A 69,443-nucleotide genomic window follows, 5' to 3' on the forward strand; every position below is an offset into this window, starting at 1 on the left:
AGGGAAAAAGAAGGGAGAGAGAAAGAACTGTCTAGTGATGATGTCGAAAAAGGGAGAGTGAAAGGAAAAAAATCTTAGAGAAAAAATATAGTATTTCAAAGTTTAATTCAAAAGAAAATTATTAGTTTTATAAATTTATAGGAGAAATGGCTAATGTTAACTAGTTCTGTTAGTTTTAATTGTTTATAGATAGGTGTTTATGTTTTCAATATTTAATGGGTATTGATTTGAGAATACAATAAACATTGGGTGGGACAAAGTGATTTGGCCTTTATATAATAAGAAAGTCATAACATAATATCAAAGAGCTGAGCTGTTACAAATACAGTTCAGAGGAACGCACTACAACTGGCAACCGCCAATTCCCCGTTTACGTTAACTATTTAATCCCTCGATTTTTTTGTTACATGGCCCATCCTTCATTTTCTCCTTGATCATTTGACTTCACATCCAAACCAAAGCTCCCCCAACCCCCTACCCTGCATAGGACTCTCTCCCCCTCCGGTGAGGAAGGTGAGAGTTCTATTGCGACTGCTTTCGGGGGGGCTTTTCTCCTTTTCCAAAATGGTCTCCACGTCTCACGAAATCCCTGAAAACCCCATCAACAACAACGATGACGATCTCCATGAAGCTGCCTTCTCCAGACGTCGATGCTGTTTCTGCCTTCCATGTTTCGGTTCCAAACGTTCCTCCACTGGTGATTCAATCTGGTGGGAGCGAATTAGCACCGGCGAAAATAAAACTCCGGTGGAAGACCCTGGGTATCTTCGCGCTTGGAAGCGGGTTCGCGAATGGTCCGAGCTCGTCGCCGGTCCGAGATGGAAGACTTTCATCCGTACCTTTCGGAAGAACTGGACCGGTCCGACTAGGCAATCGAAATACCAATACGATCCTTTGAGTTACGCTTTGAATTTCGACGACGGCTCGGGGCAGATGGATGGAAATTTTATCGCCTGTGATTTCTCGTCTAGGTACGCCGCGGTGCCTGCCTCCGTCAAGCCCTCCACCAAGGGCACGGTGGGCTGTCAAGATTCACGTGACTCTCCGTCAACGTAATTCCGGAAGAGAAGAGCCTGATATGAATTTTTATTTTCGGTTAAAGTGTACCGTTGGGCTAACGTGCACCCCGGCGGCGAAGTTAGTGGGGCGTATGTGTGAAAAATGAAAAAATGGTTGACTTTTCGGTAATTATTTGTTTTTATGGTTTTTCAAATTTTGGTCCTCAAAGTGGTGCGGAGGGGCGCACGATAAGCTAAAATTACAATTTTATCATAAAATATGATTTTATAATATAAAAAATAAATATCTTGTTTGTAGGAAACAGAATAGGGATTTAAGAGAAATTTAATTAAAATAAGAAATATTATAAATGGAAAATAATAAATAAATGAATTTCTCTCTTTGTGCACGTAAACTTCGTAGTAAATAAAACGGGCCCAACCAATTATACAATTTAGAAACTAAAAATTCAATAAAATATTACATCTAAATTAATAAATCTCTGAAGTCTGGTGGTCAAGAATGGCAACTAGAGGACGGACCAAAAAGGCTTCCATCTCAGCTTCCACGCTCACCATCTTGGAAGAGAAATACATGAGTGCAACGAGCATGCCTCATTGAATTTTTTGTTGGTGCTCTAGAAACACCCACCCTTTCAACAAGTTGGTCACAACCACCGTTGCATCAATGTTGACTTACAATGTATAAACAAAAACCAATGTCATCGAGGCGTAAAACATAACTCATGGTGCCAGAAAAACGTCATTTCTAAGTGTGAAGGTATCACCTCTTGTTAGGAATCACAAAGAGAACTTGTACTCTATGCATGCAAATAACTCATGTTTGGTACGTGTAAAACTTTGTATTCATAAAGGCAATCACATTGTTGAACATTTAGATAATTCGTATTTTAATATATAAAAAAATCGTATCTTAATATATAGATAAAAATATAGTAACTGATAAAATATGTGTGTAGATAATTTACACTCGTATAAAAGGAATAACTAAATGCTAATTTATATTTAATAAAAATAAGAACGAGATCAGTAAGTGAATTATATACGTATAATACAGTAAATATAAAAAATATGTTTATAAAAAAATTTAATATAATATACAAATTTATACGACATATCACTTATAGTACTTTTTTTAAAATACATGTAATTTCGTACAAAAATCTAAAATACTTGAAGGGTCATTAGCCGGGCCCCAGCGCCAACGTGTGGCACTTTTTTATTTAATAAAAAAATTTGTATTATTATTATTATTTATCATTTTCTTATAATGAGTCTGTCTGTGCCTGTCTGTCTTGGCCGGCCGCTGCCTTTGGTGGGTCACTGGGCCTGGTAACATGGCCTTTGTCTATACACAACTCTATTATTTTAATAAAAATATAATAAATAGATATTTGGTTAAATATTATTGTTCCTTTTAAATCCTAGTCATTTGATTAAACTAGATAATTGTCATATTAAGTTACATAATACAAACTCTTCCAAAGCTTATCATTTAGAATTCTTCATGAAAATAATCATCCTTGATTCTATATTACAGCTTTACTTTCTTTTAAATTCATCTAATCAATGCAATGTAGAAGACAGACAACTGCCAACTTCTCATGACAACTCAAATTATGACCTAGAATTTTTCATCAGAAAATGTGGATTAATTTAATTAAAAAAAAAAGATTAGTTTAAACATGGTCACATGGACGGGAAGAACAAACTAAAATGATCCACATGTCACTGATAATACAGCAAGGAGATTTTAAATTAAAGTTGTATTAAAAAAGCTTCAAATATTCTGTCCCATTGCTCTCATGGATCCCACCATCAATTGCTCAGCCGCCCAGGCCTAGAGATCAATTACACAAATACTTGTGTGCTGTGCAGCCACCAGCACCTTATCCAAAAATGGGTTTTACATATGGAAAGTGGAAAAGTTAAAGCAGAACAAAAACAACAAAGCCATGCTTTCAAAAGCAAAAGTAGTTGGCCTTCTGCTTTTGATCATCAACATAATAAAAGCATATCGGTTGTGTGGATCAACATCAGGATGTTTAGAGTTCTACAATGAATTATATGAACAAGGTGAAGTGAATTCATATGGGAATTTGGAAATTGGTCTGCAATGATATTATCACAGTTTGATAACTTAAACAAGTTGAGATTTCTCTGATAAAGTATAGTACAAGAGATTAGGTAACATCAATGGCTAAATCAGCAGAAGAACATAAATAAATCATATGAATATCTTTTTTTTATACAAAAATACCTCCTGGAATCATCTGTGCGACATAAATAACAATAACACCATAGCCTCATTTGTCAACTACTTGGTCACCTACATGAATTATATTTTGTCATTCTATAGTATAACCTGTCTTTACAGAAGAGCAGTTGATGCTTAGGTTTCAACATTCAGTAACCAGCCCTTTGAATATTAGGATCCCAAAAGATTTCGGAATGAAAAGCTAAACAAAGGCATGACAATGGTAGTTGGATCAATAAACGTATACAAGCAAACAAAAGTATACCTTCATTTTTCTTGTGTTCTTTCTACCCATGGCAAATCCATTTTAAGAGGCTAAGGCAGGCCCATTTGGGCATCAGTTGAACTTGCAAATTTTCCCTTCTTAGACCAAAGCCAGATCTTGGAAACAGAAAAACTCTCACCTTTAGTTATGTTACTGATCTTCTTGGCCTCTGTGTCTCCAGCAACTGAAGAATTCCCATTGTTATCAGGACCTCTGGCAAGCTTTATATGGCGTCCACACCGATCATTGCACAATGGAACCCTTAGGTCAGATTCACCAAGCACATACTGATATGAACCCATTGAGAAACATCTTCTTGCATCTAAATTGCTACTACTAGTCTCACCTCCAGCCTCGCCTTTTTCACCATTTAGTCTTCTAAATTTACCAAGTCTTACAGGCACAACAGTCTTTTCAACAACTTCTTCTTCAATGTCCACAGATTTTGGAGTAGAAGTTAATCGACGTTCTCCACAACCAAGAACCCCATCTTCCTCCCTCAAATCATCAAAATCAAAGATTGGGTTCTCAATAGAAAAACCTGAAGTGAAAAGGGTTCCTCTGCAAAGAGGACAGGTTGAATTTGAAAGAAGCCAAGTGTCTATACAATTAATGTGGAAAGCATGGCTACACATAGGAAGTAATCTCAGCTTATCCTTCTCAGAAAATTCACATAAACAAACAGCACAATCAAATGGCTCTTTTAGACCAACTATCTCTTTGTACAAGAAAACAGGAAGTGCATCAATAAAAGCCTGATCCAAACCAGAATCATGAAGGTGGAAAAGCTGTTGTAGCTGCCTCTGAAGAGCATCAGAACCAGAAATTTCAGGGTATCCATTATTAGATTGATTAGAAGCTGAAGAAAAGGGGTGCTTTATGAGGAATCTAACAAGTAAATGGAGAAGACCAGATATGAAAAATAGAACAGCTAAAATGACAATAATAAAAAGAACAGCAGGGCTTATTCTTGCACCAGATGAAGATGAAGGACTTGCTGATTCTTTATGAAAAGTACTAGTTGTAGTAGTTGTATATGGAGATGCAGACGAATACGAAGGAGAAAATGAAGGTGGGTATGTCAAAAAACCATCTTGTTGCTTCATTTGTTGATGAATCCAAGATATCTTCAAGTGAGTGTGCCCCGAAAACAACCTATTCTCTTTGCTTTCTAACATTCCACAGATCATAAAAGAAACTTAAAAACCACACTCTCCTTTTCTTAATCCATATATCAAAACCAAACCAAAGCTAACTTCTTTCCTTTAATGCAACACCACCCACAAAAAAGAAATCCAGGCCACTATTTTTTGTTGTTCTTCATCAGATTCAAGACAAAATATTAGCAAAATACTACAGCGAGTGGTTCTTCGGTGTTAGTAAGGATAATTTTTTAAAACTCTTTTGTGTGATTTGAAATGAAACAAATCCTTTCTTGCTCTCACTGATTGATGATCTATATACTATAATAATTACAAAACAAGAGAAGCTGACACATACATACAAACAACAAGATTGAAAATTACCTAGATTGATTCTTCTTCATACACTCCAAAGAAACTCACTTTCTTTTCTCTTTCAAAATCATCATGAAATGATATAAATGGTGGTCACCCTTCCCTCTTGCAACTAGAAAACACACACAGCGTTTAATTCTTTTGTTCACTTGTATATATATGTGTGAACATATATATATATATATATATTTATTTATTTATTATAAATGATAAGAGTTAATTATTTTATTTAGTTATTTGAAATTTTATTAATGTCTCTCTCTTTGAAACTTAAAAGCCTCCCTCTATGGTTGCGAAGAAGAAAAGCCAGGATAATGGCAGTAATAGTAGTTTCCAAAGTGCGAGGCAAAGGTCTAAAGGGTGCCAAAAAGAAGACCAACTAAGAAATTGTCCCACGTGCTGTGGAAGCGCGTGAATGTCAGTTGGTCAACGATAAGCGAGATGGCCATCTTCTCATTTTTGGGCATTTTGGTGGGCCTTGGTCTAGAGTTTGTGTGTGTACTAAGCAAGTTCGGGGAGATTCCTTTAGGGATTTCATATTGTCAAAGGTTCAATTTTCTCAGCAGAAAAATGACTTTGTGAAAAGAATTTAATATTTGAAAATTATAAATTTGTAGCGAGGATACTAATTTTTCTTTGTCAAAATTTTTAACATTTTATCTGGGCATATAAATATTAAGGTTCATTTTTTGTTTTGTTTTGATAATCAGAGTCTATCTATATTTATCAGATAGATAAATCTGAAATAAAATAATTAAACTTACAATTATTACATCAAATAAGTTAACATTCACCCTTTAGTCTAAGCTTTTTAATAAATATCTCAGGCTTTACTCATGCTTTATCTCAATAATTGTAGCATCCTTTCTTAATGACTATTGGTATCTTAGTCATATGATTTAATGATTTGTGTTTAGTAATTTCAAAACTGTGCTTAATGGCTGAGATGACTACCAAACCCCAATATATCTTATCATAAAAAAGAGATATTAATTATTTTCCTAATGTCATATCCATTTGTTTAGGTGGTTAACACACGTAATCGACATTAAAATTTTCACAAGTTCGTAAGGTTAGAGAAGATATTATTTGTCAAAGATAACTACAATTTTAGAGTTCAAGGTTTAGAGTTTAGAGACCTTAAACTCTAAATTCTAAATTATAATTTTCATAACAATAAAATTATATATATTAACTTTGAATATATAAATAAATACGTATTTAATATATATCATCAAATAATTAGATATATTTGAATTAATAATCAATTACATAGTAATGATATCATATATGTATTTATTTGTATATCTAAAAATGAACACGGACAATATTATTATTTTCGTAATAAATGAATGCAACTGAATTCAATCAATATTTGCCAACTAAACTCTAAAGTGAAGATAAAATTATAGATGGGGATTTGATAATTTAGGTGGGTTGGAGAAAAATGTGAGTGGTGTTAGTCTAATTTTCATTGATTGTGATTATTAATTTGCTGAAATTTTTGCTTTCAAAAGGTGATGAGGATAAGCATTAATAATGACAACCAAAACCTTCAATGTCAACTGCCTCCATTTTCAAAGAAAGCCATTCTCAGGCTTCTGGTTGTTTCCTAAAAGCAAATTCTACTTTCACAAAATTTGGAAAAAATTGGTAATAAATTATAAATGGGTATCCATTTATGAGAAATTAATTAATTAAATATTTTTTTAATTATGTTATACAACCTTAATCTACTTTTTATACATTATATAAATATAGGTAAATTCTCAATTTAATACATATTTTACTTTCATTCACAACCTTAAGGACAATAATATAAATAATATTTACGAACAATACGAAAATATTTACCATGAACAATAACCACTTAACCATATTTATTTACCTATCATATGAATAAAACTTATAAATAATATCTGTGAACAATATATGTAAATGATATTTATGAATAGTATCACATCTATCTTTCTATCTCACGTCTATTGACCTATTTGTGGGAAGCACCCGTGCGAATAATACCATAACAACATCATTGCCTACTTGCCTACTCTTAAATAGTACTTGTGATCAATACCCTTGTGCACAATGTATATGAATAATACCATGTATATCCCCCTGTCTTTTAATAGTATCTGAAAACACTATTGCACTTATTTGTCTACTATCCTACACTCTTACCTACTTAAAAATTCAAGAAATTCTATTTCAATCTAAAATTTTTTACATTATTTTATTCTAATGTAAATTTGATATGAATAAATAATTTCTATGAACAATAACTACAAAATTGATAACTTGCAAATTAATAAAGTATGATTCATCACTATATACAGAAATTTCATAATTTCAATTTTAAATTTTTATCAAAATATCAAACCGTATGATAAATGTTATTTACTTGAATTAACATGATTTTGATACATTTTTTTTTAAATTTTAAATAAGAATATAAATAAAAATAATTTGAAATGTTATTAGTTTACAATATGGTTTACCAAGCATATATGGCCATTTATAATGGCCAAAACACTATTTTTCAGACAAGGTTTGTTGAAATGACAAATTATCGTTTCGTGAAGTTTCAAAAAGTCAAATACTTATTTATCATCTACTTCTGGGAATGTCTTTTATTAGTTTTTAAAATAAATTATTAGTTTATCATTTTTTAATGTAATAACAAAACTACCCCTATAAATTAATATACATTTAAATTATATATTTATACTTTGTTTAATTAAATATACACAATTACCCTTTGTATAAAAAAAAAAAGAAATTTAATCAATATAATTAATATTAATTTGTCATTTGAATTTATCAATTCACTCAATTTACCAACATAATTAAGAAACACATGGCATGAATCTCATTATACATCTTTACATAATCATTTTTATCTTCCAATAAACATGCTTAAATAAAATCTTCTACATTAGAGCATCTTCTGTTTATTATTTTTACACTTAATTAAATTTATTTAAAAATCCTTCTTCGATCCAACAATATATTAAAAAAAATTGAAGAATTATTAATTTTTAAATATTTAATATTAAAAAATAATATATGCAACACAATCCAACCAAGAACTCCAAATATTGATTATTTTGGTTGAAGATTTTTTTTTTTGGGTATGTGATTGAAGTTTGACGATACCTTTTGTTATGTGTTAAGTTAAATAACAATTCTACTTTTTATGACCAGTTTTATATCTATTCACACTATTTAAACAAATATATACCGTCAATTTGTGACTATTAATTTTTGACCATTGATCTAATATAGAATAATGTGTTGCATTAAAAATGTTCGACTTTTATAATTTCGAATGACATTAATTCTTCGCTTTATGTTTTTCCACTTGTCATGTGCTAATGCACAAATGAATTATGTAAGCAAAATTATAAAATAATTTACATTTTTATTTCAAATTACATAAAAATCGTCCATTTAGTCACATGTCTAAATACAATTGGTAAATATTAAAACTGTTTTTTATTGTTCAACCGTTTTTTTCACAAATTGTTCATTTCTAATCTCACACGATGTATAAAACAATATTTTTTTAGTTATAAATAATTTTAAAACATGATTTTTGAATACTAAATACAATTATTACTATATATCTATTTCTAATGGATTTCATTAATAGAAACACTTTATGATTGGGTATTTGGCTTTTTCGAACTGAATGGATAAAAATTTGTCATTTCATATAACTTTGAGTGGGAAATGGTCTTTTGGCCTTTATAATTAATTTTTAGATTTATATGCATATAAATTGTCTTTTTTTTTTCTTTTCTTATATCATAAACATTTTTTATAAACTATATTGATTAGGGATGATTTTGCATCAAGTTGATATTAATCTGAGAATGACCATTCACAATCTGATTATTTTATATCCGTATTTTAATCATTTGACATGAAATATGTGGATTTTTTTTCCTTTAAATTGATGTGACAGTAAATATATATTATATCATTATAAAAAAAATCTCTTAATTTATCTAAATTGAGCTGAAATAGTTTTAAATGTGCAGATATTAAATAATTTCTCCTAAGCAAATTTGTTTCCAGCCCTTAATATGAAAATAATAAGAAGGCCAAAACACTTATTCCCACCCAAGGTATAGTGAAATCCCATACTCCTACCTCTAACTTTCAAAAGTTCAAATGTTTACTTATAAACAAATTTCTATTACGAATCTAGTTAGAATTAAAGGCAAAACCGTCATTTAATAAAAAATTTAAGTTTTATTACATTTTTCTCTTTCGGTTAGGAAACTTATAATTTTTCTCTAATTCAAAGTTTGAAAAGTGACTAATACCCCTCTCTCGCCTTATGTCTCTCTCCCTTGCCTCTTCGGTAGTATTCGATTGAGACAAAGACAATTTGGTTTTTGTCTCGATTGAAGACATTTAGAGAAGCAAGGGAGAGAGACTAGAGGGAGAGATAAGGTAGGAAGGAGAACATTAGATGGTCGGAGATAGCCAATCAATGCCGAAGAGGAGAGAAATAAACCCTAGGGGGGTATTTATCACTTTTCAAACTTTGAATTGTGAGAAAATTATGAGATTTTTAAATCTAGGAAGAAAAAAGTAATAAAACTTAAATTTTTTATTAAATGACTGTTTTATCTTAAATATTAACTGAGATTTTTAATAAAAATTTGCTTATAAATGAGTATTTAGGTTTTTAAAAGTTAGAGAGTGAGAGTTTAAAATTTCACTATACCTTGCATAGGAATAAACCTTTTTGGCCTAATAAGAATGATGTAAGTGTTAATCACTACAAGTGACAACCATATGATTAAACGCCAATGTCCCAGCTGGGTTCCAGATCTGCCTGCTTCACTTGGATGTTTCTAATGCAATGTTTGTGGGGTTGATCAATGGATTTGGAATTTCACCTGTCTGATGTGATTGAGTTTTTTTAATTAAATTTAGTGAATATCAATGAATCTTTACCTAAAATTTTTAAGCCAGTCTGGTCTTTGAGGGCTATCCATAAACCACCACCAATCTGCCGTCAAATTCAAATTCATTTTTTCATTACTGCTCTAGCACTTGTTGTGGCAATTGGTTGTCACCTATCTGGCCAGTGTGTTTTCCCCAGAATTCACAATTCACTTTGTCTAAATAGATTAATAAATGATACTCAATTTCAAATGTTATAAAAGATTTTGATCCCATCTTTCAATATCCATTAATTTTCTGTTGAGAAGAAACTATAGGATCTAAGTATGTATTCAGACACATAATCAAGACACCAGAGAACACTAAAATATGAAGCATGCACTGACTAGGGGAATATGCTTAATTGATTATTGATTATTGAAATATTGCACAAATAGGATGCAACTAAGGAGAAATAAGCTATACTTTGTCCTTGAACAAATGCATTAAAACTTTGATATAGGCTGAAATAAAATTCTTTCTGTACTGAGTGTCTTCTCATCATGTTTAAGATTTTGAATTTAAACTGTGTTATGCTTCAGAAACTATTGATCTTTCCTCTTCTTCTTTAATAGCATTGATCATGGCAGCCACTTGGCTAATGGTAGGCCTGGTCGCCGGTGAACGGTTGACACATTTTATGGCGACCTGCAGCAAGTGTACCATCCTCTCTTCACTTGCGCCTTCTGAAATTAAGCCTTTGTCAAAAACTTCTACTGTCCACTCTTCTCGGACGACTGAGTGAACCCATGTTGTCAAGTCCACTCCATCTTTCTGCATCGGGCGTCCTGTCAGAAGCTCCAGAAGGATGACACCAAGTCCATAAATGTCTGCTTTGTAGGCGAATGATGATGCAGCGATGGCACCTGCAGGGCATTTGAAGCCGTTGGCGAATGTGGAAGAGTCTTGAATGTCAAATGCCATGAGGCCATATTCACTTATGCAAGGCTCCATGCTCTTGTTGAACAAGATGTTGGAGGATTTTAAGTTGCCATGAGCAATTCCAGCTTCACCAAGTTCTTGATGCATGAATGATAATGCCTCAGAAATTTTGGCTGCAATATCTAGCCTCCTTGCCCAGTCAAATGCTTGCCCCATCTGAGCTCCTGGAAAATACTATTTCTTAGAAACAAAAACCGCAAGCGATTTGATAAATATGAAAACTTGAAGAGAAATAAAGAGTGCCCAATTACATACCATGGAGAAGCCGAAAAAGACTTCCATTTTCCTGGAATTCATAGACTAATAGTTTCTCTTGTTTAGAGCAGTAAAAGGCAAGAGCTGGCAATATATTTGGATGTTTAGCTTGGTCTAATCTCTGCATCCGGAGCTTAAAATCATTGCTTGAAATCGCCCAATCTTTAATCCTTTTCACAACAAGGTTCATACCATTTTCCAAAACAATCTTGTAGAGTGTACCATTCTTTCTTCTTCCAAGCAACTCTGCTGGAGCCCTCAGCAACTCCCCGAATTTCAGTCCATTTACTACAGGACTTGTAAGGACTACTAGTGAGGATGAAGGCAAACTACTTTCTGCTGAATTCATGGAAAGTTCTGATTTGCTCTCCCCTGTTATATAATCTCTAGATTCAAATGCTTTAGACTTGTTGATATTACCATCATCAGCAGATTCTACGTTGTTTACCGCTTCAACCTTTTGTTCAGACTTCCTTCTTTTACAGATCCTCCAGGTGATAAAGACTATAGCTAACAAGCCTAACACTGCATATCCTGAGAATATAAGAATCCGAGTTTTCGAAACATGTTTCGATTTCTTACCCTCTAAGTTTGAGGGCGGAGTCGGTGGACATTTGTTTGGCAAAGGATCTCCGCATAACTTAGGATTATGGAAGAAGCTGCTTAAGTCGAATTTACCACGTGTGTCTGGAATAGGACCACTCAGATCATTGTAAGATACATTGAACTGCCGCAGATTTGAGAAGTCAAATTGTGGGATTTTATCTGTGAACTGGTTGTATTGAGCAAGGAACATAGTGAGTCCAGAAATGCGGGACAAGTCTGGCAAGGCACCAGTGAAGTTATTGTATGAAACATCGAGTCTTTTCAGGTTGCTCAACAGAGAAAGTGAACCCGTAAGGTTTCCTGAAATACGGTTCTGGCTCAAACGCAAGCGACTGAGCTGAGTACAATTTGAAATATCAGCTGAGATTTCTCCCTGAATATTGTTACCATCAAGAATAATAACACTGAGAGATGCAGCTAAAGATTGGTCATTGCAAAGATGACTAGCATCAAATGATCCAGAAAGATTGAGCCTGGTAAGATTTAATCTACTCACAGAGTTCTTCCGACTATTGCAAGTTACACCTGTCCACCGGTCAGTGCAAGGATCAGTGGAGGTGTTCCATACAGAATTAAGTAGGGCATTGTTGTTAGATAGTTCTGAAAGGAAGTTGATCAATGAACTCTTAACTACTGCATCCAAGGAATGTGTTGTATGAAGAATGATAAAGAATGAAAGAAAGGTAACCCAGAGGGGGGTTTGATTCATTTTTGGGATCTACGCTTTGATGCAGAAAGGTCTGCAGTTTAGCTTTGTCAAAAACCATGTATAATTTTAAATATGAGATGGTTCTTCAATGTTGTGCATGGAGGAAATCTCTATGTTCTGGTTATTTTTGTAATTAGAAAGGATGCCAATTGGCTTGTTGGCTGATTCTACAATAAAACTGTGTATTCTTGTGGTTTTTATTGCCGCTTGAGTTAAAGAATAAGGCAATTTGCTGAAAACGATATTTACTTTGCGCGCCGGCAACTACAGTGGGCTGAAATTGTATTGTCACGTCATTATCAAGGAATGATCGGTCCCTAACTTTTTACACATTTCATATATATCAGGATCCGAAAGTATTTACACCAGTCATGAAGTTTGCTACTTCGAAGATTCTCCTGGAATTAACTATCTACATGGGATCTCTACAACTCAATGGATGTACATCATTGCTAATTTGTAACTACTTAAGCAATAGACAACCAGGATTTTATGGCATTTCTGGTGATTCTGAAAGCTCGTGAAAGTGATTTTACAGTTGGTTTGAGGGCAGATTTGGTTCGTGAAATTCAAAGCATGCGACAACATGGGATTAAACTATTCAAATGATATTGATGTTTGTCTGTTACATTTGCTGATAGATTCCTAATCTTGTATTCATAAATCATCTTATTTTGAGGAAAGGTCTCAATGAAGTGATGCATTATTAGTTTACAAAAGCTACTCTTTGTTTATATTCACAGGTCTAATTAGAGGTCATATCTATGCCTTCCAGAGAATAATTCTGCTTATAATTGTTTGTTCACATATCTAAGTTAAAACTACTGATTTAGTTTTTTACCTAACTCGATCTGAAATAGGAAACAATTTAACACAAAGAACCATTCTATTCATTAAAGTTATCACTATACTACATGATTTTTACAGGAAATTAAATGCATAATCATGTTAGAATTGTTTAAATTACAGTGGAAAGGTAAATGTCTTCTCATGGATCTGCTTCTCCAGCAATGTTGTCATCACTTGATGTGCTTCGCCCATCACTGATGTCATCGTTGCTGATATCTTCATCGCTATCTTCTAAAGTTGGACTTGCCACATTCTCCTTCTTTGCATAGCGTTCACAGTACTCTGTTATCATAAAGAATTGACAAAATATTCTCAGTCCAATTGGACATAATTTCAGAAAAATTTTCCTGATATACCAGCATATTAATGATTCACATAGGACATCACACCAGACCAGTAATATTTACCGAATTTTCCAATAAACTGAACTGAAGATTAAATTAAAATGGAGTAGCCAACTAATAAATAATGTTGAAGTAAAGAGGCTAACTGTTGTTTGCAGTCTTACTGGCAACCAAATAGCAATGCAGTAAGAAAATAAAGAGATCTTACCTTTCACCCTCTGTTCATAGTGTTTCTGATTCTTCATCATCAAAGATGCTGCATCGCCATTCAAGGGGTCAGAAGGATTAGGATAAAGTAAGAGCTGTGGAAGGAAAACCTCAAATATGTTCAAAAGATCTGCAGCACAGAAAACGCATGGTAAGATACTTGAAAATTGAACTCCAAGTGAAAGGCAAAAGCAAAATGCAAAATTGAAAGCTTAATATAATGTCACTAAATACTATTCAGTAATGAAGCATCCCCAATTCCTTTCATTGAGAATATAAGACCTGAACCTGCACTTACTGAGCAACTCTGCACATTCACAAACCAGGATATAACACTCAAGCATTCAGTTTTCCAATAACATAAGATCCTCATTGTTGGCATGCTCCAAATCAGGTCCCTTTCAAAGTGAGAAAGTGCCAATGTACTACACAAAGTCTATAATGCTTCATTGTATTGTTTGAGATCTGTTGCATCTGCTAGTTTCACCCACATTTGCTTAACAAGACAAACAAATATTGGATTAAGAAACTTACAATTATTTTGTATTTCACCAGAACCTAATAAAGGTGACTTTTCTCGGAAAAATTGGTTTCACTAGGAAAGAAGAAAACTTCTTTTGGAAATTCCAAACTGTATGACTGATGTTATCTGTCTTTGTTTATTGTGTGCATCTTTGTTGGTATGTGCAAATTACAAAAACTGCAGTTCATTCAAAAAAAGTCTTGAAATTACCAAACATTGGGCTCCATGTTTGGTTGATTACATCCAAGCAGACAGAACCAGACCTTCAAATCACATAGAAAAAACTTGTTAGCATATATGACTTCAAAATCGATCACACAGCTTTACTCTACGATGTAAGAGAACTTACAGTTCATCAACATTGGGATGGAATATTTTGTTAATAAATCCAATGGAAGGAGACTTGTAAGGATAAGCATCTGGCAGTTCCACTCGGATTTTCCAGACACCACCTTCGTAAAGACCTGCATCCATTGCGGTAAAATCAACAAAATCAATCAAACGAAAGCCTTTTTAACCACAAAATTGTCATTTTCTTTAAAAAGTGAATGAACAGGGCAGAAAATTTTACTTTCTTTGGGACCATGGAATAGCACTTTGAGTTCATTAATCCCATCGTTAATTGGTTCCACCGAATAGTCACTCATCATCCTGTGTCAAATACGTGAAGATTAGAGAGTGGGAACACCATTAGTAAGAACAATATCCACAACATAAACTTAAAACATGAAAAAACAAGAAGAAGTTCCAAAGAAAATCATAATAATTAAAAAAAAAAAAACAATTGAGTATATGCTTACAGCTTCATGACATCCATCTCTCTTCTTTTGCACGGGGAAGACATCCTTTGTTTAATCTGTATTCTTCAGTTTAGGCCTGCCATTGTCATGAAAAGAAAGACTAAACTGCACTGCACCAGTGCTTCAAATATTCAATATAAACACAGAAATAATGAACAGAAAGATAGAACAAATAGAAGGAAAACAAAAGAAACTAACCGAAACGACAAGTGAGATAATGCAGCTCGTAAAGATGAAATTGGTTTTGTGTAAAGAAATGAAAAGAGAAGGAAGCCAGACAGGGGGAATAAAACATGACAAAGATAACGGCGCCATTTGAGTAGGGGTGCTGTACACGTGGCACGTGTCATCCGTTTTCTAACTGTCAAACAGGACAAGGCGGGTTTGGCTCCTCTCCGCTAAAATCAACACTCATCATTCCCCATTTCCATGTTTGCTTTTTCTTTGTGTTATATAAATATATATAATTTTGTTTAATGTATTGAGTTTTTTCATCACTTAAACTCTTTGATTAATTTTTGGCCTTACCAGAGTTAAAAATTGATAGGTAGGAATGGAAATATATGTTTTTAACACTTGCTTCCTACCAAATACTTTTTAATAAAGGGTCAAATGATTATTTCTTATCTAACTTTAAGTGTAAACACAATTTTTTATTTGTTAATTATAAAAAATTTAAATATTTATCATTATATTAAATTTCACTGATACTATCATAGATAAAATTGTTATTTAATAAAAATATTTTAAAAACTAAAATTTATTATATTTCCACCCTAAGGTTTAAAAGTTAACAAAGTCAACCCTAACAAAACGTTGAAAAACTTATGTTATCTCTTGGATTTTTGTAGCAATTACCAGTGGCCGGAGACAACGATGGCGACATCTCCCTCCTTTCTAACTTCTCTCTCAACTGTGGTCCATTTCTAACCATTATTAGTTGTTTTTTTCCTCATTGACGAGACAATAAAGAGATCAAATTTGAGTCTCTTCGTTGTATGATGAAAAAACCTAGATCTTGATCTCTTTATCGTGTTGTCGATGAGGAGAGAAGACGATCAAAAATAGAGTGTGACTAAGAGAGAAGCTAGGAAGGAGGGAGAATGCCACCGTCATCGTCGTCTCCGATCATCGACAATTACTGTAAACCCTAGAGAAAAATTTTAATTTTTCAAACTTTAGATAGAGGAAGCTAAGATAAAATTGTTAGTTTTAAAACTTAATGAGGTAAAATATAATAAATTTATAATTTTTAAAATTTTTATTAAATAACAATTTTACCACTAATAATATGAGTAAAAATTAATAAAAAGATGAATATTTAAATTTTCAATAATTACTAAGTGGGAAATTGAGTTTACACCAACCCTTGGGTGAGAAACAGTCATTTGGCCTTTAATAAACTAATTAAATTGAAGTGATTTGAGCATGATATTTGATTAACAATAATAATTTAGTGCTAACAACACTTAAGTGAAACATTATATTGGGCTTTAATGATGTTTTTCTTTTTCAGTGTGTTTTTTAATTATTTATATTCTTTGCGTTTGTCTTGCTATTACATGACTTCTATGAAGGTAAAAGTCTAAAGTTTAACTTTGAACTATCGTTGTATATAAAGTAAAACTCAATTGTTATATGGTAAATATTTTTTTTTTTTGTAAATGATATGTAATATTCAACTGTTAGGTCTTGAACATATACAACTAGTTTCATTAGCTTTTCACTCAACATATTAAACAAATTCAAGTGGCAAAGGTTGGTAATAAACAGATGCAAGTATGAAGGCTTTGGTGTGGTAAAATCATATCTCAAGTTAATAATTTTTAGCACAACAAAAGAATTGAAAAGGCCAAAGGACTATTTCCCTCTTAAGTTTTATCTTAATTTCAAAAATATACATATAACAGATTAAAAACTCAAACACTCACCTATAAACTAATTATCGTTACAACTTTCAGTTATAAGTAAGAGTAAAATGTTATTTCACTACTAAACCCTAAATTTTTAAAAGTTGATATATTTTCTTCCTTAGGTTTTAAAAACTAATATTTCACCCCATTCTCAAAGTTTAAAAAATTTATATTTTACGCCTAGGGTTTGCTTAGCTTCTCCAGCCACCACCATTCCAACCATTGACTGACACTTTCTACCCATCTTCTAGATTCTATGACTAAGGACAATTATCTAACCACTAAGAAGGATGATGTTTCATCGTCTTTCGTTAGGTTATTCATATAACGAAGTGTCGTCTTTCATTGTCAAGTCTTCTAGACACAACGATGACATTGATCATCCTTCTTGGTGGTTGGGTGACTGCCTTTCATCGCTGGATCTAGAATATGGGTGGAAAGCTTCGGTCAATGACTGAAATGATGGTGGCCAGAGAAACTAAACAAATTTTAAGGGTGAAATTTAAATTTTTCAAACTTTGAGAATGAGGTGAAATATTAGTTTTTTAAAACTTGGAGGGATAATGATAGTAACTTTTAAAAATTTAGGGTTTAGTGGTGAAATGATAATTTTACCTTTGTTTATAACTAAAAATTATAACGATAGTTAACCTATAAATATGTGTTTAAGTTTTTTATTTGTCGCGGGTATAATTTTGAGATTGAACTAAGACTTGGATAGAAAATTATCCTTTACCCAATTGAAAAATAGGTCATATTATAACACAAAATTTTGGCCTACCATTTACTTTGGAAAGCCATTAACTATTATTATTTTATACTTACAAGGTACCAAACGTGTACAGATGTTGGGGGTCCTGACCAAGATTTACACATAGTGATAAATTTCCCTTATTCATCTATACAAATTTATATGACACTTTATAATTAAGTGATACATTACTTTTATTTTTACTTTAAAATTACTCTTTGTTTATATGTATAGGATTGTTACGATGGTATTGAACAAATTTTGATAACCATAATTAACAAAAATTGTCTGGGCATCCTAAGGTTTCCCCTTGTTTTTTCATTATTAGTAGTGCACCTAATATTTATTAGGCCAAAAGACAAATTCCCACCCAAGGTTTGGTGCAAACCTAAGTCCCATCTGTTAAGTTTTGAAAATTTAAATATCCACCCATCAACGGTTAAGGTTAACAGAATTAGTTAGTTACAAAGGTAAAATTATCATTTAACTATTATTATTAAAAGATATGAAGTTTTATATCATTCCCTCCTTAATTTAGAAAACTAATAATTTTTTCCAAACTTAAGTTTTGAAAAGTGTCATCTTCCCCCGTAAGGTTTACATTTTCCTTCCAACATTTTCAACCTCCAGAATCCATCTTCAACCTCTTCGTTAGCAGGATTAGAAGAAAATGACTTCAGCACAACAAAGTTAGAGAGGCAAAGATGCGATTGCGTGTCTCTTCAGTATGTGTCAAAGAAGGTGGCCAAAACTCCGAAGATATTGCTTCACTCAACGTTGGTTGAGAGAGCAATCCTGCTGAAGAAGTGACCGAAGATGGATTCTAATGGCTGAAAATATTGGAAGGAAAATGGAAATCCTAAAGGGAAAAATAACACTTTTCAAAATTTAATTTTGAGGAAAAATTATTAGTTTTCTAAATCAAGACAGAAAAATGATATAAAAATTCATATTTTTTAATATTATTAATTAAATAATAATTTTACTCTATAATTAATTAATTTTATTAACTTTAATAATTAATAAATAAGTATTTAAATTTTTGAAATTTAACTAGTGAGACTTTGGGTTCGTGCAAAACCTTGGATGGGAATGTGTCTTTTGGCCTATTTATTATTCACGTATTGAAGTTTCTAGAGTTGGAAGGCGGGTGATGGTTTATCTAGCTTGAGGGAATATTCGGGAAAAAGCCATCCAATAAGAGCAATGGCGGTCTGTTAGTCTACATAGAATTTAAGATTTCTTTTGTTAATAAATTTAATTTATAAAGAAAAACTTATATTTGCACATATATAAATATTGTTTTTTTGGGTTAAATTAAAGTTAATAAATGCCCTTGCCTGCCTGGTAAAATAATAAATTTATAATTTTTTTAATTACATGTTAGAGTCAGACACTTGAACGGGCCATTTCACGCAAGTTATTTGTTTTGACATATTATATAGGCTTAAAGACTTTATTCCCCCTAAAGTATACTGAAAGCCCAAAATTCTATCCTCGCAATTTTTTAAAATCTAAATTTTTATTTATAAGTAAATTTTGATTAAAAAAATCAATTAACATTAAAAATAAAATTATTATTTATTAAAAATAAAAACTTTTATCATATTTTTTTTCTTTAAATTTAAAAATCTTATAATTTTTTTTTAATCTCAAGTTTGAAAAATAACAAATATTTTTATAGTGTTTTTCTCTTTTTTTTGATATCGATTTGTTATCTCTAACCATCAGTTATCCTTTCTCCATTTTATTTTTTCTCTTTTTAGTCGTTTTTGTCTTAGATAAAGACTGATCGTCTTTATCTACCTCAATAGAAGATAATTGGAGAGAAAAGAGAGGGAAACTAGAAGAAAGAGATAAAGGGATAGAGAGGATTGTCGATCGCCCACAGTCAGAGATAACGAATCATCACCAAAAAAAGAAGAAAAAACTCTAAAAGGTATTTGTCATTTTTAAAACTTTAAATTAAAAAAAAATTATGAGATTTTTAAATTAAAAAAAAAAATTTTATTTTTTTAAACTTTAAAAAAATAATAATTATATCTTTAATTTTAACTCAACATTTTTAATATTAATTTATTTATAAATACATATTTGAGTTTTTAAAAGTTTAGACAAGGGCTAGAGTTTTCGCTACAGCTTGGGTGGCAAAAAGTCTTTTCCCTAATATATAATCTTCTTGGCGCCAACCACTTATTAGATCAAAGGAAGACAGCGTAATTTGGATTTTACCGATATTCTTCAACAAGCTACCGAACCGGAATGGGAGTTCACGGTCTTTGGGACCTACTCGCCCCCGTTGGCCGGCGCGTGTCAGTTGAAACTATTGCCGGAAAAAAACTGGCTATCGGTAACCTCAAACCCTAACATTATTGACATGTAATTTGCTATTGCTATTATTATCTTTATATTATTGTTCTTTTTATTTTTCTTTCTATAGACGCCAGCATATGGATGATCCAGTTCATGAAGGCTATGAGAGACGAGAAGGGAGAGATGGTGCGGAACGCACATTTGATCGGGTTCTTTCGCCGAATTTGTAAATTATTGTATCTAAAGACAAAACCAGTTTTTGTCTTTGATGGAGGAACACCGGCGCTCAAGCGCCGCACAGTCATTGCTCGCCGAAGGCAACGTGAAAACGCCCAGGCTAAAATCCGTAAAACCGCTGAGAAATTGCTGATTAATCATGTAACTATTATTTTATTAAAAAATATTTTACGTTCTGTTATTCTGTTTATTTTATGGTTTGCTGTCCTGTACAGGTTGTTTTACTATTATTTTTTTATTTACTTAGTGTTGTAATTTGAGGAGTGAAACTGAATTTAATGTTATTTTCGATTCAAAATTGAAAAGCACAGAATTAGGGAGATAAACACTTTTGTTGCATTCGAGTGCTAGATTGTTTTTCTTTGTGTTTGTGGTTCTAGAATTTTAGCATAATTCTGTTTAATTTGCATTTGTGTTTGATTCTTACTAATAGCTCAAGACAATGAGGCTGAAAGAATTGGCAAAAGATCTTGACGATGAGAGAAAGAAGCAGAGTAATGCTTCTAAGGGCAAGAAGATTTTGTCAGACCAAGTAGCGTTCACACGTAGTCTGGGAAAAAAAGAAGCGGTTTTGGCATCTGGCAACAAGGGAAATCAAGATGAAATGTAAGCTGCATACTCAGTTGTAGTTATGATGAGGTTTATCTATCTTGTTTATTTATGATGTCTTAATTTAGGTTGGCAGCATCAGTTGCAGCAGAGAAGGATGGGAGTTTCAGTGAAAATCTCTTGCAGGAGAATGGTGATGAAGATGAAGAGATGATGATGGTGAGTCTGCACAATTTTAAATTGCAGGTCATTATTTTGGTGTAATTTGTGGATGTTGATTTTTGTAATTGTTTGAAACTGAGCATGCTATTTAGAGATGTAAATTTTTGGAAGTTTAAGAACAAATTAATGTTTGAGTATATTAGACGATATTTCTTTCTGAATGCAGGTCAGTTGATAATCTTGATGCTCCATAATCTGTTTCCTCACCCCAGTTTAACCTGAAAGAATAAGTGTGATTTTACTTTAGATTAAACTGACATTCCTCTCACACCTTAACTCTCCTTTTGTGAAGTAAATCTTCTCTCTTGGCATTAAGGTATTATTATATGTTCAGTATTTAATGAGACTTATGGACTATCTTATCCGAACATAATGGTTATTTTATCTTGTTTTGCAGCCTAGACTTAAGTGACGTTCATATCAGTATGTAATGATCACTTCATCTTGTTTTGCAGCCAACAATGGATGGGAATATTGATCCAACTGTTATGGCAACTTTGCTGCCATCAATGCAGCGCCGTCTTCTTGTTCAGGTGAGTGTCCATGTTTATCTAATTTTGGCTCTTGAGAGTTCTGGTTTTTTAGCTTTCTGGCTCTGCACTTTTTTATTATTACTTTATCTAATTGTGTATATTGATGCAACTTAAATGTTTCTGATTTAGAAGCAGGAGAATGATATTAAGGGCAAGAAGATTTTATCTGATGACATAGATCAAACAGATTTGATAGGGAGTAAAGAGGAAACAAATCATGTGGCATCAAAGTGTTATGATCATGAAAAGCTTGATGAGATGTAAGCTGGATAGGCAGTCAAGCCATAAGATAATTTGATTTTTCTGCTTTCGCTGCTCTGTCTAATTGTTATTATGAGTTTATATAGGTTGGCAGCATCTATTGCGGCAGAGGAAAATGGAAGTTCAACAAACAATACTTCTATACCTACTGGTTTATTTCCTTTTGAGGAAGATGATGGTGATGAAGAGGAAGAGATGATATTGGTTAGTGTACTACCTGCTTAGGATATAATGTTCTTCAAAAGATTGATGGTATATTTCAGAACTATTTAGGACAATTTTCTAATTTGTCTTTCAAAGTAGAATCATTGGAAAATCATTTAAAATTTGGATTTTTATTTCATTTGTTTCATTTTTAATTTCATCAAAGATGTGTGGGAAGTTAACTAGCTGATGCTTATTTGTTAGGTTACTTGACTCTCTTACGGAAGAAATATAGAATCTCTCTTTTTATGGGGCTTGAGTGTGTACTAGTTTCTTTTTGACCTAATTCGGTTTGCAGCCAGATATGCATGGGAGTGTTGATCCAGCTGTTTTAGCTGCTCTTCCTCCATCAATGCAACTGGATCTTCTTGTGCAGGTTAGCTTTGTGTATATGTAGTTATGGATTCTTGTCACTTAAGCGCATTTTCAGTGGATTTTTTTTTTTAATTTTTCAAGTATGAAATATAGTTATGAATGTCATCTTCTGTAGATGAGAGAGCGGTTGATGGCAGAAAACAGACAGAAGTATCAAAAAGTCAAGAAGGTCACTTTCCTGATTCTTTTATATTATGAAAATTGTTTCAGATTTTAAATCATTCTTGTTTTGACCCAACTGATGTCTTCTGCTGTGAGCAGTAGTCACAGTTTTATGTTCATGAAATATTTTCAGGCTGATTGATGTTGTAATTGGTAACATTAATGTGTGGATTTCTAGACTAAAGCACTTTAGTGGTGACAGAAAGCATCATGCTGTAAGGTTCTTCCTTAGAATTTAAAATAGGAATTGTGAGTGCTAACAGTTGGTAAGAGCTTAGCACGGTGATATGCAGTAACTGGGGAGAATCTTTTGGAAATTCTCTACCTATAAGATTAGATGGTAGAAGCAGCTTGGGTCCTTGCTTTTTGAGCTTCTTGGAATTAAAACAGTATCTTTTGTTTATCTGGTGAATTTTGTTTGAATAAAATGAAACTAGAATGTATGGAAATGGTAATTGTCAGGTTCCAATTAGATAACAGGCATGTAAAGGAATAATGTGGTAATGAGAGCTTGTTCAATATATATCCAAATGGTTAAATAGTTCTTTGCAAAGAAATGAGGTGATTTTAAGAGCTTGCTCTATCTAAACTGTTTGATGCTTCTTTCTAAGCTTATTGTTATTTTCATTCACATCTAGGCACCCAAAAAATTCTCCGAACTACAAATACAGGCTTATCTTAAAACTGTTGCTTTCCGACGGGAGATAGATGAAGTGCAGAAAGCTGCAGCTGGAAGAGGGGTAGGTGGCATCCAAACTTCAAGAATAGCCTCTGAAGCTAACAGAGAATTTATTTTTTCATCATCATTTACTGGGGACAAACAGTGAGTAATGATTGAATTGGTGTTTTGTCTTTGACTTATTGCTGCTTTTTGTCATGCTCCCCTCTTTTTCTTAATGATGACCTATGTGTATCTTAATGGACCAATAAATTTTGTAATATTACTCATGTCAGAGTGCTTGCATCAGCTAAAGTAGGGAGTACAGCTGATAACCAACAACAGCTGCCATCAAGACATCCTTCTTCAGCTTCCAGGGACGAAGGTATATCCTGCAGTGAATCGAATGCTGTAACAGGATTGGCCCCTGAGGGAAGAGGATCAGTTTTTGATGATGTCGAGACATATCTAGATGAAAGAGGCCGTGTTCGTGTTAGTAAGGTCAGAGCTATGGGGATTCGTATGACTCGTGATTTACAAAGGAATTTGGATCTGATGAGGGAGATTGAGGAAGAGAGGGTAAATACGAACGATACAACAGATGTGGAGACAATGCTCAACATAAATAAAATAGGTTCCTCAAATAGTTTTTCTGAAAATGGTGAGTTTGTAGAAACTGCACCTGACAATGATAGTGGATTTGTAAACAAAGAGAGAAACAAGCAGTCCATGTTTAAAAATGAAAATGTTATACAGATATCATTTGAAGACAATGGTGAGAGCAATTGTGTTGATGATGATGATGTTTTTGCTCGTCTAGCTGCAGGAAGTCCTGTAAAAGTCTTTTCTGTTGATAGTACTCCTCCAAAGGAACAGCCTTTTGATTCAGTTTCAGATAGTGACTGGGAAGAAGGGAATATTGAAGAAAAAACTAACAGTCTTTCTAATGATGTTAATGCAGAAACTAACCCTGCTCATGATCTTAAGAAGGGCAACACCAATGGTGACAGTGACGTGGAATGGGAAGAAGGACCGAGTGGTGCTCCTGAAAGTTACTCAGCATGTTTTGCAGAATCAGGAAAAACAGTTCCTAGAGGTCATTTGGAAGAGGAGGCTAATTTACAGGAGGCAATAAGGAGAAGTCTCTTGGATTTTGGTAGTGAGAAGTCTGATGATGAAAATTCTAAAAAGTCTAGAGAAATTGCTTCTGGTGTTGGATTTCTTGATGAAAAGAATAATATGAGTGGGTCAAATCTGTTGGGGGAGAATGCCACTCAACAAGATGAACCAGTTTGTGAAATTCTTGATGGAGCAAATCTGGGTACTACAGGGGGAGTAAGTGACTCACAAGTTACTAATGCGTTAGAGAGTCAGTTGAAGTCTGTAGTACATAACCCTGATAACAAGGAGACACGAGGTAAATCATGTGAAAAGCAACCCACTTCTCATCCTGAACAATCAACGCAAGACACAAGTGAGGGGAGGTCTTTGTATGGAGATGTGGCATGTGCAGAATCAGGTAATACTTTGGGAATCGAGGAGCGCCACTTTGTTCAAGGGCAATGCTTTGATGCTTCTAATAAGGGCGGTGGGCTATCTACCCTGACGAAAAGGTGTTCTGAAGATAATTCTCATGGTTCTGATGTAGTATTTAGTGACATGTCTGGTGCCATTGTGGTTGATGACAAGAAAAATAATTTTGAAGTTGAGTGTTCTGCTCTCCTTGATGATAAGGAAAGCGAAACAGTCGCTGAATCCTCTGTTATTATCAGTGGTGAAAAAAATGATTGCATAGCTGAAGCATTGCATCAGACAAGTTTGCCTAGTGATCTGTCCAGCCCCATGGTGGATGCATCTCTGAATGAATCAGTGTATAAAATCAATTCTCAGCAAAATTTGGCTGCAGAAAGAACCCCTGATCATGAATTTAGTGGTGGAGAGCACAACATAGGGAAGTCTGAAATGAAGGAAAATGATAACATGCAGGTGGAGTTCACAGAGGCTAATTTGGAGGAAGAAATGCTAATCTTAGGTCAAGAATGTATGAACTTAGAAGATGAGCAGAGAAAGCTTGAACGCAATGCTGAATCTGTTAGTAGTGAGATGTTTGCAGAATGCCAGGTTTGTACTTAAATTTCATTTTTTTGTTTTTGTTGTGTTGTATAGTTTTAAAAGTACAACCATATTCTTTACTTTGCCCAAAATTACACTCTCTCTTATCCTATATGCACTCAACCTTCTTCTTGTAAATACCTAGAGTGGTCAATCTTACTGTACAATTTCGTGGAAAACTAAAAGGGCTGGGTGCATAGCTTGTTTTTGTGGATACATCTGTGATATTTTCATTTGCAATTTGTACTTTGTGTATTGCATTTGCATCAGATTCTGATGTTAATGAATTGTGGCCATTCTTTTTGCATTACTAAGCATTGTGATCAAGAAGATTGTAGCTAATGGCCGTCTTTTCCAATTTATTGATGTCTTTTAATTTAATGTTGTATTTGTCACTTGTTATGTTGGTTTACATTTTTGTTGGCCAAATGATTAAGCTATTATTTACTAATATGATTAAGGTCTGTAGCACATATCTTTTGATTAACAATAGACATTGTACATTTGGTTTTTGATAGGAACTGCTGCAAATGTTTGGCCTACCCTATGTTATTGCTCCAATGGAAGCGGAGGCTCAGTGTGCTTTTATGGAGCTTGCGAATCTTGTTGATGGTGTTGTGACCGATGATTCTGATGTGTTCTTGTTTGGAGCTCGAAGTGTTTACAAGAATATATTTGATGATCGCAAATACGTGGAGACATATTTCATGCAGGTTTGAACTTTGAGAAGATGAAGATTGTTCTTGCTGTTAATACTGTCCCTGAGAAGCTTTTTCATTTAAAACATTCGTTTTAATCTTATATTTTGATGTCAATGAATGGTTCATTAAGAGATCTGCATAATTTTTTTTCTTAGTTCTCTCCTTTTTTTTTTTTTTTTAAATATTTCTGGTTCCTCTGTGGATTCTTTGGGGCATTAGTTTTTAGCCTGGTTAATGTTAAATTCATAGTTTTAGTTTTACCCGTGTAATTCAGTAATTCAGGAGGCATATCAGGGTCATATTCCTATTTTTTGTGGCAATTATAATTGTTATATTTGTGATTCAGGAAAGAGTAGGAAATCTTCCTTCATTTTGTGCATAGTAGAAATTTCTATTCACCTTTTGATGTTTAGATTCTGTTTCTTGATGTATTTGTGCTGTTAATATTTGTTCTTTTTTTTTTCCTGTTATGTATTAATTTAAAATTTTAGCTGATTTTGGTGGGTACATATAGCGTTATTGATATCTATTTTCATTTTAATTCAACTAATATGCTGTTGGTACTAGGTGACTTATATTATTGAGTTGCTTATACTTGTGCTCATACATTATCCGTTTCAGGACATTGAAAAGGAGCTTGGTCTGACCAGGGAAAAACTTATCCACATGGCACTGCTTCTTGGGAGTGATTATACTGAAGGGATTAGGTGATTGCTGTTGCGATTTTGGGTTTCTTATTTGGAATTCATGTTTGTTATGTTGCAAGGTCATGCATTTTGGAATCTTTAAAAAATTTGAGGGCCCAATAAATAAGATTTTATCTTTTTATTTTTTTGAAAATGAAAATTGAGTATTTTATTCTCAAGGTTTGGCAATGCAGCTGATAGCATATTTTAAAATAATAGTGATAACATATCACAAATTTCCATCAAAATTACAAAAAAACTTTATAAATACCTAAATTCATGTCCTAAGAATTGCTCACTTCTTTTTGGTGAAGGTATGGATATGATTTTCAACCAGCTAATACGCATAAAAAAAGGCATGATAATAGTTAACTACCGAATGACTGGGACATGGAAAACTCAATATGTCAAGTTAATCCACATGACAGCATTACTTATGTTGATATGAGTATATGTCTTGAGCTCTTGCCACTGCTGATACCATCTCCAACATCTTTGCATCCCCTGCAACTTGAGGTCTCCTTGCCACCCCTTTGTCAAAATGTTGGCCAATTAGTTGGTCTAAATGATGCAGGGCCACCTCAATCTATTCAGCCATCGGCTTCTTCTGAGTATGCCTCCTGTGGATCCAAGGCAGCCCACCACCAGTAGAACACACTTCAATTCTGTTGTTTACAACCCATACTACCACTCCTTTTGCAATAGCTACTCCCAGGTGCTCCAGTCATCCACCTTACCACCATTGCACCTCATACTCCATGAATATTTTGAGTTGCATAATCAGTAGAAATTGTTTTACCACTAGCAGCTCCTGAAAAGAGCCGAGGGCTTGAGAACATTTAATGAATTGGGCTGGAAACAGTTATTTTTTGAAGCATGGAGAAAATACGAAAATTAACATATTTTCAGACATGCATATGAAGAACAGTTGTGAAACTTTTCTTCATATTTTAATTTTCGCCAAACATTTTTACGAGGTTGTTTTAAATGCCCATATTTTTTTTTCTCTTCATGTACAAATTCCTTTGTGGAACTACTCACTGAGGAATGTTATTTTGTAGGTTATTGCTTTTCTAGTTCTGGAAGTGTAAATACTTCTTTTGGGTGTGCTTCATTTGTATATGAGTATTTGAATTTCAATGGGATGTATTTTGATGCAGTGGAATTGGTATTGTCAATGCCATTGAGGTTGTAAATGCATTCCCTGAGGAAGATGGCCTTCATCATTTTCGGGAGTGGATTGAATCACCGGATCCGACCATCCTTGGGAAGTTTGATGTTCAAACTGGATCAAATTCAAGGAAAAGAGGGTCAAAAGTTGGTGAAAATAGTATGAGTTACACAAAAGGCAGCATGGAAGGACTCTCTGAAGTTGGCCAAAATGTTCTCCAAGCTGATGAGAGCAAGCAGTCTGCAGATAACAGCCAAGACATAAAGAAGATTTTCATGGATAATCATGTAATGATTACTTTCCCATTTTGAGTATGTTACTCCCATGGATATTATCATTTTTCACTTTCTCTATTGGTTTTTGAATTCAAGAAATTTTAATTAACAGAGAAATGTGAGCAAGAATTGGCATATACCTTCCTCTTTCCCTAGTGAAGTTGTTATTTCAGCATATACTTGTCCACAAGTGGATAAATCAACTGAGCCTTTATCATGGGGAAAGCCAGACCTTTTTGTTCTTCGCAAGTAAGTTACTTCTTACTATTTGGGTCATAAATTTCTTGGATCTGGTATAATAACAATGATATCCTTGTCTTTCTATGGATAAAGTGGGAAAAGCTAGATGAGAGATCCTTGTTTCCTACTGAAACTTAAGCTGCAGATTTAATCTGAGTGGCATTATGATGAATCTGACATTTTTTTTCTTTGTGAACAGATGATGGCTCATCTAAGTCTTGATTTTATTGACTGATTTTATAATTCTGCTTATTAAAATATGGGAATATATTCCCAGTGTCTTAGTAGGCTTCTTACTGGATCATACCATGTAGACTATAGACACAGGCTTGAGTTTGATTTGCTTGTAGCACGCTCTTGAATTTCATTTTTCTTGCTTTATATGTTATCTTTTATAGACTGCTATATCCTGTGCTACAAGATAATTTCTAACTTCATGCTTATTAAAATTTGGGCATACTTTCCAGTTGTCTTATTTGGCTCTTATTGGATTCTGTCTAGTGGACTTGGGTTTGATTTGCTTGTAGTTATATGTTGAACTTTACTTTTTCTTTCTTCATATGGTATTCTACTTGTTATAGACCTCTGTATAGGCTGCCGTAAATATAACTTCCAACTTCTTTTTCCATGCCTGAGTGAGATCTGGTATAAATTGCTTTGTGAAAACGCCTGCTTATGTACCATAAACAGACTTGACTCTGTCACGTTTTGTCCGTGAGTTAGTTGTCTCAGTTCTATATGGTTGAATGATTCCATTTCCCAAAAGTATACCTAGATCATGGATTATGGTTATACTATTTTGATAACTACGTAGATTCTGTTATCTGTATTTTTTTTACCTTAAACAATCAACAAAAAGGCAGGATTTTCCAATTTCTCTGTTATATTCAGATTTTGCTGGGATAAGTTTGCATGGGGAAGTCAGAAAACAGACGAGTTGCTCCTTCCTGTCTTGAAGGAGTATGAGAAACGAGAGGTTAGAGACCTATACCTCCCTTGACACACACACACACACGTGCACATTCCATCCATAACTGCTACTTAGCAAAGGATTTAATGAATAAATAGGATATTCTCTAAGCATCTGTCACCTTTCAGTCTTCTTGTTCATTTGTTTGTTGTGGTAAGAAAAAATTCTGAAAAAATTTTGTTGTGCTGGTGTGATGAAGACTCAACTGAGACTAGAAGCATTTTACACTTTCAATGAAAGATTCGCAAAAATTCGTAGCAAGAGAATTAAGAAAGCTGTTAAAGCAATAACGGGAAACCAATCCTTAGAGTTGATGGGTGATGCTGGGCAAGAAGTTCCTAAAAGTAGAAAGAAGAGAAGAGGGGATCATCCTAAAAAGGGAAATAGTATATCAGAGAAAGATTCAGAGGAAAGTGCACCTGGAGCTGAAAACAATATGGGAAAGTCAACTCCTAAGCAGTTGAAGAAAATAAGGGTTACTAATAAGTTTGTCTCATCCGAAGTGGAAAATCCAGAGTCGTTATTATGTGATGATGGTGGAAAAAATTCCAATAAAATATCACCTGGGATTGGAAGAAGTAGAGGGAGGGGAAGAAAAAGGCTTTGTGCTGAATTAACGGAAACCAGCTCTAGTGATGGTGTTGGTGGCAATTATGTGAACAAAGTTAATGCTGAGAAGCTAGAAGGGCAGCATGAACTGCGAAGGGTAAGTTTAATCTTTTTTTTGTCATTTCATTTTTATGTGAGAAGATTGGTATTATATAATTATATGAAGAACACAAGCAATGTAACACTTGATTTCCTGTATTTGCTTTTGAGACATGATATACTTTGTCTTTTAAATTACCAAAAAAAAAAAACTGTCTTTGATATTGTCTTCTTGGCTATTGATAGTTTGCCTATCTGAGTTGTATAAAAAATGAGATGTGATGGTAGGCCTCTGGTTAAAGATATATAGAAGGAATAGAGGAGGATTCTAATCAATACTTGAGTCTTCTGCAGTGTTTTGCTTTGAACTGTATGGCTTTATTTAAAATAATGCTAGATTGTACAAAGAAAGTGTTTATGATTGCTGTATTGGGAAATGTTTTCTGTATTGCCCATTCAAATGGTTTGAATGATCCGACAAGCATTTTGTGTAAACTTTGATTTCTTTTTTCATTTTTTTGGATAAGAATATGAGACTTCGTAATTCTGACTTGTAAATTGTAGGTCTGGCTTATGTTAATATTTTATTATTATACCTTTGAGAACTGAAACAGTGGTTGTCATTTACATTAGAACATCTGAAATAGCTGTGTGATTTCAAGATAATAATTTATTATGCTTTAATTTTCCTTATTTTTCTTATTTTTTTGTCACAGTCAAAACGTTCAAGGAAGTCTGTGAATTATTGTATGAATGACCAAGAGATTGGTGATGTGGGCAAGATAAGGAGTGATGAAGAATGCTCAAATGAAGAGGCGGGAGAACAATTTGAAGGTTATGGCATAGCTGGAGATTCTTCGGCCGCCCCCATTAGAAAGGAACAACATAAAGCAGGTGATTTTTTGCCGGAGGAGGGATCTTCTATGGACTATCTTGAAAGAGGAGGTGGATTTTGCATTGGTGAAGGTGAAATTGGTGAGCCAAGTGTGAGCCGGAATGAGGATACTTTTTCTGAGGCAGAAATCTCCAGAGATCACCTGACAATGGGAGTTGGGTTTTGCTTAGATGAAAGTGAGAGTTGAAGGTTATCATTGGCATGCTTCCCTTTGCTTCAATTTTGTAGAAAGAAGCATACTGCAATTATGCTTTAGGCGATTCAACTTGTGGCACCAGAGAACTAGTATGGAATCTGTAATGGCTTGGAGGGGTAGACATTTGATGCTGAAGCGAATATGGGCAAACAAATTGTCATACCTCATGATGATTTCATCTCTAGGATGGTGTGTCTCTGCAAGAAGAGATAATATGATGCTGAGAATCCACTCTAGGATATGCGTTGATAAATGTACAATGTCTGGCATCCTGTTTGAAGTCCTGTAAATGTTTTCCTTTTATTTGATGTCCGATGTTATTTATGATAACATGTCACAATGTACAGTCGAACAGATTTCACTTGCTGTTATAGGAGGAAAGCGTAAATTCAATTTAATATTTTCAATTGGTTGCTTCTTGATGAATCAGTAGTTTTACCATATTAGAGTATTTGGTATCGTCATTATAAAAATATGCAGTAATTAGCATGGGTATGATAATATAACTGAACTCATATATATACAATTGTTATTGTATCACAAAACTTTCTCTTCCCCACAACAATTGCGGTGGAGAAATGGTGTTGGGATCATTTTTACAGGAGACTACCCTTTTGGCACTGATGACTGGAATGCACAGACTTGGGTCCAGAGTAAGAACCAAAGCAGCTTTTAACCAAGGAATTAACAATTGCGGTGGAGAAATGGTATTGGGATCTTCAACAGGTGTTTAACTTCTCTCTCATTACTTGATTCCATTTATGAAGCTTAAGTTTAACTGTTTATTATGCATTATATGATCTCTAATTCTTCCTTCTTTTTGCAGAACAAGTGTTGGCGATGGTTCCATTCTCCTGTTCTTTAAATATAGAAAATTCTGGTGTTGCAGGAGATGTGGCCGAATATTATATTATAGTGGGATTAAATTCAGTTCCCCAACTCTTTCATCTGCTCTGAAGATGACTACTACGCTAAGGTGGTGTGTCTGTGCCGAAAATATGAAGAATGAAGCTGAAAAACAGTCGAGGGACATGCATTGACCTTATTGAAGAGGCATTGAAGTTGGACAAATGTACAACGTTCGGCATCCCTTTGAAGTCTTGAAAACTTCTCTTCGACGCCCCTCTTTTGGGTGTCCTAATTTTTATGATCACTCACAATATACAATGTTTAAGGTCAAAAGACTTATTCCCACCTATGGTTTGATGTTTTACCTGTAAAGTTTTAAAACATCTAAAATCTCATCATCCATAAAGCATTAAAATGACCAAAAATCCTTAGTGAAAAGGGTGATAAAGTAATTGCGATTCTCTGGTGTAAAAAGCTTAAAGCGAATAAAATACTCGGTTCATTTAAAACGTTGACGGGCAAGCCCAAGAAACCATTGAACCAACTAAAAGGACGTGTGCCATGTGTTGAACTTTGGTTGGATGGTTAATTTCCAGGACACAGCTCTCACCTCTCAGTTGCAGAACTTTCACAAGGATGCGTTAAAAAAAATCAATGGTGTAAAACATTCACACAGACGTAGTTTGTGTCAGGTGGCTTTAATGCGTCATAATTATTGTGATTGATGGGCTGGAAATTTTTGATGCAGATCAACGGGTGTTAAACGTTCATGAATACTTTAGTCAACAAACTTGCGACACCTGGAGGGTTTTGTTGTTATTAACGCTCAAATTTAAAATATCTGGACAAATTAAAATTGGTTGTTTGTTTGATAACAAATGAGAACCCGCCATGTGTTCTAAAAATTTAAATGAGGGTTGAAACGAGAGATAGGAAGTCTTTTGGCCCTTCATTTTCTGGGTGATCTCAGAATTCCTTGCAGAGAAAGACATCTTCATTAATCTCACTCCTCGCTTAATGTAATGTAATGTTAATTAATAATTTAAATTAAGGGATATTTTTGTAATTTTATTTGGAAAGGGGTGTTTTAACCATTTAATTGGATAAAAGATAAAATAGTTATTTAAATTTTAAGTTAATAAAAATTATTAATTTTAACTTTGATGGGTGCGACTTTAGGTTTTACAAAATAGGTGGGACTAAGAAAATATCAAACCATGGGTGGGTATAAGCCTTTTGGCCTTTTTGAATACCTTGAAAAAAACTCACTTGTTGCCAACTAGAATAGTTTTGTCCGATTGTACCTTTTTTCATAAGTTAATTCAAGTTGCAAATGTTAGGTGATCAGTCTACATTGTAACCTTCGTTTGATATTTTCCATTGGCTCCCACAATATGGAATCAGTGTTTATAATATTTGACAATTTGGAATATTGTGATTATAAAAATATTTGATTAATAAAATCAGTAGGTAATATTACTAAGGCCAAAATGACTATTTTTCATCTAAGTTTTAGGGCAATTTTAAAAATATATTTATGATATTTGAAAAACTTGAGTGCTCATTTATGGTTAACTTTAGTTAGAATTTTTTATTAAAGACAAAAGTAAATTCATTATTTTATCATTAAACCCTAAAACCCTAAAAAATTATATTATTTTCTCCCTTGATTTGAAAAATTAATAATTTTTTTTTAAGATTAAGTTTTAAAAAATTCAATTTTCTTTCATTAAAAATTCACTTTTTCCTCATTTCTAGGTTTTATCTAAGGTAGTTTAGGGAATTCGATCGTTGGTCTTCTCCAACAAAAGACGATCTTTCGTTGTTTAGATCTGGAAAATAAAATATTGTTCAGATCTAGAAGATACAAGAAAGACGACACTTTATCATTCTTTATCGCATTGTCTAAAAGATGAAAGACGACATTTTATCATTTTTTATTGTGTCATCTAGATGATGTCTCATCATCTTTCGTTGCTTCATCCAAATAATGAAGGATGTGCTTCATTGTCTAGATGATGTGAAGAAGGATAACACTTTATCGTCCTTCCTAGTGGTGGGTGGTCATTCTAAAACACTTCACTTTGGGTTTTTGAAATGCTGTAGGTATAATTTGAGAATATGCTAAAAATTGGGTGGGACACATTATTTAGCCTGTCACTAAACTGATACCATGTAGGACCAGCCGGTGTATGTATCGTTGGAAATGATCACAGAACTTTCTCTCCCTCCCCAACAATTGCGTGGAGGAAAAATGCAGTTGAGATCATTTTCACGGGAGACACTGCCTTTTTTGGCTATGATAACAGTGGAATGCACAGACGTGGGTCTCTCAGTGCTGAGCAAGGCAGCTTTGAACCAAGGAATGAACAATTTTGTTTCAGTGGTCTACTGCAATGCCTCGGGAACCCTCATTCTTCTTCCTTACTTTCTCTTCCACAGGTGTCTTCTCTTTTCTTATCATTATCTGATTCTGTTTACTAAGCCTTGGTTTAATTCTGCTTTATTCGCTACTGAACACTGATCTTCAGTTCTTTCTTCTTTTGCAGAAACAGGCGTCCGCCTCTCACTTTCTCCCTCCTTTGGAGATTTTTCCTCGTTGCCCTTATAATGTAAACACTACCCACTGACCCCGTGGCTATTCCTGTGATGGTTCGATTCTCCACACAGTTTTAACATTGAAAATTCTGCTGTTGCAGGAGCTCCGGCCAAATAATAGCTTATACCGGCATTAAATTTAGTTCCCCAACTCTTTTATCTGCTATGGCGAATCTTAGCCCTGTCTTTACTTTCTTGCTGGCAGTCATATTCAGGTACGGAGTTGGAAGTTTCTGTTTTTAGAAATCAACTGAAGCATGCCTAAATAATATCTTATTTTGCCAAAATGTTTAGTCAAAATAGGAAAGAGGTGAAGCTGGGGAACTTTAGAATTAATCTTGTCTGGAGCTTGAAAATTCATTTGGGTTATGTTATGCTGAGCCATTTTTGGCAATATTATATTTCTTCCTTTTATATATTCAGTCCCCTGCATTTGACAATAGTCTTATGAAACCCGTTTTGCATCAATTTCTCAATGTGTAAGATGATATTTCTGTGTCACTTAAAATCACTACAAAATGCTAGATTTGAGAAGCTAGAGTTAAGAAGATCAAGCGGTCTAGCAAAATTCTTGGGCGCTGTTATAGCGGTTACAGGTGCTTTTATAATCACACTATATCAGGGTCCCGAACTCTTGATGGCTTCGTCAACTTATAGCTCTCCGACTCCTCATCGGCTACTTGATTCACAGCAATCAAAGTGGGTCATTGGAGGTTTTCTCCTTCTTCTGACAGCTCTATCATCTGCAACATGGAACATTTCTCAGGTAAAAGAATCCTTCCGCAAGCTTCTTACATTTGAACATCAGAATTCGTTAGGACTACCATATGATGAATTCACTCCTAATATTCTTGGATATTGTGTTGGGAGTATACTTTCCAAATTTCAATCTTCAAAAGTAATGTATTCATTCAATTTAAAACATATAGGCAAGCTAGTAAGTGATAGTTTATTTGCAAATTTGTGTTGAGTGACAACCATATATTTTTGGGTGGGTTCGTATTTCTAGGCTTCTACTGTCAAGAAGTACCCAGAAGAAATGACCATAGTCTTCTTCTGTACACTCTTTGTAGCAATCCAAGCTGCGGTTTTCTCAGCCATTGCTGAAAGAAATATAAACGCATGGAAACTGTCGACAATGGTTGAAGTGCTTGCCATTATTTGCACGGTAAAGATGAATACTGAGAATTCAATATTGAAATCTTATATTCAAATATACACATTTGAAATGACAATTACTGATCATTCAAAGCTGTTTCAGGCGATATTCGGGAGTGTTTTCCGGATCGCTGTTCACACATGGTGCTTACGCAAGAAGGGACCTATCTATGTGGCAATGTTCAAGCCATTGGGGATGGCTGCTGCAGTGGTCCTGACAGTCATTTTCCTTGGAAGCACTCTTTTTCTGGGCAGGTATAATATTTTCTCTGAACCCTTTTTATAGCAAGTGAAGAAACATTCAAAGATTAATGGCAGTTTAATTGAATGGATATTGCAGTGTGATTGGATCCATTGTAATTGCACTTGGATTTTATTCTGTGATTTGGGGACAAATGAAAGAGAGAAACATGGCTATTGACATTGAAAATTGTAGCCTGGGATCAACCAGCAAAAAGACTCCTCTTCTTCAAAACAGCCAAGATATATCAAGTATTTAACATCGCACTGGGGGGAAAAATTCCTCGTTGGTTCTGTAATTTTCCGAATAATGATAATTTAAGAACTCTTGCAAGTTACAATGTAATGTTGTGAGAAGATTAAAAGCTTCCGAGAAATCCAGTGAAGGAATGAAAAATCTTTATTTAGAAATAGTTAAATTGACTATATAAAAACCATATTATTAATACAGTCCTAATAAATTAACAATAATATTATACATATACACTTTTAAATATATAATTAAATACATAAATAATGTAATATTATGTGATTAAATGATCTTATATTAAAAATAAAATAACATCTAATCACATGATGACACATTATTTGTGTAACAAATTATATACTCAAAAATGTATATATATAACATTTTTTATAAATTATAGATACACAAATGATATATCACTATGTGATTGAATATGATTTTATTCTTAATTCAAAATCACTCAAGACACATCATATATGTATTTAAAAGTGTATACATATAGTTTTCTTATAAACTAAAATGTTCAATAAAATAAAACTGAAATCTATATTTTTTAGTATGGTCTCTAACATTCCACTCAAATTGTTTAGGGTAGATTTGATCGAGTTAAGCTTGAATATACGCTAGTTTGAGATCAGTTCGAATTTAAAAGATTTAATTCAAGATTGACAAATTGAAATTGAAACTTAAACTTGATTCAAAAATAGTTTTAACATTGGACTTGATCCAAGTTTAAAAAATTTGAATCCAATCCAATCCAACAAGTTGGATATATATATATATATATATATCCCACCCAAGTTTTAGTCAAATTTCAAAAGCATATCTATGTTCATTAAAAAACCCAAATACCTATTCATAGACTAACTTTTGTTAGAATTTTTTATTAGAATTAAAGGTAAAATCGTTATTTTATCATTAAACCCTAAACCCTTAAATATTTCTATCGTTTTTCTCCTTAAAAAACTTACAATTTTTCCCCTGAATTGAACTTAGAAAAATAACATTCTCCCCCCCTCTCTAGGGTTTTTTCTTCCATCTTCGATGACCAAATGCCCTTCTTGCCATTGACCGATATTCCTACCATCTTCTTCTCCAACCATCGAAGTTCATCAGATCAATTTCATTGGATGAAGAGACGAAGATGATTCTTCGTCTTGGTCAAACAAAATTGGTCTGGTGGTAATATTGATCAAGGGAGAAGAAGATGATGGGAAGGTCGACCAACAACGGGAATGACAACCAATCGTTGGAGATGGAAGAACTTACCTTTGGGGGGGAAATGTAGTTTTTTAAAGTTTAATAATGAGGAAAATGTTAGTTTTCTAAATTAAGGGGGGAAATAATATAAAATTTTAGAGTTTTAGGATTTAGGAGTAAAATGACGATTTTATTTTTTTCTCTAATAAAAAATTCTAATAGAAATTAATGTATAAATGAATATTTGAATTTTTTATTTATTGTGGATATGTTTTAAAGATTATAGTAAAATTTGGATGGAAATAGTTCTTTGCATATCTTTTAGTAAAAGATAAGTAACGAATTATTTTTAAAAGGCCAAAAGACTATTTCACCCCCAAGTTTAAGTGCTATTCCAAAGTCACACCAATGAGGTTTGAAAAACCTAAAATCCCACTCATCTGTTAAAAATCACATTTATGGTTAGGGGCAAAATAATTATTTAATAAGAAATTTTAAAATATAAAGTTTTGTTACATTTCCTCCCCTCAACTTGAAAATCTCATAATTCAGCCCCCACCTAAAGTTTGAAAAATCAAAATTTCCCCCTAGGGTTTGCAAATCATGCTCGGAGTTGCTGGAGATGGTCATCTCCGTTGGCGTTGGCTCTCCATCCTGGCTGAACTCTCCCTACCGATCACTTCCCAACCACCAATGTACGCTATTTCCTCCGATAAAGATAAAATCGTTTTGATTTTCAAGCTGAGGGGGGCCAAAGCAATAAAATTTTAGTTTTTTTTGTTAAAAAACAGTTTTACCTTTAACTCTAACTGAGATTTTTAACGAATGGGTAGGATTTTGGGTTTTTAAAATTTTGTGGGTGTGTCTGACGATAGCACTTAAAATTGGGTGGGAAATAGTTATTTGGCCTTTTTAAAAATATAAATTGACCTTATGTATCAATAAAGAGATCTACCACAATACAAAAATATTAATATGCATTTTCATCACTTGTAATAAAATTTTAATGATTTAAATAATATTTCAGTTACTAGCTAACAGTTTTTATAATTTAATTATAAAAAAATAAGGCCAAAGGACTCATTCCCACTCGAAGTATGTTGCATTTTTACCAACCCATGTAAGGTTAAAGTTAACAAAACCCTGACCCCTTAAAATTTTATCTCATTTTTCCTCCTAAACTTTAAAAACTAACAATTTTATCCTTTAAGCCAAGTTTTAAAAAAAATCACATTTTCCCTCTAGGATTTAGTTTTAATATCTGACCACTCTCTCTAGCACCATCACCGACCGTTTCTCCCTTCTAATGGTTCCCCTTCCTTTAATGGTTTGCCTAAATAAGACCCTAACCCTTCCAACTTTGTCGACATCATCTGGGAAGATGAATCGTCTTCCTAGACGACAAAGATAAGACGACTTATCTTCCTCTAGGAAGACAAAATCAATGATTGGTCTCATCTTCATCGTTTAGAAAGATGACTCGTATTCCTAGATGACGTCTGGTAAGTGTTGTCGTCGACACCTAAATTAAAATCCTAAATTCCTGTAACAAAAATATAGTAAAAGAAATTAGGGATCGTTCCCTCGAAGAGTTTCAATTGATACGTCGTCACAAATCAATTAAAACAAGGAAATAAGAGAGGGTTTTGAATTGAATGCGAATTATAATTAAAAACAGTAAATAAAAATTCAGAAAAATAATCTAAAACAAATAATCAATTAAACAAACCTTGGTCTATAGTCACATCCACCATTGGAACTACGATTGATCATCGACAACAAAAAATATCAAATTAATTATTCAAATAGTCGTTGTGATATTAATTACCTATCTTTTCTTATGATTAGTTAACTAAAAACATGTATTCTAGTTAACCTTTATTGATGAACAACTCGGATACGATCTCAAATTTAATTAAACAATAGCATTAAAAATTAGAAAGATCAATGAAACAAGACAACATAAGCGTACGACGTTGCATTTAATCTAGTTGAATATTTTTCCTAGGAATTACAGTTTCTAACCCAACAAACAATAAATCTCAGTTGTCACTTTAATTAGATGAATTGAACAATTACAGATTCAACATCTAAACTAGTATTTGATCGTATTAATCAACAAACTAATCGCACGCCTTAACAATTAACTAATACAATCATAATAAATAATCTAGGAAAATAATTAATGCTTAAATAATTAAAAGATGCATTAAAGAACAAAACTTAATCTCACAATTCTTGTAGTTCTATGGTCTCAGATCCCTTCAATCAAGAAAAAAGAGTTTAGCCACTGTAGACCATTCTAAGCGAACCAAAATTCCAGAAAAGTGTTTCTGCTAATTACAATGATCGTCCTCCCAGAAAAAATAAAAGTGTATAGATATATATTTTCCCCCTACTCAGATCCAAAAATAAAGGTAATAATAATCTCCTAATCCAAGTAAATGTGATATATATCTTCCCAAAAAGAAAGGAAAATATATATTTTTTGATATATATTATTCCATATCTATCTAAAATAATCCTATTTTCTTGCTAATAATCATCCATTTTCTGAAACAAATCTTAACTTTTTTGGAATATCTTAGTTGATCTAAATGCCCAAATTTAATTTTCGAAATCTGCTCTCGTCATTTTATGTGCCCATGCCTAGTCAGCATCACAGATTTTGTTAACTGGTAAGCCTGCTCCAATTTTAGTCTTTTTAGCCCAAACTTCACTCCAAAAAAATTCAAAGCTTCTTAAGTGCAAAAGATAAATAATTCCATTAGATTGAATTAAATTTTCATATAATATAAGGGAATTAGAAATCAAAATAACGATAATTAACAACATTATTAACGTTGCACAACGTCAAAGGGATTGAAGTCTTGTTGAGGTAAATCATCGGAGGAAAGGGAATCTTCAAGAGGGAGAGATGGTTGACAATGATGTCAGAAAGAGTGATCGAATATTAAAAATAAATCCTAAATGGGTAATGTAATTTTTTCAAAATTGGTTTAAGAAAGAAAATGTTAGTTTTTTTAAATTTGGGAGGAAAATTAATAAAATTTAAGTTTATTTTTAATATTATATATAAAATGAGAATTTTATCTTTAAAATTAATATATTTAACAATTTATAGATATATAAATGAGATTTTTAATGTTGAGAGGGTAAAATATTGAAAATATAACGTAGAGTGGGTGGGAATAAGTCTTTTGGCCTAAAAAGAACTTAAATGACTTAAGGCCAAACGACTATTTCCCACCCAAGGTATACTGCAATATCAAGTTTCTACCCTTTAACTATGAAAACACCAAACACCCACCCATGAGCAGTTAAAATTAACGGTGGTAAGAGTAAAATCATCATTTTCTCTATAATATTAAAAATAAACTAAAATAGAATCTACTTTTGCCCCCCTAAACTTTAAAAACTAAAATTTTTCCCCAGCCTAAGTTTTAAAAAATCGCAGTTTGACCCTAGGGTTTCGTTTTGAAATCTCCGGCTCCATTGCCGACAGCCTCTCCCTCCTGAAGCATCCTCTCCTTCCGGTGATCTCTTTCCTCTCATTTGAATGCCCGATCGACGTCGGAGAAGCCATGGAAGACGAAGAACTTCATCGGGGAAGACAAACCCAGTCGTCGTTATCTGGGAAGACGATCGTCTTCCTAGACGAAGACGAGACGATTCGTCGTCCTCTGGGAAGACGATCGCTTTCCCAGACGACGAAGACGAGATCGATCGATCTCGTCTTTATCGTCTGGGAAGACGATTTCTCTTCCCAGACGACGTCTCTCTGTGCCGGATGGGTTGGGGTGGAGTTGAGGGGGGCTATCGGTAGAAGAGAAACCGTCGGGAGAGGGAGACGGCCGGCGATGGCGCCGAAAAAAGTGAAAGGGTTTGGAAACTAAACCCTAGGGGGGGAAATGCAATCTTTTCAAACTTAGTTTAAGGAAAAAAATGTTAGCTTTTAAACTTTTAGGGGGGAAAATGAGATTAAATTTTCAAGGGTTAGAGTTTCGTTAAATTTAACCAGCCATGGGTGGGTGTTTGGTGTTTCCATAGTTAAAAGGTGGAAACTTGAGATTGCAGCATACCTTGAGTGGGAAATAGTCGTTTGGCCTTAAATATACTATATAATTTAATATATAGTTGATGTAGATAACTGGGATGTGCTCCCTACGCAACAACAATATTAACATATGGATAAGATATGGCCAAACGACTATTTCCCACCCAAGGTATGCTGCAATCTCAAGTTTCCACCTTTTAACTATAGAAATACCAAACACCCACCTATGACCGGTTAAATTTAACGAAACCCTAACCCCTGAAAATTTAATCTCATTTCCCCCCCTAAAAGTTTAAAAACTAACATTTTTTCCCTAAGCTAAGTTTGAAAAGATTGCATTTCCCCTCCTAGGGTTTAGTTTCCAAACCCTTTCACTTTCTTCGGCGCCATCGCCGACCGTCTCCCCCTCCCGATGGTTTCTCTTCCACCGACGACCCCCCTCAACTCCACCCCAACCCATTCGGCGCAGAGAGACGTCGTCTGGGAAGAGAAATCGTCTTCCCAGACGACGAAGACGAGATCGATCAGCGATCGTCTTCTTAGAGGACGACGAGTCATCTCGTCTTCGTCTGGGAAGACGATTGTCTTCCCAGATGACAACGATTGGACTTCGTTTTCGTCGACGAAGATCTTCGTCTTCCACGGCTTCTCCGACGTCGATCAGGCGTCCAAATGGGAGGAAAGAGATCACTGGAAGGAGAGGATGCTTCGGGAGGGAGAGACCATCGGCAATAGAGCCGGAGATGTCACTGGAGATTTCAAAACGAAACCCTAGGGTGAAACTATGATTTTTTAAAACTTAGGCTGGGGGAAAATTTTAGTTTTTAAAGTTTAAAGAAGCAAAAATGGATTTTATTTTAGTTTATTTTTAATATTATAGAGAAAATAACGATTTTATCCTTATCACCGTTAATTTTAACTGCTTATGGGTAGGTGTTTGGTGTTTTCATAGTTAAAGGATAGAAACTTGAGATTGCAGCATATCTTGGGTGGGAAATAGTCGTTTGGCCATGACTTAAACATCAAAATGTCATTGGTTGCCCACCGTGTGCGTCCTTCCTTGACTGCTAAGACAGGAAATCTCATAAATGCACAAGAATAATTAACCCATAAATTATGAATTTCGCCTAAATAAAAAGAGTAATTTTTTTTATTTATCTTAGCTGGGCTAGTAAATATTAAAAAATCATTACAAAATAAAGAATAATTTTATTGAAAAATATTTAAACTGACAAATTTAATTATTATTTCTTTTTTTTAACCAACCCACTAAATTAAAAATATATTATTTTAAAAAATAATTATCTATGTAATTTTTTTTATTTTTCCCCAATTGAAATCCATTTAATCATTTTCCATTTTCCACCAAATTTCTGATCACGCGTATTTTACGCACAAAGACTTCGATACCTCAACCCAAAATTCATTTTCAATCCGTTCCCATTGACGCTGAGCAACCACAATTCGGTGTCCGGAGTCTTCCCCGGACTCCACCGATCTCAAAGCCCCTGTCTTTTTCTCTTGTAATTCAATGCCTTCGTTTCCAAGTGGACCAGATGCGGCGCCCTTCACGGCGATGGTACTGGTTGAGTTCGGTGAGGTGGGCATGATAACTCTGGGCAAAGCCGCCATGAGTAGTGGCATGAGCAACTTCGTTTATGTTGTTTATTATAATGCCCTCGGCACCTTCATTCTTTTACATTACTTCCTCTATCACACCTATAGGTCTCTTCTTGTATTTCCTTTTTTTTTTTTTTTTTTTTTTTTTTAAAGAAATTTAATTTTTTTAAATTCATATTATGGTTTTATTAGCTTGTGTTACTTGTTTTGTGCAGAAGCAAGAGTCTTTCGCTTACTTTCCCTCTCCTTTGCAGATTCTTTCTTCTGGGCTTACTTGGGTAATGCATTGTAGTGAATTACCTCAAATGGGTATTGTTTTGTTTTTGTAAATAGTATATGGTAGACTAATTGATTATTTTGGGAAAAAGATAATGAGACCTGGGAAAATTTCTATGGCAGGATTTGTTTTGTGCAGACTTTTGCAATTACCGGGATCAAATATAGCTCTCCAACTCTGGCTTCAGCTATGGGTAATCTCATACCAGGAATTACGTTTCTTCTTGCCATCGCTTTCAGGTATTGGCTTCGTTCGTTGGTTGAGTTGAACTTAAAGCATTTTCCAATTTTCATTGTGCATTCTTATGTATCTTACCCTGGGTTAAACTGATTTCAATGGTTTAGGTGTTGAATCAGGCATAAATTTTCAGATTAATAATATATGAAATAATTCACATAGTCAGACTACAAAAGGAAGACAATTAATTAATATAGCTCGATATATTTTGCCTATGCGTGCAAAGTAGAAGAAATGCTGTAGTAATGTTGATATAAATATATGAGTACAAACACCAAGTCATTTGACACCTATCAGAAATAGAAACCTTTCCGGTGTTTTACTGCTTAACGATATTGTATAGCTAACTTGGTGTTTAAACCACTGGTCTCACATCTTCATGGAGAACATAAAGACTAGAATTGTGTTAGAGACTAAAGTACCACTTTTAATAAAAATAATATAAGTGAGTGGGATATAAGTGTGATAGATTATATCTTAACACAAGCCAATTGGTTTCTCTATACTTACAGGCTTAATATATTCCAACATGATATCTAAGCCTAAAACCAAATAGGTGGGCTTAATAACCTAAAACAATCCTAAACTGTGGGTCTAACAACTTATGATGGTTGCGTTTAAAGAAAGCTGTTGGAGACTAAAGTTCCACATTTAATAAAAACAATATAAGTAAGTGGTATATAAGTGTGGTAGATTGAATTTTAACAAAACCCAATTGATTTATGAGTTTCAATCTCTATACTTATAGGTTCAATATATTTTGACAAATTGTCACATTTTGCTTATCTGTTGTACTCTACTTTTGATTCTCAATGTATTTATAGTGTCAGATTCTTACTTTTTACTTGGAGTCATACTCATGTTTCTTGTATTTTGTAGTAGCCGGTTTCTTCCAAGCTAGAGGAAGTAAATGAATATTCATTGCTATAGTTGAAACTGCACAAGGAAACTACCAAAGTAAATTGAGCTGATGACCTACACTAGAAAAACTATAAAGATTAATCTGCTAACAAAACAAAAAGAAACTGACCTTCTTCTATCTAAGGCTGCAATTGAGCCCAACTGAGTATTGTTTGACTTGAGCTCGGCTCGATTAGGTTTATACAAAACTTGAGCTTGAACTAGGGAACAACTTATTTGAGTTTGAGATAGGAATGAATGATTCAAGCTCAGTCAGATAAATTGTAGTTAAACCTTATACTTATATATTTATCAATTACCCTATATTTAAAGTTAAAGACTAAGAGTTTAGGAGTGTGAGTGCAATATTTTAAATTTTTAAAGGTGTATTGATATTATTATCAAGTTAAGCCTTGAGCTTGCAAGCTTATCAAGCCATGCAAAAATGAGTTAGTGCTTGGCTTGAAAGTTGAACTCAAGCCTCTTGAGTGAAAATAATTGAACCAGCTCAACACAAGTCGAGCTGTGGGTAGCTTTTAAGTGGTGCGGCTTGTTTGCAACCCTACAGTTGTCTCGAAGGAATGCTAGAAGAATAATGAGTAATTTGTTAGTAAAATAATTTTTTTCCTGCCGTTTGGAAGGAATATATAAGTGTTATTGGGAAGCACCGATTGTTATTTCTTAGCACAGATCTTAAATGACACTGTTTGAGGAATATTTTATTTTTTATTATGTTTCTTTGTTTGCCTAGTATTTGGCCCTGTGACAGATACTATTTGGCCCTATCATTGGTGCTAATTGTATTTCCTGTAGAATATTTATTTTATTTGAATTTTCTCCTGTTGCAGTATGTCAAGGACTATCTTCTTTTTCGTTGTATTAATATGCATTTTTGACTGTTGAATATTAAGGATGGAAAAGGTAGTTCTTAGAAGCAGAAGCAGCCAGGCTAAAATCCTTGGTACAATTATATCAATATTAGGTGCATTTATAGTAACTCTCTACAAGGGCCCCCCACTCATGAGACCTTCATCAACTTCTAACTCGTATTTTCATCTCCCTCTCTCACAATACTCGAACTGGGCTCTTGGAGGCCTTCTCCTTACAGTCACTTGTGTATCATCTGCAACATGGAAAATTTTTCAGGTACAAACCGTGACTATAAATACTGAACATTTGTAGGGTTGTGGTGTGGCATATGTCATTAGATATGGGCAGAAGGTGGATGGTTTGGACTAGATACTTGAATTTAGAATATATATATATTTTATAGATATAGAGAGAGAGAGAGAGAGAGAATTAACATGCAATACTTTCCTGAAAAGAAATATATTCATGAGCTCATAGGCAATGTATAATATAGGTTACTTAAACTATATAGAATGCTTAATATTGTCGGAATTTAACCTGATTCTATTTCCAGGCAGCAACTTTGAAGGAGTACCCTGACAAAGTGAGCCTAGTCTTTTTATCGTGCTTTTTTGGGACCATGCAATGTGCTGTTGTCTCCCTAATAGTGGAAACAGATTCAGTGGCTTGGAAACTGCAACCTGGCATTCAAATGATTGCTGTTGTTTATGCGGTATAACTTCATTGTTCTTGTTTCAGTCAGTTATTCCAAGTTCAATACCTATTTTTCTCCATAAATATTTATAACAAGGCTATAATGCCATCTTTGGTATTTTAAATATCTCATACGATTTGTTTGGTTTCAATTCAGGCAATAGTGGGAACTGTTTTTCGTTCCAGTGTTATTGCTTGGTGTCTGTACAGGAAGGGGCCTGTCTTTGTAGCCCTGTTTAAGCCTGTTGCAACTGTTATTTCAGTGTTCACCGCAGTTGTGTTACTCGGTGAAACCCCTCATCTTGGCAGGTAGATGCTGTTTTACTTCTTTCTTGAGTAAATATTGTGTTAAATGAAACTCAAACAAGATTGGGAATAACTATAACATATTCGCACAGGCACATGCTTTTCACATAAGTGCACTTAGACATACAGGCGAAGGCCGAGTCATTGATATTAGATGCTAATGATTTTTTTTTTTTGTTTACATTGGTCATTGTTGTTTGTATAGCATGTGAAGAGAAATCGTAATCATATACAATGTTTTTGCAGTTTGATTGGAGCTATTGTAATAGCTTTCGGATTTTATTCTGTTATATGGGGGCAGGCCAAAGAAACCAACATGACCGCTGGCAATGTCACTAGCTTGGAATCCAACCAGAAGTTTCCATTATTGAAAAATACGTGACTGCTGGTACTTCACTTTTGTCTGCCTGCCCACATAAAATTAGAAATATACAAGCAAACTCACTGATTTTAGCTAGTCATTGTGATCCTGACAAAACAAAATAGTTGGCAGATATTTAACAGCCTCAGCTGATTAACAGGTTTGATCGGCAGGCACAATATGATAAATGAGGTGGACATTAAAATTCCATTTCAGGAAGCAAAATTGTCGGAATATAACAGATTGTCCTTTCATCATATTATTATTTTGAGCATTATCCCGTCAGGTTATAATTAAAGTATTGCATACTTCCAAGCATTGCATACTTCCAAGCATTGCTTGATCCATACATATGAAGCAAATCGGGCAAAATATTTTAGGCAACCGCAGACTTCTTTTTGCCCTGTTTTATGGAAATTGATACATAAGTTGTTACAGAAAGCAAATATATTAAAATTCTGAAGATCACTTGTCATGAAAGATGCCTTTCACATTTTAGTAATTTTCTTTATTGTACATTTTTTTTTTTAAAGAAATGCTGGGCAATGTCAGAATAGAGGAGAATTTATGAAATATATTTTATTAAAAAAATGTTAATTGTGTTGCCATCCTGCGTCGCCAGAGTCATTTTATGATTTTGTGTTGGAAAGTGGAAGAACCAGAACTTGAACTTGATCATGTGTATGGTGGCTTAACAATTTTAATTGTTTTGTTGATCTAGTAAGTGTTTCTTAGGCATAGCTTATGAGTATACTGGGGCTTGCATATAAAAGGGCATGTTTAGTGTATACATTGCAAGTTTCAATCCATTGTCCATTGCAATTGCAGCAGTTATTGGGTTGGTTTTCCTTGGTGATGCTCTATATCTTGGCAGGTGATATGATTAAATAAAACACCTTTCTCTCATTCTTTTAGTTTAATGGTATTATTAAGAGTTAAACCCGTGTTGCATAGCCTTAAAGTTGAAGACACCTAAAGAAGGCCTATCGAATCGTATAAATTCAATAGGAAGCCTTCTTTTGTGATATCTCCTTACTAAGCTTGCTAAGTAAGGAGAGAGATAATGCAGAAATCAACTTAAGGGTCCAGTCTAAGTAGAAGCATTAGACATTGGGCAGTGAAAGTGAAACATCTCCAAAGAAAACCAATTGCTAAAAATCATGCAAAAGAAAAGGGCTATTGAGGTGGGGACAGATGAAAGGTTCACGGTTCAATACAATGTCTGTGGGGTCAAATTAATTGGATAAGCTTTCGGCTGAGTTTATGTTTTGACAACTTTACTCTATTTTTCGTTTGGGTTTAGCTTATTTTCAAGAATAATCAAGTCTACATTCTAAATTTCTTACTTGTTATGAAACCAACATAGACAAGAAGCTAAAAACTAACCAGTTCAAATGCTTAAGAGTTATTATTTTTTCTGTAGTACTGAAATTATCAACAATTTTATATTCATTACAGTTGACCAATATTCTTATAAAGCTCTTGAAAAATAAACCCAAAAATTAAAAAAAAAAATGAAAGTAAAACAATTGTTCTGATATATTATTGACTAAAAGCATTAGCAACAACTTTTATAAAAGGCAAAGGGTGTGACGTTTAGGTTTGCCATGCATAGGAAAAGAAAAGCTGTGATTTCTTTAGTTGAAGTTAGCTTATACAGAAGGCAGTGCATAAAAAATATCTATCTATAATCTATCAACAACTAAATTCAAATTGATATTAGACTTGTATAACCTAGATTGATTTCACAAAGGGTTGCTGGAATGAGGCTTTTTCTTATGGAGGCTCAGGTTTCTGTAGATTTGATACTCACACAGTACCTAAATCACTTGACTCTTTCTTTTTTATGTTTTTTAATTTTAAGATTATACCCATCAAATATTCTTTTTCATATGAATCATTTGCCACTAGATTAAAGTTTTCGATATATCTTAATAGTTCATATTTGACAAAAGACAATAAAGAAGGCTTTATTCCAAGATTGCTGACTAGAATATGCATTTTCTCATTGGACCCAGATTGAGATTGTAGATTGGAAGGTGGGTCAAGCCACGATCTTGGTTATGCACAGCCAAGCCACTGTGGTTCAAGCTGACATCTGTCCTGGCCTTACACAGCTCAGGCCATTGAATTTGGATGGGGTAGCTTAGCTCAGAAGTGTGAAGAGAAGATGCCAAATGCCAAGTCCTTTTCATTGAATTATACCCTTCTCTTGGTGTAAACTAACGAACCATCTTCAATAACACTAATTTATTGGGCTATGGCAGGGACCAAAAATCTTAGAATATAGGCACTATGAAAGATTAATATCCTTTTCATTTTGTTATTATCTGCGAATTAGGTAATGTGTCCTCAAACTCAATAGCCACACAACCACCATAATTGACTCCTCATGTATGAAACAAAACAAAAAAAAAAAAATATTTAGATGATCATTTCTGTATTGAAATAGAAACAATCTTGTTCCTTCTACTAAATTAAAGTAAATGCAATGAGTGATAGTCCAACACATATACACGATAAAACTAGATAATGCAACGAAATGTGGAAATGTCTTATCACTTTCTTTTCGTTGTGCAAAATCATAGCCACGGATCCAATCATATTCCTGCAATTTAACATAATATATTACATAATAATATGGCTAAATGACAATTTCCCACCACAGTTTGATGCAAAACCCTGTTCCATATGTGAACTATGAAAATCTTAAACTCTCATCTATAAACAGTTAAAATTAACAAAAATAATTAATTTTAGAAGTAAAATTATTATTTAATTAATAATATATTAAAAATAACAAAACATTATCAATTTCTCTTCTAAGTTAAGAAAATTAATAATTTTCCTCTGAATTAAATTTTAAAATGTTACATTTTCCCCTCTAAGATTTTATTCTTTTTCTCTCTTCTTCTTCGGCGACGTTGCCACTTAGAAACTCTCTCCCTCCCCTTTTTCCAACTTCTCCCTCTCTTTTCTTCCTCTTTGTAGCGCCAAAAAGGGAAAGAGACGAAGACAAGGCTTCGTCTCATCCGAGATGAATGAAGCAAGGCTTCGTCTCTTCCCCTTTCTGTTGTTGAAAATTCGAAAGAAAAGGGAGATAGAAGCTGAACAAAGGGGATGAAAGGGAGGGGGAGGGGAGGATTTTTGGTCGGCAACAATGCCGGAGAAGGGGAGAGAAAAAGAAGAAAACTATAAAGGAAAAATATAATATTTTAAAGTTTAATCCTAAGAAAAAAATGTTAGTTTTTTAAATTTAGAAGAGAAATGGATAATATTTTATTATTTTTAATATATTATTAATTGAATAACGATTTTATTTCTAGAGTTAACTATTTCTATTAAATTTAATAATCTATAGGTGAAAGTTTGGATTTTCAATAATTAACATATAAGAAATTGGGTTCGCATCAAACCTTGAGTGGGACATAGTCATTTGGCCTAATAATATTATAAAACTCTATTTTTCCAATAAAAAAAGGCCAATAAACACTACCCTCTTCTCTTGTGGTGTTGTCACAGAGAGAAAGAGAAAGAGGATGGCATGGAGGTATTGCTACGGAGATGTGCTGCCCTTCACAGCCATGGTGTCAATGGAATGTGTAAACGTCGGCTTAAATACACTCTTCAAAGCAGCAACTTTACAGGGCATGAGTTACCGTGTTTTTGTTGTCTATTCTTATGCAATTGCCGCTCTTGTTCTTCTTCCTTTTCCGTTCTTCTCTTACAGGTAACTACTCTTCATATCTTTCCTCATTCATTTTTGTTTGCTTCTTTTTTTTTTTTTTCCAGTCACGAGCAACATGTTTTATTCTTCTATTTATCTGCAGATCAACAGTTCTCCCTCCACTCACCTTCCCTATACTTTGTAAAATTGGTCTTCTTGGACTTATTGGGTATGTAACTTCTTTTGTAAAGGGTTGTATAAATTTGTGATAACATTGAAATTAACTGATTGGTTGTGGGGAGCAGGAGTTCATCCCAGATCTTGGGTTACACAGGAATCAGTTTCAGCTCTCCTACACTTGCTTCAGCAATCAGCAATCTCACTCCAGCTTTTACGTTCATTCTTGCCATCCTTTTCAGGTTTATTTAATTACAATTACATAATTATCCTCTCTTTATTCGGCTTGTGAATGCTTTTGGGTCTGGTAAAAGCAGAAAGGCGAAGTTCCAACACTCATCAATTTGCATGTTTACTTGCTTTATCTTCTTATGCTTCATCTTTTGAAATTCTCTGTTACATGCCTTTAAGCTTTCTCCAATAATTGCAGAATTCCCTGTAATACCATTGTTGCTATTTGTACAATGAATGTAAACATTTCACCAGAAATTTGAAGAATGGTTCTGTTTATTTATTTATTTATTTTGTTTCTTCTATATGGACCGCCGTCGCTTTTGTTATTCCCATCTCATTTCTTTTTCATTGGTTTAAATGCGTGAAAAGGATGGAGAAACTAGCTTGCCGAAAAACAAGTAGTCAGGCTAAAGTACTGGGCACTTTTGTATCAATAGGTGGAGCGTTTTTGGTGACCCTCTATAAGGGCCCTCCAATTTTTATGGTTTCATCACCAGCTGTTCCTCTTGCTCAACCTCAATCTTTACACTTATCAAATTCCAATTGGGCCATCGGTGGCCTTTTCCTCACAGCCGAGTATATTCTAGTGCCACTATGGTACATTGTTCAGGTTAGTATTCAGTAGCGAGGCATTTTCGGAAATTGTTAAAATTGAAGGGACTTGATTCACTTGAAGGATTGATTTTGAACTTGGTGATTCTGTTAACAGACGCAAATAATTAAGGAGTATCCGGCAGAGCTGACAGTAGTATTCTTCTATAATTTATGCGTAAGCTTCATTGCAGCTATTGTTGGATTGATAGCAGAAAGGGATTCCAGTGCCTGGAAAGTGAGGCCTAATGTAGCACTAGCCTCCATTGTGTGCTCGGTAAGAAACTTTGAAGAGCCAAAACTTCTCTTTTGAATTTCTTAATGGTGCCCTGATTGTGAATTTTAGGGACTCTTTGGATCATGCATGAACAATACTATACACACATGGGCGCTGCACCGGAAGGGGCCAGTCTTTGTAGCAATGTTCAAGCCCCTATCAATCGCTATTGCAGTTGCAATGGGTGTGATGTTTCTCAGAGATACGCTGTATCTTGGAAGGTATACTTACACTCAGAATTAATAAAGTGTTCACTGAAGATGAGTTTCAAGAAGGAAATCTGAAATGGTGTACCTAACTACTAATACTCTTGTTTTGTAGTCTTATCGGAGCATCCATAATCTCTATTGGGTTCTATACTGTAATGTGGGGAAAGGCAAAAGAAGAAATCGGCGAAGAATGTACTGGTTGTAGCCTCAAATCACAAGAAGCTGCACATAAAGTCCCTTTACTGCAAAACAATAAAAACGATCTTGTGTAGAGCAAATAAATGTTAATGAAAGAAAATATAATATGAATAGTGCTCAACATCTCCACTGCCAAATATGGATTCTTAGCACAGCAGGATGTAACATAATTTAGAAGGGTTAGTATGTCACATGAATCCATCTCCTGTGCTACCCATTTCTTACAAAGACATCAAAAAATGAAATATATGTTAGATCAAGGATTAATTACACTTCTTAATTAAGGGCTGGCGATATATAGAATTTATTTCTTAAGAAGAAAGAATGTTACACAACCACCAAATCGAAAAGCTAGCCGGAGATGTACTCCTCTTAGACTTAAAAGCATCTGACAGAAAACAGAGTTTGATACAAAAATGCCAACCCAAAAACAGGTTTTATATCAGTGGCTACAAGAATCATACAAAATTTAGCAACAGAAAAGAGCATTGCCATGTCTATAGGAAATTGGCCTATAACTAGAATTATTGTATATTATCTTGTAAATTTGCCAGTGAAGGTATTACAAGGAGATGATACCTCACACATGGTTTTTGCCTGAAGATTAAATTACCAAACTACCAGGCCAGGAAGCTTTTCAGTTATCACATGAAAGCAAATTGAGAGTAATTAGAACACTATACTGTGGAGAAAAACAAGGCAGGAGACAACAACATATCATACATAGATAAGACAATTTTGGTCAGGAAATCCTCATATTGACATAAATTCAGCTGAGGAAGTATAATAAAATTTTTTTTCCTGCAAAACAGCAATAACACGTGGTATTTAGTAAACCACATCAAAAATTTCAATTGGAAATAATGGTAAAAAGAGCAAAGTCAAACCATAATCAGCTTGACCTGCTGTTAATATTCTAATATTTTCTCTGTACAAGAAGACCAAATCTCTCACATAAATTCAGCTGAAGAAGAGAATGACAAAAATAAGTCATCAAAAGATGCTTCTACGTTCAGCAAAACCCACAGTCAAATCATCCCAGCTTTCTCCCAATGTATGTATTAATGCATGAGTACAAAAACATAAAAAAAAAAAAAAAAAAAATCTCATCCCCTATCAGGAAAACTAACAGCCACAGGGCCACTAGACTCCAGTCCAAAGTTTACAAAAATATCACATCAAAAGTATATGGTAACAAAGAAATTCTTAACTACCAGGCTTCCGTAATGGCTTGAAGGCCATTAAGTGCGTTTTATTTATGTCAGGTCTTGGAAAGAGATAAAGTAGTTGATAAAAAAACATACATGAAAGAAAAATAATTTTCTATACCTTAGTTTCAATATTCTCTCAAGTTTTGAGGTCATCTGACATAGCAGAAGGTATACAATGTGTTGAGAGGATGTCAGAGGTAGCTGCCTTGGCTGTCTTAGTCTGTAGGACCACAATCTGTTCAAAGAATTTGTATGAGTAAATCGAAGAATATTACAGGGCAGCAGAAAGACACACACATAGAGATAGAGAGAACCTGTTGGTACTCCAGATCAAATTTTAAATATTCATCTTCACAGCTCTCAACCATGTCAGCTAGGCTTTTAAGATTCCTCACAGGCTTACCATTGAAAGCAAGAACCTAGAAACACAGACAGAGAGAAACTTTAGCACATGGACCAATGTTATTTGTTTCAGTAACATCATGTCATCCAAGAGTTGTATCTCATAATCCCGACCTGAGTATTGACAATTTTTTCGTATCCAATATTGATTTCAGCCACAAGCACCTGGCACAGATTTAAGATGTATAGATGAAATTTTTATGCTCTCTTAGAAACTTCTGACAGTCACTTACAATGCACTCTTGTAAATTAAAATAATTAAATTTCACATGAAATAAAACATAGCATAATATTGTAAAAAAAAACAAAAAGGAAAGTAGGGGCAAGGCACCAGAGAGAGAGAGAGAGAGAACCTGAGATATGACAACAACCTGTTCATCCACAGATTGTGCCATTGCGTGTAGAAACTTATCCAACAGTTTGGCTGGAGCATCAAATTCATAATCCTTTCCATACTGGATAAAAAAGCAAACAAGGGGTAAATTGCACTAATATCAAAAAGCATTTAGATCCACCAACAAAAATTTCTATGGTCTAAGTTGAAACAAAAAGAAATAAGCTAGCAACAGTTGTGGAAGTAGCAGGTCCTACACATGCAAGCATGTGCACATACACACATAAAGAATTAGAAAGAAACACATGCATCTACAGCCAGCTTTTCACAAAAAAAAAAAAAAAAAAAAAAAGAAAGAAAAAAACACAGATAACTAGTGCCAAAACATACCTCAGAATGCAGATACGGAACAGTTACAGCTGTAAAGACAAATCCTGCCATTATGTAATAAGAAGGAGGTCGGCCATTGATGTGTGCTGGGATGAGCCGCTTATGAGTCGCAAGTTTTATGTTGAATTCTATAACCTCTAAATTGCGGAAAACTTTTACAATAGCAGTATCTCCAGTGTATTTTTGAGAAACAAGGTAACTAAAACTTATGCGCTCCCCATGCCTGAATGGGACTAATATTAAGTTCAAGAGAGTGTTAGGACACACATTTAGCTCCTAGAAAAGGGATGAATAATTAAACAACACAGAAAGTACCATAGGAGCAGTAAAACTATATTAAAAAAATGCACATAAACAGTAGACGAGTCGAGAACCCTTCAATTAAAATTATAACTCTGATTACAATATTTAAGTTTCTCAAACAAAAGGCCACTGAATTAATCAGCATAGATATGGGTGAATTTAAATTAGGCACAAACATCAAGCATTTAATAATTAAACAATTAACTCATCTAAATGAAAAATGCAATAACAAGAACAAAACTGCCTGAGACGCAGTGTTAAGGCACTACTTGTGAATCTTGCCTAAGCACCTCCCCGCCTGTGTAAACTATGACACTCAAGTTTCAGTTTTAGCTGCAGAGCTTTGTTTAGAGCAGTAAATATGTACATATATCAGGAACTTGTCAAAAAGATCTATTGTTTATTTCTTTGAACTATTGACTTGTGGACAACATTCAAGCAAAAACAATTGCACAATATGTGTTTCCATGAATATGTCATCATATGATCATCATCTCCATGACCTACCCTTACAATGCACAGAAGAACCTGGTCTTAAATTTCTCCTTTTAAGTATCATTCATATCGAGTCATTTCCTACCTTTTACATATCCTTCTCTAAATTGCTCACATGGACTTTTTTCCATCTGCACAACATGTTGTCTACTCCATCATGCCAAGTAATACTCTAACTAATATTAGAATATCCAATTTGTTATTTTCACCAGGGTTTTCCACTATGTAGAATTCTATAGCATCTTTGACTAAATTAATCTAAAAGAATCTTTAACAGCTTCATGCTGGTTACCTCTAAAGGCCAGATTTAAACAACCAATACTTGACCATACTCCACTCGAATGGCAAATTATCAATATTTCTTTGCAGCAAAATCTTCAGAAACCAGAAGAGCCATCTATATAAACACTTAAAACGAACAAGATCTGTCTTAAAAAATGCAGTTCCAGAGGCACATGGTACCCAAAATAAGCATTTCAGAAGAATTCCCTGAAGAACTGTTATGCCAAAAAGACAGTGAGGCAATCAGGTAACAACAATTAGCAATCACAGGCAACAAAAACGTAACCAACTTCAAAGGAAAAAAGTGTCACTAAATATAAAAGAAAGAGAATTTTCACCTGTTCCATCGTTAGCAATATCAATGCCATCAAAGCTAATGATAATATCAGATGGCTTCAGAACCTGAGATTCTGGAGCTGTTGGTTCAATTCTTCTAATTCGAACACCTTTTTGATCACATCTCATCCCCATTGACAGACGCAAATCAGGGTTTTCCATCTTCTGCCACTCAACTCCAAGAATGGGGAACCCTAACACATTGGACATCAGCTTTGAATTTAGGAATTGAAATGATAAAATATTTCAAAACAATTAAGTCCAAAAAATATATATATATAAAAACAAGAAAGATGTACAATAATTAAAAAAAAAAAAGAAGCAACAGCTAAAACTTAAGGAACTCTACAAGCAATTATATACCTGTATAATCACCATTTCTGACATAATCTTGAATAAAGTGCATAATAACAGGTGTGGGTATCACATAACCTATATTTTCCACATCCTCATGTTTTAGAGATTGAAATGCAATACCAACACATTTGCCCTTATCATTAAATGCAGGTCCACCAGAATTTCCAAAATTTATAGCGGCATCTATCTACAAAAGCAAATTGAGAAAAAGGATAACAGTACAATCAATACCGTAAATAGGAATGACTAAAGCAACCAAAGAATGCTTCTGATCATAGTAACCAACCAACCAATAGAATTAGAATAAATATGATTAAAGAGCAACATCCAAACTAACTTCTCCAGTTGCACCCAATTCCAAATGTAAATCCCTAAATCCATATTATAGACACAAATATGCATAAACCAAATTCTAAAGTATAACCTGCAGTCCCAGTAGCTCAGTTGACTGTTGGCAATAAGACAGTATCTCCATGCGCGAAACAACCCCACTTGTCACAGAGATAGTGTCACCCCCAATTGGATACCCCACAACAGTTACAGCGTCTTGGAGAGCTGGTAAGTCTCCAAACTCTACCGGTGAAACTCCTTCCCAAAACTCATCATCGTTAACAGTCAAAATTGCTGTGTACCACCAAAAAATAAAAAATAATACGATCATAAATTAAGCAATTCACAAACTCAAAACAACTTACTACATGTGTAAGAATCATTTTCCCCGTATATAATTTCATAATATTTCAACAATAACTCCACCACAACTATTGAAACACACAATGAATATGATCATAACAAGTTTCATTCAAGAAATAACTCATACATTGAAATATGAACTATTAGTTTGAACCCATCAGTTGCGTTTTTCATTATATTCATATACAAAACTTTAATTAAGATTCTTGACACATCATTCTGGAAACCAACAAATTAAGCCAATATGAAAATTCTGTAAAACCAAATAATAAAATTTTATATACCAATATCACACTCGATCCCAATAGACAAAACAGTGGCCAAGTATTTCCTATCGGAACCTCGCTTTTTCAATTTGACTTGTGTATGGTGCTCAACCGAATGTGCATTAGTCAAAACTCTTCTTCCCCCCACAATAAACCCGCTACTACTCGAACTAAACTGCCGTTTCCTCTGCCACGGCAACGAAAAATTCGGCTCCGTGTGAACACAGAACACTTTCACGACAGCGTCCATCGACGGCACCACTTTAACTGCCACGCTATCCGACCTCGGGGGCAATACCGTAATTTCGTTTGCATCTCCATGTCTGCTTCGTTCTGCGGAAGCCAAATGGCCGAAGTTAGAGTTGGAACTGTCAACGTTAATGTTGTTGTTTTCGTCTTCGGTAAGGGTTCGTCTGGCACGGCCACGTGTGAGACGAGGGGAAGAAGGTTTGTGATGAGTCTCGGCGACGGCGGCGTCGTTTCTGGGAGTGGGGTTGGTGTATTGATAGTCCATGGTTAAGGTTTCGGTTTCGGCGGGTTTGGGTTTGTGTCGACGTTTTCTTGCTTCCGGCATTTTAGAGAGGTTAGGGAAGGGTTTTACCGGATTCAGGACCTAGGTTCTGCGTATGCTTTCTTCTTCTCAGAGGTGGTGATGAAACGGCAGAGAGAAAGGTTGGAATTGGGCCTGTTGGGCTTTCTACTTTATGAATGGGTCCATATTCTGTTTACCAGTCTTTCCGTGAAAGACAAAGTTTACCCCTTGTAGGTTTTTTAGCAACTGTAAAATCATCAAGGGTAAAACAGTCTTTATGTTACTTAGACAGGTTTTCTTTTTTTTTTTCCCCTCTCTTCTCCACTACCTTTTCCGCCACCACTTTCTCCTTTCTAATTTTCTCCCACAATTTCTTTGTCTCAAATCTACGACCACCACAGCTCCACGTGCACACCACAAATGACAAAAAACTATCATTATCTATTTTAAATATATAAATAAATATATATTTAATATATATTATTAAATAATTAAATTATTTTAAATTTAAAAAAATAATACTCAATTATATAATAACACATTATATATATTATCAACATATATAAATATAACATTGCTCTTTATATAAATTAAAGTTTCTAATAAATTCTCACTTATAATTTCAAATAAAATTTATACTCCTTTTAATTTTGTTCTATGGTCTAAATTGGTAGATGCAATAAATAATAAATGTGTTTCTTTCTAATTTTTTTTAAATTTCTCTTGCATGGATTAATGACCATTTTAAGGGTTTAACATATTCATTATAATATTTGCCATGTCCCAATCACACTTAGTTAAAAAATTTGCATTTTTAAGATATTTTTGTTTTGTATTAAAAAATTATGTTATAACTATTTCATATTCTTCGCATGACTTCAACAAAAGATATGTTAAGTTCCACCAAATTTTAATATTGGTTTTTGATTTTTATGTTTTAAGTACATTTACTTACACATTTGATGGTATGTTGTATACGTGTCGAAGATGAGGATATGTAAGTGATGATATGTCTGATTGTACTTATGCGGTATTTTGTCAATCTCATATCTTTTTATGCTATTAAATTCATAATATAAAATAATTTGCCATTAAACTAATAAATTTAAATAATTAATTATTAACTTAACTACTTTATCATTAATATTAGTACAAATTTTTAATGAATATAAAATAAATAACTTTATTTTTATAATTACATTTGATAATACCAAAATTAATGTTAGAGTAGCTGAGTTAATGATGAATTATTTAAAGGAAAATTAAATTAAATGACCATTTTATCATATTATTAAGCAAAAATATCTATTTTTCCTATTCCTAACAAAAATACCCTAATTTTTTTTTTAAAATATCAAAATTACTCTTCACCACATCTATATAAATCTTCTCACTCTCACTCTTATTACATACACTTTTCATATCACTTAAACAATCACTCTCACTCTCATTTTTACTTAATATCAATTACAACGGGTTCGTTCGGAAGGAAGAAGTTTGTATTTCTGAATTCTAATCGAAAAAAATCAATTCGTGAAAAAAATTATTTATATAAATCTTAACTCAGAACTTAATTTTATTTGTTAAATCTAGTTTGTATGTCATGTAAAGAGGGCATTTGGATATTTGATAATAATTTAGAGGTTAAATAAAATGTTAAAAAAATATAAGGGACATTTTGATATTACACAATATATAAAAAATTTAAATAACATGTTAAGAATAAATAGATATATTGAAATACTCTAACATGTCAACAATAAAAAAATCACTCGAAAATTTGAAAAAACAAATCAAAATTTTGAAAACTACATGTTCTTAGAAACAAGAAAACCAAAAAATTGATCTGAAATTTTGTAATTATATCATAAAACGTATCTAAAAAAGCATAAAACTAAAAAGACAAATGTCAAATTTGAAAACTACATATCAACAAAGTCCAGCCCGGTCACAAACAAGCTCAAAATCATAAAAATCGAAAATCCTAAATTTGGTAAAACAAAAAAACTACATAATACACACTGAAACAGTTTAATTTGGGCTTCCAAATTGGGCACAACTAGCAAAACTAGTTGTTGTTATAGAGCTCGAAATGAGCTTCGCGTTGATATATTACAAGCCCTGTAACTCCTCCCGGATCAAAAGTTATGACTATTCAAAGTCTGTCTCTTATAAACTCTATAGTTTAAAAAAAGTCAATTTCCACCCAACCCATAGTTTTCACGGACTGCCCCATGGTTAAGTGTAAAATTTTTCACGAACCCCATGGATCTCTTTCTCTTCCCCCTCCCCCTAAAATTTTGAAAATGCTAAATTCAAACCCCACCCCCCCCCCCCCCCCCCCCCACCCCCACCCCCACCCCATTGGGCGTCGCGGGAGACTCATGAGAGATCCGAATTTTTCTTTGAATTTGAACAGTAAATTAGTGGAAAATGTGGGGTTTATATATAAGGACAGTTTAGTTATTTCCCAAATTGAGGGTATTTTTGCTTAATTCTTAGAGTTTTGGATAATTTTGCTTAACACCTTTTAGTTTTAGGCATTTATTATAATTTCCCTTATTTAAATTAACTAGTTTGGTGCCAAATTATTTCATGTTAAGTGTGCTTGTTATATTATGAATTTAATATCACAAAATAATATGAGTTTGATAAAATGTTACATAAGTACAATCATATATACATGTCATCACTTGCATTTCCTTATCTCTGACACGCATATAAGCATACTATCAAATATATAAACAAATGGACTTAAAATATATATATATATATATATATATATATATATATATATATATATATATAAAATTAATGTGAAAATTACGTGAAATTCAACATATCTCTTATTGAAATCATGTGAAGTATATGAAACAATTATAACATAATTTTTTAATATACAATAAAAAAAATACTGAAAATCTAATTTATTTTATTGAATATGATTGATACATGATCAATGCTATAATGAACATGTTAAGACCTCTTAAAATAGTCAATGATCAATGCTCAAAGTTCTGTTTATCCCACAAACCTATTTAATTTTATATTTGATGGTAGATATTAGTTTTATTTTTTCATAACATATATTTCATAATGTTTTTAGAGACAACACAAGAGGAATTTTAAAAATGTTGAAAAAAAACACATTAATTATTATTTGATGCAACTACTATTTTAGACCTAGAGAAAAATTATCAAGAATACAAAATTTATTAGAAGTTATAATTGAAAATTTGTTAGAGCCCTTAAGTTATAAAATTGATGACATTCAAAAATTTTTATTTGAAACATATAATGTTTATGAAATTAAATATGGAAAAATGTTACAAACTTTCAAACCACAAGTTAATTCAGATAGTTTGTCTCAAGTGAGTTACCTATATGGTCTATCATTTGTATAAATAAACAACCGGTAGGTCAAATTTTCAATTATAGTTAGTTTTATTAATTTTGATAATTAACCTAAAATTATGAATCAAGAAGGTGATTATTTCAACGTTTTGGTATGGTTGGAAACGCATTAAAACACATATTCTCTATTTTCTATCATGATACGTGATCTATTAACATCTCTAATTTTTATTATAACATCAAGATCAATTTTCAGTATAAGTGAATGTGTGTTAAATAATAGATGATCGAACTTATACCTTAATATAATCGAGACAATAATATGTATAAAAAAATTAGGTATATGTAGAATTTAAGTTACAAAATCTAGTAACAAAGGATAATTCAAAAACTTGGACATTGAAAATGAATAAAAATTATATAGATAAGAATTAGAATTTATATATTTTATAATTACATTTAGTTTTATTATGTCTCAATTATTATTATTTTATTATGTAATCACGATATTTTTTTTTGCCATAAGTGCCAGATTTTAATAAAATCTTTGAGGTGCCCTACTTGGTTGAATTAACTTGAAAGTGAATTTAGGTTTAATTGTATATTAAAATAATAAAAATCAAAATTATGAAAATTAATGGGTGAATCGCCAAAAGCCCATGGGTTTGATACATCATTACCCAGGCCCGTTAATTGTGTTTTTTATTTTTGATGGTATCTAAATCATATATAAAAAATAATTATATATAATTTTATTCAATATTTATTACTCTTCAATCTCTGTCTCTGTCTCTATCTCTATATATATAAAGGAATTAAACTTTTAAATAGTTTAAGTTTTCACACGAGTACCCAACTCATTTTTGGAGTCTTGCATTGCATGAGTAACTAACTCCTCTTTGGAGCCTTGCGCTTGCATGGGCGCCTATATATACATACACACATGAACAATAATTTTCAAAGAGTACATAAAAATTAAATTTGTTTCAAGTAATGGCTTTCATCAAGTCTCTCCTGTTGATGTCTGCCCTCTTGATGCCTCTAGCTTTCATCTGCAAGTCTCTCTTCTTGACATGTCTGTATCATTTCATCCGGAAAGACTTCCATGAGATTGTCTCCCGAATGACTCTCCTGGATAAATTTCTCTTCCTTGTAATATATTACACCAATCTTATTATTTAAAATTTTAAGTTATTATTACTACTGTAATTTCCATCTCAAATATTAACATTTTTACTAATAAAAATTATTGTTGTACAGATTGTGCATTCCATTGATAAGCGGAGAATGTGGCATCGTTTACCGGTGTTCTTAGGCCTATTTTATCTCGAACTGCGTCGACACCTTAACCAACGGTATAACTTATTCCATGTCGGTAAAACTCCGACTGGTGGTACGTTCCGTCCTGAGGATTTTCCTTACAGGACGTCAGATGGAGAATTTAATGATCCTATGAATGCAATTACGGGCAGCCAGGGAACTTTCTTTGGCAGAAATATTCTTCCCGTTGATCAGGAAAATAAGGTGATACTTTTTATTCTCTCATAGTCATTATTTATATCTAATGGAAATTGAAATAATGGTATTGTGAGCAATTCAACATGATAGCAAAAATATATTAACTTGAGTTTAATGATCACAACATTATTCAGCTACTGAAACCAGATCCAATGGTGGTCGCCACAAAACTTCTCGCAAGAAGAAGTTTCGTAGACACAGGAAAGCAGTCCAACATGATAGCAACTTCTTGGATTCAGTTTATGATACATGATTGGATTGACCACATGGAGGGTACCAATCAGGTAATTAATTTGTATACTTTGCAATATATAATGCAAACTTCAATTTTGAAATTTATTGATGATTAATTACCTCATTGGATAAATTTGTTTGGTAACAATAACATTATATTGCAGATCGAGCTTGAAGCACCCATTGAAATTTCAAGCCAATGCCCTCTCAAAACTTTCAAGTTCTACAAGACGAAGGAAGAACTAACCGAATCTAATTCCGAAATCAAAAGCGGTCATATAAACATTCGAACACCTTGGTGGTAAGAACTTAATTCATAAATTAATGAACCATGCATCTCTAAAGCTTCTTAAGCGAATTATAATATTGAATTGGCATAAAATTAATATGATATAAAAATTATTCATTGTGAACTTGAAGGGATGGAAGTGCTATATACGGAAACAACGAGCATGGGTTGCAAAGAGTGAGGGCTGGTAAAGACGGGAAGCTTAAAATATCAGAAGATGGTCTTCTTCTTCATGACGAAAATGGAATTGCTGTGATAGGAGATGTTCGTAATAGCTGGGCAGGTGTCTCAACATTACAGGCTCTTTTCGTTAAAGAACACAATGCAGTTTGTGACGCCCTTAAGGTATTAATTTTACATGCATGCATGAATATACTTATTTATTAATTTAAGTCGTTAATTTATATTGTTCATGGATATTTTCAGAAAGAATATCCTCATTTGGGCGATGAAGAGCTATATCGCCATGCAAGGCTAGTAACTTCAGCTGTGATTGCAAAGATCCATACAATTGATTGGACAGTAGAGCTCCTCAAAACTAATACTCTACTCGCAGCGATGCGTGCAAACTGGTAGCTAAAGATATAATTAACATTTCTTTGCATGCATTTGTGATCAACATACATATGATTCAGTTTGATGGCTAATTAATTGTTTTGATGTATTGATTTCAGGTATGGATTATTAGGGAAGAAATTTAAGGACAAATTTGGACATGTTGGTGGAGCCTTATTAAGCGGATTGGTTGGCTTAAAGAAGCCTAAGTATCACGGTGTTCCATATTCATTGACTGAGGAGTTTGTCAGCGTCTATCGCCTCCACTCTCTTCTACCGGATGAATTTGAAGTCAAGGATCACGAGGCTACACCAGTAGCTAACAAGCGTCCACCATTGAGTGCCAAGTAACTTATTCTGCCACCTGGGTTTTCATTTATTTTTTTTATCTTTCATTGATATTATTATTTTTATTTTTACCAATACAATATTTTGTGGCTTGTCTAAAATGAAAGGATACCAATGGCAAATATGATTGGGCTTAACGGAGAAAAAAATTTATCAAAACATGGATTCAAAAACCAAATTGTTTCAATGGGTTACCAAGCTTCTGGTGCCTTAGAGCTTTGGAACTATCCTTTGTGGATGAGGGACCTTATAGTACAAGATGTGGACGGAAAAAACAGGGTTGATCATGTGAACATGATAGCTCTTGAAGGTAAAATTATTATATCAACACATTTAGCCCATCGTTTGAATGTGTATGTGTAATTTGGAGTGGATCTAACAATCGAATTAGCTCGAATTGCAGTATATAGGGACAGGGAGAGAAAAGTTGCGAGGTATAATCAATTCCGCAGAGCTTTACTATTGCTACCCATCTCTAAATGGGAAGATCTAACAGATGATGAGGAAAAGATTCAAGTTCTCCGTGAAGTTTATGGCGATAATGTTGAAGAGCTTGATCTGCTAGTAGGCCTCATGGCAGAGAAAAAGATCAAGGGTTTCGCCATTAGTGAGACTGCATTCGTAATTTTCGTAGTGATGGCTTCCAGTTGAAAAAACTTTCCTCAAAGTTCTAATGGCACATTTTTGTGCAATAAATAAAGCTAATTGCTTATGAGTTTTAATTTGGATTATGGTTTTGTCTTACAGAAGGCTTGAAGCCGACAGATTTTTTACAAGTTATTTCAATGAAAAGACATACACTAAGAAAGGATTGCAATGGGTAAATAACACAGAAAGCCTTAGAGATGTACTACACCGCCATTATCCGGAAATTACAAAAAAATGGATGAACTCAACAAGCGCTTTTTCTGTTTGGGACTCACCGCCAAATGCTTGCAATCTTATCCCTCTCTATCTTCGTCTGCCATAGTGAAACTCGATGTTTATGTTCAATTCATAAATAATTGTTTTGGTCAACAAAACATGTGTTGGTTAAATGTGTTCACTTGTATTTGAAGTACATCTTCTGTCTGTTATCTGTCGTTGTTTTGAGTTCTTGTACGTGAATAAATTTGATTTTTAGTATGTTGTGTCGTTCGGAAACATTTAAAAATAAATTTAAAAAACATCAGATTATAAAATATAATTTATTTCGATAGTTTATACGTGTAACACCGTTAATTAATACATGACCTTAATTAATATATCAATTTAGCCTGAAAAATATGATAATCCAAGTGTATGATCCTACTTACAGTACGTAAACTAAATCCGAGGAGATTGAATTTGCTGGAAAATTTCCTCAGTGGACTGAGTTTTAATTTCAAATCTATATGTTCAAACAAATTGCTAATTGTGTAACATCCAGTGATATGAGGAGCATTTTAGGGAAATTCTTTGTGATGGAATAAAAAATGAAAGTCAGGCAATTGAAAACAATCTTACAAACTATGAAAATGAAAGAGGTAGCAGATGTCATGACTGCAAGTGGTCAAAAAATTGCAAAAGAAGAGTTTATTAGTTTTATGTTAGATGTTTTAGGGCCTGAATTTGATGCTCTTAAAGAAAGTATACAAGCAAAACTTGACTCTTTGTCCGAGTCAATAAGCATATCAGAAGTGAAGTATACTCTCCAAAATTTTGAACAAAGATTAAAATGGGGAATTTTGATTATGTTTTGGAGATGCAAGAGAGTGTTGGTAATGTAGCAAGTCAATTGAAGTAATTCATTAGTAATAATTTGTCAGACAAAATAGGCGTAAAATCTTGTAGTTTCTTAACAAGTGTTAAATGCACAAGGGTAAAATAGTCTTTGCAAGGATTTGTTGCCTTTGAAAGTAGATTAAATAACAAAATTTTTTCATGCATTACCACAAATCCTCACTTTGGATCACCCTCATGATTAATTAATTCATAAATATATTATTAAACACATATGGGATATTTAAAGGATATACTTGCATAGGTGACTTCTTCATTTTTCGTTGATGACATGAGGTAGTGAAGTCACTCTCAAACTAAGAGTAGGTCTACATCTCGATATCCACATAAAACACGAACAATAATAGAGGCCAAAAACCATGGTTGGAGTTTGCTAGGACTTTAGGACAGTTGTGGGTTTATGTGAAAAGTATGACTGGTCTTCTCTCAAGCGCCTAAGGTTAAATGTGTGTTAAAATATGTGAGAAATCATGTGTATTAATATGCATACATAAGGCTTGCCAACTCATTGCACTTGGACTAGGTGATCTTGGCCTTTTCCAATTGCCATGTCGAGTAATGTACAAATCATGCATTGGCCTGCATATGTATTGCTTGTATGTTTCACAATGTATGGGCAGTCCCTTTGATTCCCATATCTCGTGAATTTGATAATCAACCAAATTATTGGGCGTGGATAAGGATATGACAAAATTCTTATCCATCACGTAGTCAGTGGTTGGAAACAACGGGGTGGGCTTGAATTTATTCAATTAGAAAAATCTAGCTTCATGCATTCTTACATGCACCCTTAACTCTCAAGGATTATTACATTTTTGTCTTTAAGTACTATAAAACGTACTTTCAAGCCTAAATTCCTTTTCAAGGCTTAAAATCCTCTATCTAGAATTTGGACTAGATTTAACTAAGATAATCTTATACCTTAAAAGTTCAATTAACTCCTTTTTTGTGTGACTCATAGGCTCTTCATTAGGTCGGTAGTAACCAGATTCATGTTAGACACAAACAAAGATTGACCTTACTCTCGTCAATAACCGGATGTTATAACACCAACTTAATCCCATTGTGGCCACTTGTTTAATTTATCTTTATTGTCCATCAAAATATCAACTCCTATATTCAGGAGTGACAAATTCTCTATCGATCCACTATAGTCTTTGTACATATCTCAATATGGTTAATTACCACATTTCTAATAATTCTTTGATGAAATTACATTGAGCTTGTGTCAAAATATATTGATTTTTGTATATGACGATCTAATGACCTTAAGTCTAAGCTCACATGTATCTCTGTTTACTAAACGGTTATATTCTATAGACATTGAAGTAACCATACATATAGAATCCTCTTAACAGGTCTATTTGATGAACACGTCTACAACATGTACTTATGTATTATACCAAGCTGTCAACAAACAAATTTAACACGTGAAAATTATCAATATCTTTCGATGAGGTCATTTAACACTATGATAACTCTATCACTACTACCTATGTCTTTAGTTGTGGTAATATCAGAGTTACAGATGTTTTAAGAACAATCATCTAATATGCACAGCTACAAAAAATACTAGCTTTAGTAATAGAAACAATAACAAGAGGTCATATCCTGTCGTTATAAGTGTTTTTTTTAATCATTTTAGTGACTAATTATTTATACTCGTTAAAATTGAAGAAATTAATGACTTTAACGATGGAAAAATGGTCATTAGAAGTTTATTTTTTATCATTAAAAAGTTTTAACGAAGGAAAAAATCTTATCGTTGACCGTCATTATAGCTATTACCATTAAAAGTATTAACAACATGAATAAAAGAAATTTCCCCCTTGTTAAAGTCCTTTTTTTTGTAGTATAGGTTCTTACATTCAGATGTCATACATTGATCCCTTCGTCATGGTTCAACTATTCCTAGGACAATTATCTAATTTTGTGAAATAATAAAAGATAATGAAATTTATATTTACTAATTAAAATATAAAAGATTACATTACTTACAAAGGTGATGATTGGCTTTAGGGCATTATCATAATAATCTTTTATTTACACTATAGTCAATCATCATATGTCTAAGGTCATATGAGGCTACATGTCTATCATGCTCCTACTATGATAAGACTTTATTAATAAGTCAGCCAAATTGTCATCAATATCTACTCTTACTATCTGCATATCCCCACATTGAATAATCTCTTTGATTAGGTGGTATCGTTAACTATATGTTTGGATCATTAATAAGACCATGGCTTATTTACTTATGCTATTGCTTTGTTGTTGTTACAATAGAACTCTATAGGATCTGTTATAAATAAAACCACATAAAGTTTAATCATGAAAATTTCAATCCATATTGTTTTTTTCGCCACATATGACAAGACAATGTACTCAAACTTGGTTGTAAAATGAGTCATAACACTTTTCTTTGAGAGTTTCTAGTTGATTGCTCTATCATTTAAGTAAAACACAAATTCCAATTGAGATTTGTAGTCTTCTTGATCTATTTGGAAATGACTTCACTATATCCTTTCATAGTGAGTTAAGAATCTCCTCCATAAACTAAGAACATATTCTTACTCCTTTTCAAGGTCTTAAGTATGTTCTTGACAGTTGTTCAGTGGTGCTCACTTGGATCTGATTAATATATGCTATAAATGAGACTTTAATCTTCGTAGCAACAAAACATACACGATCGATCCTATTACTGATGTGTATAAGATTTAAGTTATCTTATCTCTCTCATCTTGCGTCTTAGGACACATCTAATTAGAGAGATGTATGCCATGGCTCATCAAAGGGAATCCTTTTTTAGATTCTTCTATATTGATTCTCTTTAGCACTTTGTCTATGTATGTGTTTTCACTTAATCCAAACAACTTATATGATCTATCTCGGTATATCTTTATTCCAAGGATATAAACTGTTTTTCTCAAGTCTTTTAAGGAGAAGCACTTTCATAACCAAGTTCTTACTTATTGCAAGTTTTGTATGTGACTTCTAATAATCAATATGTTGTTGACATATAATATTAGATACACTACTTTGCTTTTACTAACCTTTTTATATACACATGACTCTTTTTGGTTTATTATGAGTTTGAACTCTTTAATAACTTCATAAAAATGTATGTTCCAACCTTAAAAGCTTACTTGAGTCCATAACTTGATCTTTGTAACTTGGATACATTCCTTGCTTGTCCATCAAGAACAAAACAATTGGACTGTGCCATATAAACATCTTTTACTAGGTTTTTATTCAGAAAAATGGTTTTGACATTTATCTATCAAATTTTATAGTCATCCTCTACTAGGTATGTAATTGTCACAAGTGTAATTGAAATAGATTTTATCATTGCAATTAATGAAAAGGTTTTGTCATAGTTTATGTCATATTTCTAGTCCCATGCATTCTTACATACACCTCTTACTCTCCAGGATTATTACATTTTGTTTCCTAAGTATTATAAAATATACTTTCAAGCACATTTTCCTTTCTA

The 69,443-nt window shown here is 33.5% G+C and overlaps 8 protein-coding genes and 1 pseudogene across 19 annotated transcripts; 5 read left to right on the forward strand and 4 right to left on the reverse strand.

Moving 5' to 3' along the window:
- Positions 1-564: 564 nt before the first annotated feature.
- LOC123223965 lies at positions 565-1,056 on the forward strand. The gene has a single exon (XM_044647456.1). It carries the CDS (start codon positions 565-567, stop codon positions 1,054-1,056), a length of 492 nt encoding a protein of 163 aa, XP_044503391.1.
- Positions 1,057-3,216: 2,160 nt separating this feature from the next.
- Positions 3,217-5,202, reverse strand: LOC123222420 (annotated as a pseudogene).
- Positions 5,203-10,548: 5,346 nt separating this feature from the next.
- LOC123223966 (probable inactive receptor kinase At2g26730) lies at positions 10,549-12,529 on the reverse strand. Its single transcript, XM_044647458.1, has 2 exons — positions 11,215-12,529; positions 10,549-11,123 (listed from the first exon to the last, which is right to left on the reverse strand). Exons 1-2 carry the CDS (start codon positions 12,527-12,529, stop codon positions 10,549-10,551), a joined length of 1,890 nt encoding a protein of 629 aa, XP_044503393.1.
- An 877-nt stretch (positions 12,530-13,406) lies between these two features.
- On the reverse strand, positions 13,407-15,540 carry LOC123223206 (ubiquitin-conjugating enzyme E2-23 kDa-like). The gene is made up of 7 exons (XM_044646313.1): positions 15,451-15,540; positions 15,253-15,328; positions 15,024-15,103; positions 14,802-14,916; positions 14,663-14,715; positions 13,931-14,059; positions 13,407-13,660 (listed from the first exon to the last, which is right to left on the reverse strand). The coding sequence occupies exons 2-7, from the start codon at positions 15,294-15,296 to the stop codon at positions 13,518-13,520; spliced, it is 564 nt and encodes a 187-aa protein (XP_044502248.1). The 5' UTR covers positions 15,297-15,328; positions 15,451-15,540; the 3' UTR covers positions 13,407-13,517.
- Positions 15,541-20,056: 4,516 nt separating this feature from the next.
- On the forward strand, positions 20,057-31,731 carry LOC123223205 (DNA repair protein UVH3). Of its 8 annotated transcripts, XM_044646305.1 has the most exons (18): positions 20,057-20,266; positions 20,357-20,607; positions 20,900-21,072; positions 21,144-21,234; positions 21,693-21,770; positions 21,900-22,030; positions 22,118-22,235; positions 22,534-22,611; positions 22,726-22,779; positions 23,411-23,595; positions 23,727-25,551; positions 26,061-26,255; positions 26,865-26,950; positions 28,090-28,387; positions 28,488-28,624; positions 29,507-29,591; positions 29,785-30,291; positions 30,950-31,731. In XM_044646305.1, exons 1-18 carry the CDS (start codon positions 20,179-20,181, stop codon positions 31,313-31,315), a joined length of 4,746 nt encoding a protein of 1,581 aa, XP_044502240.1. In that variant the 5' UTR covers positions 20,057-20,178; the 3' UTR covers positions 31,316-31,731. The 8 variants fall into 8 exon arrangements, with proteins under 8 accessions (XP_044502240.1, XP_044502241.1, XP_044502242.1 ...); XM_044646306.1 differs by lacking the exons at positions 20,057-20,266; positions 20,357-20,607 and having other exon boundaries at positions 20,932-21,072; positions 21,152-21,234; XM_044646307.1 differs by lacking the exons at positions 20,057-20,266; positions 20,357-20,607; positions 20,900-21,072 and adding an exon at positions 21,404-21,553 and having other exon boundaries at positions 21,635-21,770.
- Positions 31,732-34,341: 2,610 nt separating this feature from the next.
- On the forward strand, positions 34,342-36,580 carry LOC123223168 (WAT1-related protein At4g15540-like). Of its 3 annotated transcripts, none has more exons than XM_044646263.1 (7): positions 34,342-34,615; positions 34,705-34,785; positions 34,873-34,986; positions 35,297-35,537; positions 35,781-35,939; positions 36,033-36,184; positions 36,270-36,580. In XM_044646263.1, the coding sequence occupies exons 1-7, from the start codon at positions 34,380-34,382 to the stop codon at positions 36,427-36,429; spliced, it is 1,143 nt and encodes a 380-aa protein (XP_044502198.1). In that variant the 5' UTR covers positions 34,342-34,379; the 3' UTR covers positions 36,430-36,580. The 3 variants fall into 3 exon arrangements, with proteins under 3 accessions (XP_044502198.1, XP_044502199.1, XP_044502200.1); XM_044646264.1 differs by having other exon boundaries at positions 34,723-34,785; XM_044646265.1 differs by having other exon boundaries at positions 34,729-34,785.
- Positions 36,581-43,025: 6,445 nt separating this feature from the next.
- Positions 43,026-52,503, forward strand: LOC123223967. Its single transcript, XM_044647459.1, has 15 exons — positions 43,026-43,398; positions 43,509-43,571; positions 43,693-43,809; positions 45,619-45,853; positions 46,131-46,289; positions 46,428-46,579; positions 46,823-46,955; positions 47,766-47,811; positions 50,334-50,667; positions 50,768-50,833; positions 50,910-51,023; positions 51,385-51,625; positions 51,725-51,883; positions 51,953-52,104; positions 52,205-52,503. Exons 1-15 carry the CDS (start codon positions 43,205-43,207, stop codon positions 52,362-52,364), a joined length of 2,325 nt encoding a protein of 774 aa, XP_044503394.1. The 5' UTR covers positions 43,026-43,204; the 3' UTR covers positions 52,365-52,503.
- Positions 52,504-52,790: 287 nt separating this feature from the next.
- On the reverse strand, positions 52,791-58,059 carry LOC123222457 (protease Do-like 9). Of its 3 annotated transcripts, none has more exons than XM_044645236.1 (10): positions 57,378-58,058; positions 56,825-57,024; positions 56,407-56,587; positions 56,046-56,237; positions 54,628-54,860; positions 54,257-54,358; positions 54,018-54,068; positions 53,816-53,920; positions 53,620-53,736; positions 52,791-53,091 (listed from the first exon to the last, which is right to left on the reverse strand). In XM_044645236.1, the coding sequence occupies exons 1-9, from the start codon at positions 57,931-57,933 to the stop codon at positions 53,638-53,640; spliced, it is 1,719 nt and encodes a 572-aa protein (XP_044501171.1). In that variant the 5' UTR covers positions 57,934-58,058; the 3' UTR covers positions 52,791-53,091; positions 53,620-53,637. The 3 variants fall into 3 exon arrangements, with proteins under 3 accessions (XP_044501171.1, XP_044501173.1, XP_044501172.1); XM_044645237.1 differs by lacking the exon at positions 52,791-53,091 and adding an exon at positions 53,152-53,254; XM_044645238.1 differs by lacking the exon at positions 54,018-54,068 and having other exon boundaries at positions 57,378-58,059.
- Positions 58,060-62,222: 4,163 nt separating this feature from the next.
- Positions 62,223-65,314, forward strand: LOC123222456 (alpha-dioxygenase 1-like). Its single transcript, XM_044645235.1, has 10 exons — positions 62,223-62,397; positions 62,506-62,769; positions 62,898-63,047; positions 63,162-63,298; positions 63,418-63,631; positions 63,713-63,858; positions 63,961-64,188; positions 64,297-64,499; positions 64,593-64,836; positions 64,937-65,314. The coding sequence occupies exons 1-10, from the start codon at positions 62,239-62,241 to the stop codon at positions 65,157-65,159; spliced, it is 1,968 nt and encodes a 655-aa protein (XP_044501170.1). The 5' UTR covers positions 62,223-62,238; the 3' UTR covers positions 65,160-65,314.
- The last annotated feature ends 4,129 nt before the right edge of the window (positions 65,315-69,443 follow it).

The sequence above is a fragment of the Mangifera indica genome, chromosome 8 (assembly GCF_011075055.1).
Source record: "Mangifera indica cultivar Alphonso chromosome 8, CATAS_Mindica_2.1, whole genome shotgun sequence".
NCBI classification, from domain to species: Eukaryota; Viridiplantae; Streptophyta; class Magnoliopsida; order Sapindales; family Anacardiaceae; genus Mangifera; species Mangifera indica.

What these genes read in the sequence shown, in the direction of transcription:
- LOC123223966 (XM_044647458.1), bottom strand. Translation starts at nt 12,529, where the DNA reads ATGAATCAAACCCCCCTCTGGGTTACCTTTCTTTCATTCTTTATCATT. An exon ending in TCTTTTTCGGCTTCTCCATG is followed by an intron (nt 11,124 to 11,214) that starts GTATGTAATTGG and finishes AGTATTTTCCAG; the next exon opens with GAGCTCAGATGGGGCAAGCA.
- LOC123223205 (XM_044646305.1), top strand. Translation starts at nt 20,179, where the DNA reads ATGGGAGTTCACGGTCTTTGGGACCTACTCGCCCCCGTTGGCCGGCGC. An exon ending in CGGAAAAAAACTGGCTATCG is followed by an intron (nt 20,267 to 20,356) that starts GTAACCTCAAAC and finishes TTCTTTCTATAG; the next exon opens with ACGCCAGCATATGGATGATC. An exon ending in CATGAAAAGCTTGATGAGAT is followed by an intron (nt 22,031 to 22,117) that starts GTAAGCTGGATA and finishes GAGTTTATATAG; the next exon opens with GTTGGCAGCATCTATTGCGG.
- LOC123223965 (XM_044647456.1), top strand. Translation starts at nt 565, where the DNA reads ATGGTCTCCACGTCTCACGAAATCCCTGAAAACCCCATCAACAACAAC.
- LOC123223206 (XM_044646313.1), bottom strand. Translation starts at nt 15,296, where the DNA reads ATGTCTTCCCCGTGCAAAAGAAGAGAGATGGATGTCATGAAGCT. An exon ending in CATCCCAATGTTGATGAACT is followed by an intron (nt 14,716 to 14,801) that starts GTAAGTTCTCTT and finishes TGTGATTTGAAG; the next exon opens with GTCTGGTTCTGTCTGCTTGG. An exon ending in AACATGGAGCCCAATGTTTG is followed by an intron (nt 14,060 to 14,662) that starts GTAATTTCAAGA and finishes TCTGTGCTGCAG; the next exon opens with ATCTTTTGAACATATTTGAG.
- LOC123222456 (XM_044645235.1), top strand. Translation starts at nt 62,239, where the DNA reads ATGGCTTTCATCAAGTCTCTCCTGTTGATGTCTGCCCTCTTGATGCCT. An exon ending in TGGATAAATTTCTCTTCCTT is followed by an intron (nt 62,398 to 62,505) that starts GTAATATATTAC and finishes ATTGTTGTACAG; the next exon opens with ATTGTGCATTCCATTGATAA. An exon ending in TTCGTAGTGATGGCTTCCAG is followed by an intron (nt 64,837 to 64,936) that starts TTGAAAAAACTT and finishes TTTGTCTTACAG; the next exon opens with AAGGCTTGAAGCCGACAGAT.
- LOC123222457 (XM_044645236.1), bottom strand. Translation starts at nt 57,933, where the DNA reads ATGCCGGAAGCAAGAAAACGTCGACACAAACCCAAACCCGCCGAAACC. An exon ending in CTGAGCTACTGGGACTGCAG is followed by an intron (nt 56,588 to 56,824) that starts GTTATACTTTAG and finishes TTGCTTTTGTAG; the next exon opens with ATAGATGCCGCTATAAATTT. An exon ending in TATTGCTAACGATGGAACAG is followed by an intron (nt 54,861 to 56,045) that starts GTGAAAATTCTC and finishes ACTTAATATTAG; the next exon opens with TCCCATTCAGGCATGGGGAG.
- LOC123223967 (XM_044647459.1), top strand. Translation starts at nt 43,205, where the DNA reads ATGCCTTCGTTTCCAAGTGGACCAGATGCGGCGCCCTTCACGGCGATG. An exon ending in TTTCTTCTGGGCTTACTTGG is followed by an intron (nt 43,572 to 43,692) that starts GTAATGCATTGT and finishes TTTCTATGGCAG; the next exon opens with GATTTGTTTTGTGCAGACTT. An exon ending in ATTCTTGCCATCCTTTTCAG is followed by an intron (nt 51,024 to 51,384) that starts GTTTATTTAATT and finishes ATGCGTGAAAAG; the next exon opens with GATGGAGAAACTAGCTTGCC.
- LOC123223168 (XM_044646263.1), top strand. Translation starts at nt 34,380, where the DNA reads ATGATCACAGAACTTTCTCTCCCTCCCCAACAATTGCGTGGAGGAAAA. An exon ending in CAACATGGAACATTTCTCAG is followed by an intron (nt 35,538 to 35,780) that starts GTAAAAGAATCC and finishes TCGTATTTCTAG; the next exon opens with GCTTCTACTGTCAAGAAGTA. An exon ending in TGCTTGCCATTATTTGCACG is followed by an intron (nt 35,940 to 36,032) that starts GTAAAGATGAAT and finishes AAGCTGTTTCAG; the next exon opens with GCGATATTCGGGAGTGTTTT.